The 72,089-nt window shown below is 34.5% G+C and overlaps 2 protein-coding genes across 2 annotated transcripts; both read right to left on the reverse strand.

The window, feature by feature from the left end:
- Positions 1–15,682: 15,682 nt before the first annotated feature.
- On the reverse strand, positions 15,683–19,846 carry LOC131601823 (vesicle-associated membrane protein 714-like). Its single transcript, XM_058873716.1, has 4 exons — positions 19,400–19,846; positions 16,989–17,179; positions 16,332–16,495; positions 15,683–16,183 (listed from the first exon to the last, which is right to left on the reverse strand). The coding sequence occupies exons 1-4, from the start codon at positions 19,614–19,616 to the stop codon at positions 16,093–16,095; spliced, it is 663 nt and encodes a 220-aa protein (XP_058729699.1). The 5' UTR covers positions 19,617–19,846; the 3' UTR covers positions 15,683–16,092.
- Positions 19,847–33,167: 13,321 nt separating this feature from the next.
- On the reverse strand, positions 33,168–34,777 carry LOC131606834 (NAC domain-containing protein 90-like). Its single transcript, XM_058878944.1, has 3 exons — positions 34,339–34,777; positions 33,817–34,106; positions 33,168–33,658 (listed from the first exon to the last, which is right to left on the reverse strand). Exons 1-3 carry the CDS (start codon positions 34,490–34,492, stop codon positions 33,308–33,310), a joined length of 795 nt encoding a protein of 264 aa, XP_058734927.1. The 5' UTR covers positions 34,493–34,777; the 3' UTR covers positions 33,168–33,307.
- Positions 34,778–72,089: the final 37,312 nt, after the last annotated feature.

Below are 72,089 nucleotides of genomic sequence, written 5' to 3' on the forward strand. Positions count from 1 at the left end.
TGCGTTTTTTTTTTTGAAATTGTTCTTGATGTTCTTCAACAAACTATGAAGTTGTTATGATATTCATGAGAGAAAGTGAAGTTTGATCTTAGAGAGAAGGAGGAGAAAATATTTTGTGTTTGTGAGAAGAGAGAGTGGGAATAAGGTTTAGAATTGTTCGTTTTAGATGTGTGAAAAGAGTGACTATTTATACACAAAAAATAGGTTAAGTAAAAAAGGAAAATTAAAATCTATGAATCAAATCAAGGCCAAAAAAATTAATTTGTTTTAATTCTAGCAAGAAATTAAAACAAAATAATTTAATGAGATTGACTTGCTCCCTAAGATATGAAAAGGGCTATTAATAGAACAAATACGATAAAAAAAAACTTCCTTTTTTTGGATTTTTTGAATATTTTATGATTTTTGGTGATTTTTTGACTAAAAAATGCATAAAAGTGAGATTCGAGCCCGGGACCTCTCGCTCATGTACCTTTTAACCTCAAATCCTTACCAATTGTGCTACGTCACTTATTCGAAATAAAATGACGTTTGCGAATGTATGGGGGCAAATTTTGGGATACAACATAATCAAAGGTACTTGTTTCAATAATAGTACTCCCTTATTTACTATTATTGATACGAGTGTTATGCATTGTTTCATTGCTGGTGATTTTATGAAAAAGTTAGGTCTTGTGTTGTCTTCTATAAATGGGGAGATGGTCATCGATATTCCAGCTAAGGGATCAGAGACTTTGCTGTTAATTTGGTTTGTTTTTTGTTGAGTGGATTTGATGTGATCTTGGGTATGAACTGGTTGGAATATAACTATGTTCATATTACTTGTTATAACAAATATGTGTGATTTTCTACTCCTGTCGAGGAGGAGGAAACTGGTTTATTATCTGCTAGACAATTGCAGGAATTGGTGCAAAATGAAGCACATGTATTTTCGTTGATGGCGTCGTTATCTGTTGAGAATTTGACTACAATTAATAAATTACATGTGGTACGTGAATTTCCAGAAGTCTTTTCCGATGAGATTCCCGGTGTACCACCAGAAAGAGAGGTTGAATTTGCTATTAATCTTGTCCCTGGTACCACACATGTCTCTATGGCACCATACAAGATGTCAACATCTGAGTTGGAAGAGTTGAAGAAGCAATTGGAGGATTTACTTGAGAAGAAGTTCGTGAGACCAAGTGTATCGCCTTGGGGAGCTCCGGTGTTGCTAGTGAAAAAGAAATATGGAAGTATGAGGTTGTGTGTTCATTATAGGAAGTAAAATAAAGTAACAATCAAGAACAAGTATCCACTTCCGAGAATAGATGACTTGATGGATCAATTGGTGGGTGAACGTGTGTTTAGCAAGATTGACTTGAGATCAGGTTATCATCAGATTAGAGTGAAATATGGAGATATTCAGAAAACGACTTTTTGAACCCAATAGGGGCTTTATGAGTATTTGGTGATTCCTTTCGATGTCACTAACGCGCCGAGAGTATTTATGGAATATATGAACCGCATCTTTCATACTTACTTAGATCGGTTTGTGGTAGTATTCATTGGCTATATTCTGATTTACTCTAAGTTGGAAGAAGAACATGTCGAACATTTGAGTATGGTATTGTAGGTTTTGAAAGATAAGAAACTATATGAAAACTTGTCCAAATGTTAGCTTTGATTAGAGAAGGTTAATTTTCTTGGTCATGTCATTTTAGGTAATGGCATTGTTGTGGATCCATCCAAAGTAGATGCAGTGTTGCAGTGGGAAGCTCCAAAATCAGTCACGGAGATTAAAAGCTTTTTGGGCTTGGCTGGTTATTATAGGAGGTTTATCGAAGGCTTTTCTAAGTTAGCACTTCTGTTAACACAGCTGATTTGCTAAGTTAAAGCGTTTGTTAGGGATATTCAATGTGAAGAAAGTTTTGCAGAGCTGAAGGAGAGATTGACAACGGCTCCGATTTTGATATTACCTAATCCTGAAGAATATTTTATTATGTATTGTGATGCTTCTAAATTGGGCTTAGGTGGTGTGCCTATGCAGAATGATAAGGTGGTAGCTTACGCATCGAGACAGTTGAGGATTCATGAAAGGAATTATCCTATGCATGATTTAGAACTAGCCGCAGTGGTATTCATGTTGAAAATTTGGAGACATTATCTTTATGGTTCTAGATTTGAAGTATTCAGCGACCATAAGAGTTTGAAATATTTGATTGATCAGAAGGAGTTGAATATGAGGCAATGCAGGTGGTTAGAATTGTTAAAAGACTATAACTTTGACTTGAATTATCTCAATGACAACAATAAGACTAAATCTTTTACTTATCTCAACAAGAACAACAACATAAAACCTTTAATATCATCTTAACAATAACAACAACATAAAAATTGCAATCTCAAATCTTAACAACAAATACAACAACATTAAACCTTTAGGGTTTATGGTCACAACAACAACAACAGTATAACATGAATGATGAAAATGTTTCATGTACCAAAAATGTGATAAAAAAGTCAAAAAAATGAGTTTCATATTTCCTTCTTGCAATTTCGTGTTTTCTTTCCTAGTTTCATACGAGTTGGAGAAGATATGATGGAGGTTAGTGAAGAAATGGTGTTTCGTACGTTTACAAAGATGGAGTTTTGCTAGGGAATTATTTTATTCTTAAGGAAAATAAGCTATAACTCGTTTATGTCATTTGTTTTAGTGTAAAATAAAAAAGGAGTTGACAAACTTTTCACCTCAGTTTGTTTTACCAGCCATGAGGAAAGATAATTTGTTTTAATTTGAAATTAAAAAACAGAGTGAAACAATTGTTCAACTCGGTCAGTTTTACCTACTTGGGGAAAGGTATTTTATTTTAATTTTAAATATAAAAAAAAAGGAGTGGAACAACTTTTCACCTTAGTTCGTTTTACCAACCATGGGGAAAGGTTGATCAATTTTGTCTATAAAAGTTCTATGTTCATTCACCTTTTCCCTAAACTTAACTCATTGTGCCTCCAAATTTCATCTTCCATTAACGAAACTATACTTCTCGCCTAAACAAAACTCAAAAACATAATTTATTTCATAAACCATACTAAAAAACATCAATTCTTGTTGTGTTGTTGTTGTTGTAACACTAACTTTGAAGATTTGGCTTTGAAGATGCGAAAACAGTATCTTGTAAATTTTGGTTTGAAGAATAATGTTTTGTTTCACTTTGTCAAGTAAACGATATACTTGAACCATAACATAGATCTTTCAAGCCAAAATGTTTTAATGATAGTTAAAAATTGAGAAGATATTGCAACCTAAAATAAAAATGATGAATGGTAAAAAAATAACATTGGAAAGGAAATAACACATTATGTTGTTTCCTTTTAATTTTTTGCTCATTCATTATTTTATTTTTTGCAATATAAGTTATTTGTTCTCATAGTTGCTAAAACTGACCTAGGGGAAAAGTGGCTTAAAAATGAATAAATATCAAAACGGCTAGTGTTGGAATTCAAAGTGTGTCTCTGAGGTACACTTCCTCGCAGTTGTTAAAGATGACCAAGCAGAAAAATAATTTAATTTTAATTTAAAAACAAAAATAAAAGGAACACACCACTTTTGTAATGAATAAAATACAAAAATGTGGGTGTTAGGATTCGCAGTGTGTCCCCGAGGGACCTTTCCCCACGGTTGGTAATATTGATTGAGGTGAAAAGTGGCTTAAAATTAAAATGAATGAAACACGCCTAATGGAATATATTTTCATCGGTAGATAACTGAAGTAAAAATTCGTTAGGAAATCTATAATTTGATGTAGTGTTGGAAGAAGGACAAGATACCAGGACAACCGATTTTCAATTTCTGGTAGTCCCTTGCAGAAGCATTTATAACTTCATTTTAGGAAGACCTTTCTCATTAACCTAGGATGTAGTAACATCCTTAGTATATCTCAAGCTATAATACCACAACATCAACAACGAGTAGGTAACAATAAGCATTGACCTATCTGAGTTGAGGGGGACCTATAAGGCTTCGCAACAAGACCAAAAAGAAGGTGAAAGAAAAGCTATGAAGATCAATGTAGCCTCCCTGGTCAGGGAGTTGTGAAACATGGCTATCCTCCCCCTACAGATAAGATGGGTCACCTCTACCAGACGAATACGATAGATGGTCTAAGTGATATCGAAGCCAACCACCATGTCCTTTGTGACCAATAATTAATGGCTATGTTGCTTTGTTATCTTAATTCAATTATTTTGTAAAAGCAATGACACACTATTATAATGTATCGTGTTGTTCAATTAAAGAATGAACAAACTTCTACTAAATTGTCTATTTTCCTTGTGATTATGAAAGGTAACGATGAGTCTTAGGTACGACCAAAGAGATCAAAGGCCCATCATCACAAAGACTCAGGACATGCTAACACAAATGCCAAAGGAGTAAGACTAAAGTAATCAAAACCTCATGATGTTAATGCACACGCAATGAAAGCGGGTCACAAAGTGGCAAATATTGGCTCACCTCTATTGGCAGCTACTCATATGTCAACCTCAAACCAGATTTTTACCTGGGGGAGAGAAAAGGTATCGGCCCTTGGCTGGGCACGGTCTCTAGAGACATCCAATAAAACTTCAAGCACAACCTCCGAGGGAAAGCTACATCATAGAGAAACAAACTTTGAATTGAAAGAAATACAATGTAAACAAGTAACATTGGTAAGTAACGAATTGAAATGTACATTATCAACATAGCTATATGGCAAAGGAGTTGAAGAACATGGCTATCCGGCCCACTATACAGGTAAGACATGTCACCTTAGCCAAATGAACAAAGTAGCTGGTCCAAGTGAAGTCGAAGCCAACCACCACGTCCTTTGTGGCTAATAAGCATTAGCTATGTTGCTTGGTTATCTTAATTCAATTATTTTATAAGAAAAATGACGTACTATTAGAATGGACCATGTTGTTAGATTAAAAAATAAATAAATTTCCCCCAAATTATCTCTTTTCCTTGTGATTATGAAAAGGGGCGACGAGTTTTGGTTACGACCAAAGAGATCAAATACACATCACAAAGACTCGGGGGTGTTGTTACAAACTCCATAGACATACAACTAAAACAATCAAAACCTCATGATGCCAATGCACACAGGCAAAGAAAGCGCGCCACAAAATGGAAAAATACCAGTTCACCCCCTTTTTGCAGCTAACCATACGTCAACCTCGAATCAAGTTTTCACATGGGGGAATGGAATGTGTATCGATCCTTGGTTGAACATGGACTCTATAGACATCCAATATAACTTCTAGCACAAACTCCGAGGGAAAGGTATGTCCCATAGAAACAAACTTGGAATTAGAAGCAATACAATGTAAACAAGTAACATTGGCAAGTAACAAATAGAAATGTACATTGCAGGATAAATCGATAAATTTACTCACTCATTAGATTAACATACGCAGGGGTACAATCACACCAGTAAAAAATAAAGGGTGAAGACTAGTCCACCAAGTAAACCACCTATTCGTCTTTAATAGCTTGGTTGAGACGAACTTACTCTTGGGAGATCGACTCAGTAGGATAAAAATGTTCCACCTGTTTCAAGGTATTTTCAAAAGAGTCATGGAAAATAGAGTAACTTTTTTCAATGATTTAACTAGCTCCTTGGAAAAAGAAAGGTTCTTGTGGTGAGTTTCAAGAAGTCGTCATCAACTTTTTTCTAGACTTCCTGAGACTCCTTTATATACTTTTCAAGCTTTTCTTTATTTTTCCGGGAAGGATCCAAGAATTGGGTTGCTTTTTCTAGAGCGTTCTCCACCTTATATAAATATGTTTGAGCTTAAGCCAGAGCCTCGATTTTCTTATTCACATCTCGAACAAGCAATTTCACATTCTCGACTAGAGTGTCAGAGTATTTAAAGTGCTACACAATAGCCTATTTATCTAGAAACAAGACAGAAGCTCCATAGATTTTTCCCAGTATTGATTTTGTTTAATAATGTGAGTGTTATCCCGTCCTTTAAACATCACATTGTCCTGTGAAAGACTGTCGACCAAGAAGATTTCCCCTGTCTAGTTACTTCAAAAGCCAATACGACAGATACTCGATGGATATGATAGGCCAACTATGTTACTTCGTATGACAAGCTTCTTCGAAAAGAATTAAAAAATAAGTGCAACCTACTTCAGAGATTAAGGATCGGAACATCCTGGTCGTTCTCGGGCTAGGCCAAGCTAGCAACACAGAAGACGGCCTTGCCTAAATCGAAGCGAGTTCTCTAGTGAATCTAAGTCTGGGACATTTTGTAAGCAGACTCTCAACATGAAACTCTTCAAGTTTAGGACTAGTGTCCAAACCTCCCACAACATTCGAGTGCGGAGAGGGTAGAATATAATCTATCACGGTCCAACCAGGCAAAATCCAAACTTCCACTTGCATATGGGGATAAGTAATCTAAACAACATGACCGAACTATGTACCCTAAGTAGAAACTCCCCTAGTTGATGAGGTACATGAAATATTTTCCTGAAGAGAGATAGCAACAACAGCAATCTTTGATATTTTGGTTAGCAAATGATGTATGCATGATGATTATGATAATGATGATGATTCTACTTATTTGAAATGGGGTGGGATCCTAGTGGTCAAAAATTGGGGTACAACAATTGGTAATAACAGTGAGATAGGCGTATGCCTCGACAAGTTTTGTTGTTGTTGAGTATGTGATGTTGCATTCATCAAGTCACATACATTTGCATATTTTGGATGGCCTGGATTGGCAAATTGTGATGAAGGCTTATGCCTTGTTGGATGCCTCTATTAATTGGAAATTAGCGACGGGGGATGAAGCTCTGGGTACCACATGCATGTGCATTGTTAGTGTCTCATTCTATATTGCATGTGTATGAATTTATGTGACGTGTTGTGACTTGAGTTGTGACTTGAATTGTGACTTTAATTGCTTGTTGAATATAATGATGTGAAATGAAGTGAATGTGTGATATTAATATTATGATGCGGTGATTTTATATAATCTGATCTATTATATTATTTATCATAAACCAAATTATATGGTTTGATATCTCACCCCTTCTGTTTGAATGTTACCCCTATGTTGGTAACGCGCAGGTTAAGAAGATTAGTGCGCTTTTGGAGTAGTTTGGAAGATGTTAATCTTCCGTTGCTTATGTCGAGTCGGGTCATGCTCTGATACGTAACACTCGAGGAGGGGTGAATGTTTAATTTTTTCATAGTTGAATCTTAGTTATTGTTAAAGTATTTCTAAAGGATAATTTTGAGTAATGATGAACGAAGTTGCCATGTTGACTTATAATGGGATACATGTTTTTTATGTTGGATGTAAAATGTTTTGATAACATGAATAGGAATATTTTCCGCTATGTATTAGAATGCGTAGTTTGGTATTTATGAAGTTTACTTTAGTTCATCCAAACATAAGTGTTATGTATCTATTCAATTAAAGCGAGCATGTTGTTTTATGATTTTTGTTTTTGTGAAGTGTAGCTTCCCATGTATGAAAGAAATTTTATAACTTTGATTTTTATAATATTCACCGGGTAGAATTGGAGAGTTACAATCGTAGGTCCACCTTTAAGGAATTTATCTACTTTGGTTCCAATTTGCTATCATAGTGGTCCATAAAGCAAACCGTGGTTGCTCGTTCAAGTGTTGAGGCTAAGTATCACAATATTTCCCTAATAACTATTGAACTCTTGTAGCTTTAAACTTTGCTAACTTAGTTGAAAGTTTCTTTCCTTTCTCCATTTATATACTATGATAACCAAAGCACAGTTGTCATGGCACACAATCTTTTCCTTCATGCTCACAGAAAACATAGGAAGATAGTCTAAAGGGGGTGAATAGACTTTTGAAAACAAAATCAACTATTCTTCAAATGAGAATAAATGGAGGTTTTTCAGAGTTTGTGCCCAGAAGTACTAAACATAATCATGTTTATCACAGCGGAATACTAAACATCATCAAATACAACCAAATGGAATCATAATTCAACACCAAATAAAATGGATAATTTCATAAAAACTCTATAACTATCGTTCCCCAGTGTTACAGATCAGAGCATGACCAACACGACCCAACATAAACGGATAAACTCTATGAGTCATCCTCACCAAGCACTAATGTCGCTACTCCTCAATCTGAAAATGACAACATGTAAGGGTGAGTCTCATTCTCAATTAGTAAATATTATGCAATTCATAAGCAACAAGCATCATAATATACCGTTCACCCAATTATACATGTTCAGATTCACATCCATTATTAATTCACACAATAATAGATTACAACACACACTACAGAAATCCATACAATCATATTATGACAGAATGCATATGACACAACTGACACTATGCATGTGGTACCAATAAACCGTGGAATCAATCCACCTAACCAATCTACGCCTCATCGAGATACGGCCCACCGACACAATTTCCACACAATGGGAAATATGTCCACCAACGATCCACTCATCAACTGGATCCATCATCAAATGCATATGAATGAATGAAACACACATAACATACTTAAAACACACCGAATCACGATGAACAACTCATATCAACACCACATCACCGAATAAGTATGTACATGTTTTCAACATCATTCAAATAGTCATGCATTCATCACAATCATAATAATAATCACAACCAATTCATCATCACATCAATTACATTGTTACACCTATCTCATATGCACACAATGTCAATTTTCATCAAGTAATTAAATCAAGCTTTATAGAAATAAAGTCGGCCACTGCCTACATTCATCATTCATCATATAAAACATTTAATTACTTGCACAACACCTAGAACGGCACTAAAAACGGACCTACAGTTTGAAAGTTACGCATTTTTAAAGAAATGTTCCGTCACTAACAGCACGCGGCGCCAACCAAGTTCGCGGCGCGGAACGAGAAAAAGTTACGCCTTCGCGGCGCCAACACATGGACGCGGCGCGACCTGAGCGTATCACAACTTCTTGGAATTCTGCCCAACAGTTCGCGGCGCAAAAGAGGTTCGCGGCGCGACCTGAGCGTATCACAACTTCTTGGAATTCTGCCCAACAGTTCGCGGCGCAAAAGAGGTTCGCGGCGCGACCTGGCGATTTTGCAGAATTACGGGTCTGCGTTCAGACTCTGCGATTTCACATCCTTTTCACCCAAAAACGATTCCAGACATCACATACAGGCATATAATCATCACACAATCAATTATACACCATAAAACATCATTATTAGCCAAATAGTTCACACCATCATCATCAATTCAATCCAAATGAGAGTACTCTAACCTAACAATCCAAATATAGAATTGAACCAAACCATACATCAATCTACCTATTACCTAAGATCACATAAGAGATACTAAAAGGAAGAGTCCCCCCTTACCTCGATGAATTTCTTGAATGCTCTCCTTCCGGTTTCACGTTCTTGCCTCTTTCTCTTCTCTTGCTCTTTTCACGTGTTCTTCTTTTCTCCCGAAATGGTTCCTTTTTCTTATTTTATGAAAAATAAAATAAAATAAAATAAATTAACCACAACTTAGTAAAAGGCCTAACTAATTAGCACCCCTCTTTTACTATCACCACACCATAAGCCCAATAGCTCTTACTCCCTCATTTTCTAATTAAATCCAATTTAAATTCTCAAATTCCAATTATTTAATTTAAATCCAAATTAATTTAATAAACTGAAATTATGGGGTGTTACAGGTGCAAGTTGGAGGCAAATGGGAAACCTAAAAATGTGAAAAAGGATGCAAAATTTTTAAAAAACAACAACCTGTGTCGACATATGTAAGTCATGTGTTGACCTGTATTAATGCATGTGTCGACCTGTATCAGGTTATGTGTCGAAACATTCAAAAATAAGCTACATGATTTAAAACTTCAGCACATGTGTCGTCTTGAAAATCATATGTGTCGACACATAGAATTAATTTCTTCGGTATGTGGGAAACCTAAAAATGTGAAAAGGATGCAAAAAAATTTAAACACAGCAACATGTGTTGACACATGTAAGTCATGTGTTGACCTGTATTAATGCATGTGTTGACTTGTATCAGGTTCTGTGTTGACACGTTCAAACAGAAGCTACATGCCTTAAAACTCCATCACATGTGTCATCCTGAAAATCGTATGTGTCGACACATAGAGTTAATTTCTTCAGTATGTTTCGACCCAAGAAGTTGTACGTGTCGACATATTCATATAGAAGCTACAGGCTTTAATATTGCAACATATGTGTCAACCTATAAAAGGTATTTATTGACACATTGTCAGCTGGGGATTTCGACGGACGAAAGGAGGTTTGTCGAAGGAAAGATATTTTGAAGAGAGACATAAAAAATGGCTCTTTGAAGGATATTCAAAGTACCATTTTGGTGTAAAGTGGGTTTTACTTTGTCGAAAGATATTCAGAGTGAATATTCTCGAAAGGGTAAAGGACTTAGCGTATTTTCGGAGCATTTCGAGAGCAAGCTTTGACAGCCACATTGGTTGGATGTTGGCGCCTCGATGAAAGGAGATTCAAAATTCAAAATGATCTATCTTATCCAAAAGGACACGTGGAAGCCTTAAGTGTAACAGCTCGATTTTTATTAGTGTTTTTATTAATTATATTAGTAATTATATTATTTGGTGTTTTAATAATTATTTATTTATTTAGTTATAATGTGATATAATAATTATTTGAATCTTTGATTAGGTATGTAATTGTGTTATTTAGGTTAATTGAGTTATTAGAATAATATAACTAATTGAGCCTAATAAGTTAAATAAGGATTTTGGGGAATAATTGGGTTAAGCCCAATTAGAGAGAAAGAGATAGTAAGAAGAGCTAGGTCACTTGTCATAACATTAACTTTTGGAGAAAAAGAAGAGTAGAAGAGAGAAGAGAAGAGGATTTTGGGAGATTCTTGAAGATAGGAGGAGATTAACTTGAGGTAAGGGTTAGAATCCAAGTTCTTATAGGTTTATATGATTGGGTAATGTTGTGTATGCTTTTTATTCTTCAATTTCATGAATTTAGAAAATGTTAGGGTTTATGTGAAATCAATTGGATTTTGTGATTTGTTCATGTTCAATGTGTTGTATGGATGATCCATTGTTAGGAACATGTTTAGGAACCTTATATGTGTGTTAAATTGCTTTCAATTGATGCATAAATGGTGTGTGGGTTAGTGGGTGTTGCATGAGGGGATTAGGGAAGAAAATGGGGATTTATGAGTTTTTACGCAGTGTAGGTCGACCTACACAGAAGCCTGAGTCGACCTGAGCAACCCAAAAAGGCAGAAAATCCACTTTCCTTCAGCGTGCGTCGACCTGTAGAATTCCTTGTGTCGACTCATGAGTCGACCTGAGCTAACCTAAGAGGGGTAGAAAACATCCATGCGTCGACCTATGAATCCCTTGCGTCGACCTGAAGATTTCCAATTTTTGGCAGATTTTGTAAAGACCATAACTTTTGATCCGTAACTCCGTTTTATGCGTCGTTCAAAGCGTTAGGAAGCTAATGAGATTATCCATATGATAGGATAGAGTTGGTTGATGTTGAATGGTTTAATTTTGATGTTAATATATGGATAACATGTGATTTACTTATGTGTGCATTATGAATTAATGACTTGTGACTAATATTCATAGATGTGTTAAGTGATGTGATTTCCATGATATGTTGGGATGATTATATATATATATATATATACTATTTGAATGTGTCTTGTTGATAATGATCATTTAAATGTGTATGTAACGGGATGTGGAGTGAATAATGATGATGCTAGAATTGAATACATGTGATTATTGATGTGTGTTGAGTGATGCATTGTTTGGTATTGAATTCATGTTGTGTATATTATGCAATTTTGGAAAGATGTGATTTTGTAATTTAAGAGATAGAGATCGTCTTAAATGCATGAGTCTTGTTTTGTTGCACACTTACATAAGCATGAGTCTTTGAAAGTGGCAATGTCGGGTAATCTCGCGAAGATTATTTGCTTGTCCCAAATCTAACGCCGAATGGGATTTGAAAGCTTAAAGCCGTATGGAGCTTTGAGGTGGTTATCTAGTCTATAGAGGAAAGATAATCGGCGTGACCAGAAATGATAATGGATGGGATCCACATGCATATCGCATTGAGTCACACTTGAGTCGCACATGTCGGTGTGAAGTGTTGTTGCTGGTGTGATTTATGTGATATGAATTGCGTGAAATGATGTTGGTGGATATGCATATATGTGTATTTGTGATTCATTTGATATGAATAGTTGTTGTGTTATGAATGTGATATATGTGATTGAAACATATGTGATGTAGATGTGAATTTATATGTACTAATGATATATGTATATATGTGTGGATATGTGAATCATATTTGATTGACGATGATACATGGGGTAAGAGAGGTGATTACATGTATTGTGATATTAATGACACAATTCCAATGATGTAAATATATTCTATGATATTTTGTGAAATGGGATAGAGATGAATATGTGCATTTGGTGATATATGTTCATACTTGCGATATATCAGTGAATCTTGTACATGTCTATATATTTGGAAAAACATGTATATGTGATTATGTGAAGATAACTTGATTTAGAATGTGGTTATGTTTGAATACAATTGTTACTTTGTGAATGTTGTCGAAAAGGATATGTACTTAGAATCTATATGTTGGTGAAATATGATTATGTACATTGCTTAGAAATCATGTTTGATTATGTGGAATTGAATGAGCTAGGTTGTATGACATGAATATGTGAATCTTGATTAATTGTATATGATGCATGTTTATGGGAAGAGTGAGGAATTCTTGAAATATATTCTTGTTGTGTTTTACATTTCCCATATTATGTTTATCTATAATAACTTGAATTCTCACCCTTCTGTTTGAATGTTATCCTTTGTTGGTAACGCGTAGGTTTTCGAGGATAGTGGTGCTTCGAAGGAGGCTTAGCTTAGAGATTTAGATCTCTTGTAGAGTGTCGTGACTAAGTAGTCATTTGTGCTCTGGTCATATGTAACACATGGGATATGGGTTTATATTTTTATGACTCGATGTTATGAGATATTTGTTTACTCATATTGTATTCTGTATTTGATTATGTTATTTTGTTGATGAGTGGCATTGAGCCGAGATGTTGAGACATGGTGGATGATGTATGAGAATCATCCGATTTTACCATTTATTTGATGAGATGATTATTCCGCTGTGATTTTGCATATTGTTTTGAATCCCGTGTTATTTGGAAATGACCATTGCATGTTTAAAGATAAAATGTTGTTTTATTTTGAAATATGTGTAACGCCCTCGTGAGATGCATGCTTCTTTACTCTGATTTATGCAAATGTATGCCTTATTTGTTTAGTATAGAATTGGGGGTGTTACTTTAAGGATCGAGGGACATACAAACGGAGAACGTCACATTCCGTGAGGAAAAGGCCGTTAGGGTCGAACTAGTATAAATTAGAATCTTACCGTTGGATTTTAGTGTGTTCAAATCTGTACAAAACTCAATCATACTCAAAGTATCAAAGCCTATTGAGAAACGAATGCTGAGAATGTACGTATGAACTACCAATTTATGTTAATCGAATTACATTACCTTTTACCAGTTTATATTTATTTCCAATAAAGTCTTTTATCTTTAATAGAGTCTTTTATCTTTCTTTATCGCTTTCGAGTCAAAAAACCTTTATCATTTCTGCATTTCGTTTATCTTTCAACTTATTTTCTTTTCACTTACAAATTAAACACAAAATCAAACCAAGTATGAGCACAATCCATATATCAAAATATCGAAACTTAGATCATGTCCTAGGATCAATCTAGTCGATCCTGCGAGCAACCAAGATATTTGTTATTTTGGAGAACTAGCGGTTGTTTACTAATTTTCACGATAAACAGACATACACTTGAGTTTTAAACAAAAAGTGATTTTTGAAGCTTGCAATTGATTTTTATTGCTATGTAATTCATTTTTTTATGCATGATATCTTTTCCAAACATGATCTAGGTGCATTATAATATCCCCAATGTTAAAATGCACATGATGACTCAGAGATACCGTTGAATATACATAAATGCTAAAATTTTCCTAGTTTTGACATCATTCAAAACATCTAATGGGCAAATGCACTCACAATTGTGATGATTTTTGTGATTATTTTGGTGTTATGATGTGTGGATGAGAATACTTGATATGTTTATGTTGTTGTAATTGGTGTGTGATGTTGTTAGTTAATCAACTCCAATTGTCTTTCACCGCTAATTATTGAATTGTATTCCCACCCCTTCTGTTTGAATGTTGTCTTTACGTGGACATCGTGCAGATATTCAAGAGTAGATCTTGCGGAAATAAGTGGAAGCCAACTCATGAAGTTGCTTATTAGTTTATTGTTTTATTTAGTAGCGTTTTGCTCTGATTATGTAACGTCGGGTTGGAATCACTTATTTTATTCCTTATGTTTGTTATGTTGAAGTCATAAGACTAATTTCGTTGTTGAGCATTCTTAAGCTATTGAGTTGATTGATTACAACTCATATTTTGTTATTAAAGTTAAAGGTTGAGACTAAACGTGATTACTTACTTTATCTTCCTTAATTGTTGATGATAATTCCTCTGCGATGATACTTTAAAATGAGAGTGTGCGATGACAGGTTATGAAATGTCTTACCATATGAATATGTGATACCGGTCAGATAAGTTGGATGTCGTGTAAACATCCTAAGTAAGCTTCAGATGAGTTGGACGTCGTGTAAATACCAAATTACAAATTTAGAAACTATCATGTTGAAATTCGTGTTACGAAATAGGGTGTGTGTTTTTTATGTGTGACAACCCTATGTGGTTACATTTATAATTAAATTATGCGATATTTCATATGCGAGATTTAGGGTATTCCAATAAAGACATGCAACCAACTCCCCTAAATATATGCAACTATAAAATTGATTTCTTCTTTATTATGGAGAAGATCTTGAACAAGTGAATGGAGCTCTTCATGTGACTGATGATTGGCAAAAAGTTGGTATTTTTGCCAAGCCCCTACGTGCTGTTAATCAATGTATGTTAAACCCACCTTAGTCTTAAGTGTGTGTTGGGGGAGGGTTGTAAAAGTTAAATGTTAAAAAACTTAATTTATCTTTATGATTCTTAGAGTTGTGTTAGCTTGGTACGGTTGCTACAAATCTCTAGAAGTTAGTTATAATATGTTGTTAAGGGTGTAGTTTAACCCTTAGGCAATATTTGGGAGTTTGCAGGGGATGGGAGGGGAAGACTTTCAAAAACAAAATTTTAAAAAAATATAGGAAAATATTTGACATTTTTTTGAAAAGAGTCATTATTATTATTAAATTTTTAATTTTCAAAATATTATGACAACTTAAAAGATATTTGGAAAATTTATATAAACCCTTCAAAACCCTCCTTCCCAAAATCTTGTCTATAATGCAATTCTACATCACGTTTATCATTTATAAAAGTCACATAATAACTTGATGTAATGTTTTATCTAAAACTATATTTCTATCTAACTAATTAATTTCAAAATATTTTTTAATAGTTTCTTATAATTTTAATAATTTAATAATAAATTTTCTTAAAACATTTATTTATAATCCTATTAGAAACAATTTATTACCAACTTAACGTACTAAAGCAGCATTGAGTAAATGTGAAGGATCAATCTTCAAATAAACATTCAGGGTGGTTGACCCTAAATTTTCAATACCACCGACATACGAAGCATTAAAGTGTACAAGGAAATTGCAATAATTTATAAACAACAACAATGTAAACCTAGATCATAAAAGATAGTAAAATCCACATTTACAGAATTATGTCCTATAGTCACAAAACAGCATCACAGCAGGCTTTCGTGTGTAATCTTATAATACAGAACCAAGAACAACGAAAGGGAGAAAATGTGCGCAACTGTTTCTGGTTTCTTTACCAAATTTTCCCACTCAGCTCATAGTTTAGAATCTGAAATACTGAAGTTTCCAAGGTAGATATTGACAGGAATCTTGACCATTGCAGAGCTCAGAAAATATAAGAACCAGCAAGAGAGACAATTAGGATCTGCAGGATGCTAGAGTGATGCCACCGCAGCAAGCAGCAATTATTAAGTAAAGGACTAATACAATCAAGCCCGTCAATAACGCCCTGTTATATATCAAAATTTATACGGTCAAAGCAAGGATAGGACAAAAATGCAAAAAAAATAAATCCAAAGAACTTTTGATACTCCAGATCAATAATTTATACTTTCCAAATATATATTCCTTATATTAAGGAAAGAAATTTCACTCACAAGAGTTTGAAATTTTTCATCCAAAGAGCTCTTCGAAGGCGCTTGGATTGCTTCCTGAAGTGAAATGAACTGTCTTGCATTGTTGCTGTCTTGTCAACTAGAAGTTCAATGCGGTCACCTCTCTCCAATATTTTCTCAATATTATCCACCATGATAGTGTGTATCTGAATGATAGAGTGAAAATTCTAATGTTATCAACTATGTCATAGGACTTAAACAGCCTTACCATATGCAAGACAAACATTAACAACTTAAGTGACATTTACAGCATCAGAACAACTTAAAATCTCATACGCTCTTCAGAAGCTAGCTGCAGAATAATTGACATATGATGATTTTCCGAAAGAAAAAAGGGACACAACTTCGCTAGTAAGTATTATTGGCTATGGGTATCACTCGATGGGATGAGTGATGCTTTTTATAAATTATACCACTTTGGCTGTCACTCGCAGTGCATACCAAGGAATATGGTAAATTTAACAACAGAAAATAGAGTTTCATATTAAACTAACAAGAGCACAACTTTCCCTATCATACCATTAACCTTGATCAGCTTATGTTCTCGTTTTCTAAATGTCTACTAAATAAATAAAATGATGGGGCGGGGATACATCAAAAGACAGAATGAGGGATAAAGATTTCTTTGGAATTACTTGCCTCGCCAACTTCACTCCTCACGCGATTGAGGGTATCAGCACTGGAATTACTAGAAAAAAACTCCATTTGCTGATGCAAAACCCTTGAAAACTCATCATTCATTGCATAAGCTGGTGCATAATTGGCAACTCTGCTGTAGTTCTTCATAAACCTCATTTGGATATCTTCCAAGTATGAGAAAGGGATTCTCCCTGGATAAATAAAAAATGGGACATAGTAAGCATATGAAAACAGTAACAAAGAATGGGACAGAACAGTAAGTTCTTGCTTCATAACTCATCGACTACAAATTTGCTAATGACCGTTAGTCCATGTTCATGCAGAGATAAATACACTAATCCTATAAATCAATTTTTGAACTGATTGGTTTTCACAAACAAAAAAGAAAGGAAAATTCCTAACAACTTGGACAAGATTAAATTGAAGGTAATAATTATGTAGTCAATTAAGAAAAAAAAACAAAGCATGTCTTCTCTGATAATAGTTTATAGATAGGTGGAGTGGAGCCTCAAATGAAGTTATAGATCTACCTACCAAAAACAAGCATAATATTACTACTAGTTGACAGAGTCTAGGAATAATTATAGCTAATTCCATTATTGGAATAAAAATGACCTTGTTGAAAGTGAGATGCGTAGCTCAAAAGGTATTTAGATCTCAAGAGTCAACATAAAGCATTATATGAATGTTATAGCAAATCTTTTATTATGAATTAGCTGGAATGACACTTATGCAACAAGTAATAATAGATGATTTGCTACATATTTGACTTGCTAAACAGGCTCAACCAGGATTACCCAAGAAAGGCAAACAATGAAAACCTAAGAGCTTGCCTGATCTATTTGTGTTTTATAGAATATTTCACATAATACAAATACCAAAAAATATCTGTTAGATGAGTTTTATTTAGAGAATAAATTTATAATAGTTTGAGGACTCTTCCAGATATGGTGGTCATGGTTTGAAGTGAGTTAAGAATTATTCGAAACAAGTGAAAGAAAATATAAACTAATAAAACAGGTTATCAACTTATAACCTGACAACAAAATATGGAAAGGAATTCCAATTTGTTTGGCTAAAAAGTAGGCATCAAATGATCAAATGGATATTTTGGTTTTTTTTAACCAAAAAAATTGTTTCAGAAAAACAATAATCAAACTGGCCCTTAATTTTCTCACAGTGAAAGAAGCAAACTGTTCAAATTAAGGGTGGGTTTTTGTTTCAAAAAACTTGGAAATAATGCCAACATTTTTCCGTTGGAGGACAACTAGAATTCTTATACAACTTCTCAATGAAACCTGCTTTGATGCAGTAAGATACTTGCATATGGGAGATGGCACTAGGCTTCTTCCTGGGTTTGGAAACCTTGTTGTAATTAACTATTTTGTTTGACTACCCAACAACAGGACTTCCTCTAATTTCAGAAGCTGAAATACCACATATCAAGAATCAGTTTAAGTCATGTCTAGGTTTGGTAGGGTATTGGGCATCATAACATTTTGCACAAAGAGAGTCTAGTTTGGAACATGTGTTGAAAACTCACATGATAACAGTTCTAGCTAAATTTTACCAATACTCAAGATAAAATCTTATGGATCATGCTCACCCAGTGTGTAATCTGTATTCTCATGGTCTCATCAATATTTTGGATGAGGTTCACGCAATCTATTGCCTTAAGTTTAGGTAGTATCAATTAGAGGAGACAGATATAAAAGTATTATTAAGACAGATACATATGTTATAAATATGTCTTTGCATGCCACATGCTCGGTTAGGTATATCTAGGTTGGTCTACATCCCCTAGCTCTAAGCCTAAAAGGTAAAGCTAACGAATCGGTCTGAAATATAAGGATGGTCTACATTCCCTCGAGTTCCAAGCCTAAAAGGTGAAAAAGTTTAATATAAGCCCAAAGCTCAGTCTGCAGTGTCTGGAGAGTCCAGTTCTTATAGTTATCGATGGTTCACATACTCCGCTCGCGACAATTTCCTTAATGGAAAAGTGTCATTCAAAAGCAGTGGCCGCATCAGACATGGTGCCACATCATGTACGCAATATGCCAATTGAATGAAGCCTCAGCTTCAAACGCTGTTGCATAATTTGCATTATCAATGGAGAAAGTCATACCACTATCACTATCAAGCACGATATCAGTCCCAAACACTCAACAGAAGCCAGAAACAACCTTCAAGAAACCTCTCCGCAATACAATTGAAACTCACCAACACACAGTTGATTTTTAATTCACAACAATTGTATAATCTTTAGAAGTTTAAACAAAAGAAATTAACCAAAGAATTCAGCCAAGCAAAATTACTCTTCCTTAAAAGGAATTCAAACTGGAGAATTGGATATTGCAGCGATTAGGTCAAAAACAGTAAATCAAGAAAACAAATGAACGGCGACTACTCACTTCCGAAGGTGTCGTTGGCCATACAAAGGAAAGCGAGGCCATCGGATCGGAGTATGTGAAAGATATATCTATCTTGAGAGAAGCAAAGTCTGGAATCCGATTCAGTTGGAAGCTTCTCGAGTAAGCGACGAGCGACGGCGCCTGTGTTACCGGTGACGGCACTGAACTCCGCCAAAACCACCGTGCCTCTGGCAACCAAAGCATAGAGGATCGCCATCGGCAAAAAGAATTTCGTCTGCTAGAAGCTAGATCTTTGAGATTGTTTCCATGGAAACCGGAATCGGATTATACTGTGCGTTCAAAACAAACACGTTGAAATCGTAAGTTTTTATTTTTTATTTTTAAATTTTATGGTTTGGTTTGCGATTCTGAGAGTGGGCTACACACCGGTGTGTCAAAGGGGATCTCGCTGTATTGGTGGGACTGGTTGATAGAGAGGGAGTATGGACAACGCACGTGATGCTGTTTACTCGTTATTGGTTCGGGATTTCCTTTTTCTTTTGTCGTGTAAGATGAGATATAAAAAAATCAACATTTTTTTTTTCAAAAATCAAAATTTATATTTAAAATTTTATTGGAATAGTCCAAAAGAAAAAAAATTAGAGAATATCTCATTTCCCCTCTTGATTTTCTTATGTATCTCGTGCAACTTTAAATATGTCCTCTATTTTCGTAGATGCATATTCGGAAGCACTTTTTTTTTGCCAAAAGTTGAATTTTTCCGTAGGTGTATCTATGAAAGTATTGTAAACTAGTGAACGTTGGAGAAAGTGGCAAACTAATTCAATTCAGGGAGTATTCCGTATGTACATCTACGAAATGACTTAGCGCTAGAATGTTCCGTAGATGCGCCTACGTGTCTGTGCTGTTTTTTCCAACAGTCTCGTAATTTTGTGTTATTTATGTTATTGCTTACAAATAGGTATGGTGCACTCCGATAATATCTCAAGAGAATTAATTCATTCAGTCAATGTTTCACCGGGTAGTCGTAAAGGCGATCGGTGTCGACGGTGACTTTAATAACAAGCAAGAGTTTGATGATCGCAATAGCATGCTCACATGGATTCGTAGGAATGCAACTAACATTGGTCTTGGTGCGGTAATAGGAAGATCAGATAATGGTACGACAAGAAGAAACGCGTTCGTAACAATGTTGTGTGAAAGAAGCGGGAAATATCATCCTCCTCTAAGGAAGTTTAAAAGAGCGACACGAGTACTAGAAAATGCGAGTGTCCATTTAAAATTTGTGGTTAGATGTTAGCTAGCAAGAAGTGGAAATTTAGTGTTATTTGTGGCTTGCATAACCATGACTTGTGTGCAAAATTACAAGGTTATCCTAGTGTATGTCGGCTCAATCGGAAAGAGAAGACATTTATTAGTGACATGTCCTTGAATCTTGTCCAACCGAAAAATATACTTGGCACATTGAAACGGAAGGAACCCGACAACGTATCATATATAAAGTAAGTGTATAACATCTGGTACCGCAATAATAAGGTGGTTATGGGAGATAGAAGTGAGATGCAACAACTATTGAAGTTGTTGGATGATAATAAATACGTGTCGCATTACAGAACCTGCGATGATGGGGTTACGGTCCGAGATATTTTTTGGACTCATCCGAATTCGATAAAGTTGTTTAACATATTCCCGATAGTGCTCCTTCTCGATTCTACCTACAAGACCAACAAGTATAATCTTAGGTGTTACATCCACCGAGAAGACATACGCCGTTGATTTTGCTTTTTTGGAGTGTGAAAAAAGGACAATCTTAGGTGGGCATTAGAGGTGTGTCGGTCACTTTTGAAGGAACAAGTCGAGATGCCTAAGGCGATTATTACGAACCGTGATACCGTGTTGATGAATGTGATGGCAAAGGTATTTCCTTCTTCTAATGAGTTACTTTGTCGATATCATATAACATGTAATGTGAGAAGTAAGGTTAAACCCGCGGTAGGGAAGAAACAAGTAGAGATCGAAGATGGAAAATTGATGAAGCCTGGTGTGATTGTTGAACAAATAATGGATGTATGGAGTCGTATTGTAAATTCTTGGACAAAAGAATTATATCTTGATTCCGTCATTCAATTTCAGAAAGTGTGTGAAAAATATCCTGATTTATTAAAATATGTTGAAAGCACTATTCTTGATAAGGTGAAGGAGAAGGTTATTTGTGCGTGGACTGATAATGTATGACATCTTGGGAATACAACCACCAACAGAGTTAAGTTGGCACATGCTAGTCTGAAAGATTGTTGGTTAATAGAAAAGGTGACTTGTGTCAAGATTTGGATTGTGTAAATCTCATGATTAAAAACCAACACAATGAGATACAAACCATATTTGGTCGGAGCATTACGGTGTTGGAACATCAATTTAAGGACAACATACTTTATTCTCAATTGATTGGCAATGTGTCTCGGGCCAGGTTTAACTATATTTTTCACGAGGCCAAACAAGGCGAAGTTGTAGGTTCTGATAGCGCAAAGTGTGGTTGTACTATTTCTAAAACCTATGGTCTCTTGTTATTGCTAAAAAGATGAAACTAGGTGAGGCAATAATAATGGACGAAGTTAACCCTCATTGGAAAAGACTTAGTTTTGATGATGATGGTTGCATCGAAGGCGAATAATCGAATATCTTTGTTACTTCTGAATTGGAACCGATACGAGATAGGTTTTTGAAAACCGATGACAACATGAAACTCCATATCAAAGAACAATTGCGGAAGATTGGATATCCCGAAACAACCCATATGAAACTGCCTTCTCAATCGATTAAGACAAAGGATGCACCAAAGAAATTGAAGCCTACACCTAATGACAACTCGACTACTCGGGCTCCTTCGTATTGTGAACATGCCGATAAACTTTTTCCCAATTCACTGACTCCAAAATCTCAAACAAGTTCAAAGAAAGAAGCTCGCATAAGCAAACCGCCTCCGACACCTATTCCGTCGAAAATTCCAATTATCGAAGAGATGCCTATTCCACCGAAAATTCCATTCAGCGATAAAATGTCAGTTTTTTATGCACAAATACATTGAGCAGATCGTCAATGTTGCAGGAGACGGTAATTGCGGTTACCGGGCCGTCTCGGTGTTGCTTGGTAATAGAGAGGATAGCCATACGCTTGTTCTTCATAAACTTATCCAAGAGTTGAAGACGCATAAAGATTCGTACACACGGTTATATGGTGACGAAGTTAAATTTGAAGCGGTTAACGAAGCTCTTGGTCCTTGGTTGGGCGCTTACGCACTGATGTCAAAAATGGATGAAATTCCTGGAAATGTGACATCTTATTGCATGCGCGTATGATAGGGTATGCATTAACTTGACGCATTATGGTTTTTCGGAAACATTTTTCCTCCTCCACACCGCAGCACCTACAAATCCAAATGATCGTATCATGTGTATTGAATGACTTTTAAAATCGAGTCATTTTGTGCAAGTTTACTTGAAACCGGGATGCCCCATACTACCTACGTCACCGGAATTGGCGCTTCATCATTCTGAATATGCCGAGACATGACTGGATATTTTTGTTGATAGGATGCACAAATTATAAAGATTAAACAACATCGAGAAGGAAGCGAATAAGGAAAAGTCAAAATTGGAACCACCAATAGATTTAAACGATGATAGTTCTTTTGATGAGTTTTGTAGTTTCAAAGTGTATTATGGACTGCATTATAATTTTGTTCTGCTAAATAAACTAACAGGGAAATTTTCGTAGATGTATCTACGGAAGGATCAAAATTTGCAAAATATGGGTATTTTCCGTAGATATACCTACGGAACCAAAATATATGAGTTGCTTCCGTGGATATACATACGGAACATTTTGTGACAGAAAATAGATGGTCCATATTAACTTAAGTTTTCTATAAATTTGGGGTTTCTAATATTGTATTTCACACAAACACAAAAATGTCTAATATGAGTACAATGTCCATTGGTATGTCACAAGTGTCTCCTACTCCGATAGTAGAACACTCGGGCAGCCATTCAAACTCAACGAGTACACCTCGCTCGATGTTATATTTGACGGAATTCACTACCGCCTATCTTACGGTGACAAACGAGAGGTTGTGAAGCTCAAGTATCGTTCACATTCATTTGATAATAGAGGGAACATCGTTTACAACAACTTTGAGCTCAAGAACCGAGCAGATGTTTTGGCAATTTGGCAAACGTATTTTGGTTTCAAAGAGAAAATCTCGCTCGAGTTCGTAGCTACAGTGCAAAGAATGGTCGAGCAAATCTTAGAGATGTCCAAGCATCCACCGGACTATTGAAATGTAATGTTTAATTTGCTGTTAAAATTATCGATGTAATGCCGATTTTAATCTATGAATGTTGTTTTTATCGTTACAAATGTTATTTTTCTGGTATTCTGTATCTGGTTTATTTCATAGATATACTTAAGGAAGTTTTCTGTATATGCATCTACGAAAGGTTTTTACGTAAATGTAAAAAAAGACGCTTCTGGATGTACATTTATGAAAGCAGATGGACAAATTTGGAAGCACACGTGATGCCTAAGAACCCCAACGGGTGTAGTAAGAGATTTTCAAAAATTATGCAAAATTATATCAAGAGTCTTTTAAATTATTTTAGTGTAATAAATTGGTCTTTTAAGTTTTTATTAACAACTTGATCGAAGTTAACAAATGTGTGAACAATTAATTTTTTTTTATCCTTTTTTTTTTCAATTTTTTTAAACCAATAACCCAAAATACATAAATTTGCAACAAAATGCATATATTAACATCCTAAATACATAAAATAGCATCCAAAAAATATAAAGTTAGATCATAATTCAACAAAATAATTTAAGAGATCAAATTGTTACAAAGAAATTCAAAGGACCAACATGTTACAATAAAGTAACTTAAAAATTAACTGAGTTAAATGGAAGGTGGGTAGGTCGATAGAAATAGGGGGTTTAGAGATTAGAAACTTAAGGATGTTCAACATCACATTACTAGGAAAATGGGAATGAAAAGTAAAGAATGATATTAGGGGTATTTGGTATGATGTCTTGGTTATTAAAATTGGGTTGGATATTGAGGCTCAAAAGTTGGGGCTACCAGAAATCTCAAATTGATGGAAGTATATTTTGTAGTTTTGAGATATAGGAGTCTGCCACATCAAACGAATATTCGCTAAAAGAGACTTATAAAAATTTGGTGGGACAGGTTGATAGAGAGAGAGAGTATGGACAACACATGTGATGTTGTTTACTCCTTATTGGTTAGGACTATCTGTTGCACCCCAAAATTTGCCCATCTAATTTTACCGCTAACTGGCTAAACTTCACATTCATTTGCATACCTCCATTAAGTCATCTAACATTCGCATATCATTAATAAATAAATCAAGCAGAGGATCAAAGTTCATGGAACAAATTGAAGGTCTCACTTGATTTTGGAGTTCTATACTTTACAAGCTTGGTCCAATTGGAATACTCTTGATGTGTATCATGGTCTTGACTTATGGTCACGTGGATAAAGATTTATTTCTATGACAAATGAGGAGTTTCTCTTATGGAGTTGGAATCGATAATGAATGTGTGAAAAATTGAATTGTATATGGTATTGTGGCGGATCGGTTCCACTTTATAGGCTACTTGATAGAAGGACTGATTTTTGGTTTCTTCCACCTTATGCTTTGGTTTATTTAAGAGTATAAAGAGTAAGTCTCAAATTCGAAGCCTAGGAGGAAAATACTCAAGATTCAAGACTTTGTTCGTTGGTATTTCGATTCTAACATAAATATTCTACACCATCCAAATTCAACATCATTCCATTACAAATCCCTTACACATATCCATTACAAAAAAGTGTTAATCCATACTTCAATCATTCCCATTACATCAAAGTCCATACACTTCAAATATATATTACAAGCAAAAGTATAAAAGAGTTACATTCAAAAATATTGATTTTCCTAACCCTACTTTACACTCTTCATCTCTCTCTTCAATACACATCATCGATCTTCTTTTTCACTCTTATTTCCTCACCATAGTTGTAACCAATTGAGCCATAAATCCTGCTGACAACAACCCTGCATAAAGAAAAACTATCAGTCCACACATAAGTCAACATCATACAGCATACGCAATTCTAACCCAAAATTCAGTGCAGCCTATTATGTTCACAAAGCAATGCATATCCTTCAACAGAAAAAATTTACATGCTACATTCAGTTCATATTTACACAGGGCTTCACCTTCATGACAGCTCTACACACAATCTTCATGAAAATTTCAGAAAGTTAATATATCATGCACAAGAAATCAAGAGAGAACTGAAGTTCGAAAAGGAAATTGAGGGAATAAAATTACATAGCAAGTTCAGAACAAAATTCAGCAAGAAAAGGAAAACAGTTCCATACACATTGTCATACATATATCTCATCATTTAACATTCCATTGGATTCAAAACCCAAGTTTATACAGTTCATAAAACCAATCCAAAAACAGCCCTGTATTTAACTAATCTCAAAAGAAATTACTAGCATGACAGATCTACTAACAAGCCCTCTAACAGTTTCTAACCTCAACTACCATTTCCTAACAGTTCTGTTATTAACCTATAACTGTTTCTGACCAACTTTCAACAGAACCCAGCATTTCCTAACCAACTAACAGTTTTTAACTAACTTTCTAACAACCTAGTACAACTTCCTAACCTCCTAACTGCCATAACAGAAAGACAGGTGTAACTGATTCCCTAACAGTCTCTAACCAACCCTAACTAACTTCCAAAATCAGTTACAACAAATCCTATAACAGAATTTAACTGAAACAGTTAACAGAAAATCAGAGAAAAACTCACTACTATAAATCAGAATGTCTTCACCATTTTTCATCTTCTTCACTTCCCACTCCACCATTTTTGATCCTCACCTTCTTCAATCACCTTCTTCACTTCTCACTACCATCTTCATCCTTCACTTCACTTCTCAATCTCTTTTGATTCATTCATCTTCATCCTATCTCATTCACTCTCCTCAACCTTCATCTTCAACCACCAATTCATCACCTTCGCGTAATCTTCAACCTGCAGAAAAACAAGAAAAGAGAAAACCAATTATAACAGATATCTTCGCCAATCCTCCACAATCATCTCCCTCACTCTTGCATCTTCATCTTTCTCTCTTCATCTTCTTCACCTCTGAACCGAGCTCCAACCTTCACCTTTTCTCAACCTTCATCAAACTTCAGTCTCCCCAATCCACACCATCTTCAATCATACAGTTTCCTCTTCATCTTCAAATTCAACTATTCTCCAATTTTCAATCTTCCGTTCTAATTCAACATTCTTCATCATCATCTTCACAGCATCATCTTCCACTACAAGCAACAGTTCACGCAATCAATAAGACTCGATTCAGAATCGCAGATAATAATTCCAGAAAAGAAGAAAGTGTAGAAGAAAAGAGAAGAGGAGAAGAAGAATCAATAACAAGAAAGAGCTCAGAGCATACATACCGGAGGGATTCGTCGTCATCTTCGCATCGGTTTCAAATAAAGGTCGATCGAAGAAACGAGAAGTCTTGGAGACGAGGCATTTGCGTTTGACGGCAATGGCGAAGTGATGAAGTCACCGGAGCAGGTCCACCGCCGTGTCAACGAGATGAGAGGGAGAGCCACCGTTCGCCGTTTTGAGTGAAGAGGTAGAGAAGAAGACTCGCGATAACTCCAAAGGTCACAACATAAACCCTAATTTCCGTTCTTTACCTCTCTTATTTTATTTTCGTTTTTTTATTTGTTCATTTATTTATTGTTTAAAAATAATAAAAATCTGAATTAATAACAAAATTGAACTCTTGGGCTGTATTGCTTTTCATCCCCCATGTGGCCCATTACACCATTTTTGGTTGTCAGAATTGTTACAAAAAACTCTGTTTGGGCCATTCCCCATGGGCCTGCGACACTATCCATTTACTTTTGTCGTGTAATATGAGATATAAAAAAATCAGCATTTTTTTACAAAAATTAAAATTTTATTGGAATAATCGGAAAGAAAAAAATTAATTGAGTTAAATGGAAGGTGTGTAGGTCGATATAGGGGGCTTAGATATTGGAAATTTAAGGATGTTCAACATCGCATTACTAAGAAAATACGAGTGGAAAGTAATGATATGAGGGGTATTTGGTATGATGCCTTTGGTTAACAAATATGGGTTGGATATTAAGATTTAAAATTTGGGGCTATTAGAAATCTCAAATTGATGGAAGGATATTTGTAGTTTGGAGATATGGGAGTGTGCCACATCAAACGAATATTCTCTAAAAGAGACTTATGAAATTTTGGTGTCGATTGATCAACTAATTTCTAGTCATCCTTGGACTAAGGTTTGGAAAAAGGCCATCCCCTCAAAAGTGTCATTTTTTTGTTTGGAGAATGCTACAAAATAGAATTTCTACGAAAGATAACTTAGCTATGAGGGGAATGTTAGAACAAGGGTAGGTAGGGTGTGCAGGAGTGAGAAGTCGGTTTCTCACCTTTTTTTTAGTACTCGATTTTTGTAGGTGTATGAAGTTCCTTTTGTAATAGGGTTGAAGTAGTTTCAACTTTTCATAAAGTCGGATGGAAGCACCTGATTAAGTTCGAAAGGTTGATAGGTAGAGGAAGAAAGTCATAAATGAAGTTAGCTATTATTTGGGCCACTTGCGCCAGGAGCATTTGAAAATATAAGAAGCTAAAGTCTTTTTCGAAATGAGGATATCCAAATTGAAAAAATGGTAGAGAGGGAAAAAATATTGGCATGAAAGTGGTTTAAAATAAAGTCAAATACAATATCAGATAATTTAGTCATGTGGTGTAAGAATCCCAAGGTCTGTCTTGACAACTCGGACATGTGATCAAGTTTTGGTTGTCAATAACAAAGACAAATATTACTTTTTTGATTTTTATTTTGACAGGTGCTTTAGATTCAAAGTTCTTTCCGCTGCCTATTTACAATTTTGTAGAGAATTTTGGAGCATGCCTTGTCGGTCGACGTGTTCTTCCCCAATGAGGTTTCATTTTGGTTTTTAGCGTTATTGAAGTAGTTACTTCCGCATAGTAGTGCTAGAGACGGTATACCCGGTTTGGAAGTTGCAGACCATTTTATAAGACTAATTATCAATTTTTCTGTTCTTCTTTTCCTAAAGTAAAGTAATCAATCAAAGAGCTCACTAAAGATGATTGTAAGATTTTGGTTTTAAATTTTGAACGTCAATGTAAAAATCAAAAGTTAACAAAAATGTTCACTTAGTTTCTCTAAATGATTTTCTCAAATGTTTCTCTATGATATTTATTTCTCAATAAATTAGAAAAATGAGCAGTAAGGGTAATCTATTTCTAGTACTTTTTTGAAACCATGTTGTTGCCGATAATATACAATATTTAATAATTTCTAGTATGATTCCTATATTTCATGTCATGACTTATATGACTTCGTGCTAATGGCTTCTATATGAAAATGATTCCTCAACCTTATCTTTTTTGCGCCTTAAACTAATGTTCTTTATTTTATTGTATTTTCTCTTTGATAGTATTTTACAAAATCGAACTAGAGTGAATAAGTAACAAACAATTATCTTGAAGCTTGGAAACAAACGATCTTGAAACATTTGAAAATTGATGATATCATAATATGAATAACTTGATAGATGTTTGATATCATAGAAATCATTTTATATATAATTGATGCTTTAAAATATGATTTGATTTACACGCTTTTCATCAGAGGCATTTTTTATCAAAGTCAGAAATGCATTAGTGACAAATGCTTTATATCAAAACCTTTGTTTTTTCTACTTATATATATTAAGGTCTGCACACTTAAACATACATACGAGCAAGATAATTATTCTCATTTTTATCATCAAAATTAATTAAAGGTTATTTAAGATGCCAAAATATGTCTATAAATTCCTTACCAAATATACAATTGAATAATTAGTATAAAAATGTGTTGATCACAAAGCCAACCAAAGGCAGATAGATATTTTGGACTTGGGGGAACGAGTCACATTTGTGGTAAAACGTTTGATTAATATAGTGATTTATGATCCACCTTAGTGGTTTGCACATTGTTTTTGGTTGGAATGGTTGTGAATGAAAAATTAGAGTAGTCTACTAATTTTCTACTCCAAACCTCCATAAATGTATGGAAGTTTATTCGTGTGAATGAATATCTATTGATCAAATAAGGCCCCGTAACAATAACTTCACTCTATAAAATATTTGGTAACCTAGAACCCAACAATATGAACCTACCCTCTCTAAAATTATACTATTCATGTGTTCAACTAGACCATTTTGTTAAGGTGTGCCACCAACAGTTGTATGCATCTTTATACTCTGTTTCTTAAAAAACTCATTAAACTTCTCTAAAACAAATTTCATTGCCAATTCTTAGCACATTCATTTTTGTTCCAAACTAATTTTTTATTAAAGTATGTCATTCTTCAAACCTTTCAAGGATTCCACTTTTATTTTTCAAAATGTAGACTCATACTCTTTTAGAAAAAGCTTGATAATAGTGAGGAAATATAAACCACTCCCATGAGTTTCCACCATTTTTAAATCTCATAGATTTAAGTAAACATACTCAAACGGTCTAGTAGACATATGTATACCACTCTCAAACTTTTCACCATGTATTGTTTTCATGATTTGCAGTAATCATAAAACTCTAGTTTGTTCAATTTCTAACTTCATAGCAAACCTTGTTTTGCTAGCTCAATCGAAGTTCTTTCACTAACATACTTTAATATCATATGCCATAGCTTAGTTTTGTCATGAAATACTTGACTAAATTATGTTGTCTGGCCAATAAAAATGTAACCATCTAAAATATACAACCCGCATATTTTAGACTCTTTAGCCATAATCAATGCATCATGCAAAATTTTCAACGCTCCATGTTCATCAAACATGCTTATAAACAACAAATTTTGCTTAATCTCGACAACATGCGTCGTATCACGAAGAAGGAACTCACAGACACCAAACATTTTAAGTATAATCTTACCAATACTATGAACTTTCCAAGCCTAATTATTAACGAGTCCTTAGAATCCACTTTATTTCAACTCCAAAATCTAAGTATTCATTCCTTTAGAACATCTGATATGAGAATCCTAATTCTTTGATCCAACTCTTTGTTGTCTCCAAACTCATCACTATTAGTGCACCATCACTTTTATAACAATACTTATAGGAGGAAATCACAAGCTGAGTAGAATCACCCCTGCCCCATCTCAAAACAATCTTTATTGAAGTGACAAATTTTGTGACAAATGAAGAATTTAACTTTTAATCATCAAAATCCTTAGAATTTGACTTTTATTTATTTCCCGTTTGGTTTCCTATACTCTCATTTTTTTCTTTCTTGGAACACTTAAGTCTTCTCCACTATCGCTTACCTTTAACTTTTTAATCCTGGTTAATTCCTTAGTTATTATAGTCATTGGATCTCCTCCAAAGCGATAATATCTTCCTTGCCATAAAGAAATGTATTCTTAAAATGCTCAAAAATCTAAATATCGAGTTCACCAAGAGTAAATCCTTATCCTCATTATAAATTTTTGCCATAATATTTTGCAAGTCGTCAATGATCTTGTTAAATTATGTCAATTACGCTACAATGAATTTGTTATCTACTAATAAAAAAACAGAGTTGTTGTTTTAGACATAACATATGAGTCAATGATTTGGTCATATACAATGATTCAACCTTAACCCACATCTATGCCACAGGCATCTCCTTGGTGACTTTCCTAAGAAATTTATCTCTAAGGTACAAGATAATGACACTTTGGTCTCATCTGCCATCTTGGTCCTCTTTGCTTGTTTTAAGCCTAGAGAAATTAGTGCATCACTTTTCAATGCTCTTACATATTTTTGTTGAAATATGATTGTTTTCATTTCACTTTCCACAACTTAAAATTGTTATCCTCAGAAAATTTCCAATATCCCATTTAGAACCCATGGTGTTCACCTATAAAATGAACCCTTTTGGCCTACGGTGGGTGCAACATGTCGTGAAATTAAAACATCAAATGTTTAAACATACTAAGAATAAAAATGGATGAGACAAAGAACAATGATAACTAAAATAAATAGTCTCTAAAAAATTTCAATATGCCAATTAGCATAAAAAATCAAAATGAAGAAGAATAAAATAAAGTGGCGAATACACAATATTTATTTACCCAATTCAATCAAATCGATATACATATACTATAACAAAGAAAAGTTCTATGATTCACCGTACTTCACGAGTTCTTACAAGAGATTACAAGATGAGTTATAAAAAAAAATAAGAACATTGCATATTTTCTATTCAAATGTTTCTTAATCAATTCTCTACTCAATATATGTATTGCACAAATCCAAAGTTTTTAGAAGTGTTCTCTAATTTTCTTAGATACCTTAAAAAATATTTTAGTTTTTTGAAAAATAAACCCTAAGGATCTCTCCCTTTGTCTTTCTAAATTTCTCTCATTAGAATTTCACTTGTGATAGTTTTGTACCAAAAATAGAGTGAAAACATCTTTTAAAGGTGTCAAAGAAACTCACTCATTTTTCCTAAAGTACATTATGTTTCTAAAACTTAGAAATGCATTGTCTTCCCTACAAAAACACTGTGTACCTCCCAAACATTGTACGTTGGTGCTAACATTATATCAAATTTTTTATAATAATTTTTTTTAATAAATATTAACCACTCATTTATATTAATACGTAAATATAAATAATGATGCTACATGAATTGAATCCTAAACCGGTAGTTTATATTTATTTAACTCAATTTATTTATATCAATTTTCTTTTGTATAAAAAACACCAAATAAAATTTATGCTCGCTATTAAATAATTGGATTAGGCATAGGGTTAAGAATATTTTTAATCATTCTAAATGTATCAATTTTAATTTCTACAATTTTTTTAAAATGAGTTTTTGTTAGGGAGTCTGGGAGAGTCGGGAGCACCAATGAGACAAATGTTCCAGGACCACAAGAGAGGAAGACACCACATCTCTACCCAAAACCTTAAGGTGTTAGGTAAATGGGTCATCTCTCTTATATATCCAACATTACACTCATTCATAGGCAATGTGGGACTTTAGACACTCACACTTTCACTCAACATTCTCCACCACAAGTGTGAGTTCCCCACATTCTATAACAGGATCCTACACCGGATCCAGCTTCCACTCCCCCATCAAGCCGAACCATGGCTCTGATACCATTGTTGGAGAATTCGGGAGAGTCGAGAGCACCAACGGGACTAATGCTTCAGGATCTCAAGAGAGCGAGAAACCACATCTCAACCCAAAACCTTAAGGTCTTAGATAAATGAGTCATCTCTCTTATATATCCAACATTACACCCATTCGTAAGCAATGTGAGACTTTAATCACTCATACTTTCACCCAACAATTTTTTCTAAATTTCTATTATCAATTTTAGTTCTATTTTCTTATAAAATTTCACATTGCATATTCTCAAATGACTTTTTTATAACATATCCTTGATACAATATTAAAATATCATTAATTTAATACTATAACTATTTAATCTTTATTCATTTATCTATAATTTTAAATTAGACTAAGTTATTTTGATAAAAACTAAATTGTTAAATTTTAAGTTAATGATATTTTTAGATCTTAACAATTACATGTCATTCTAAAAATTCAATCATAAATAGAAATAGAAATAAAATTTAATATATTCAAGAAATTAAAAATATATTTAATCAATGAAAATTAGAAAGAAAAAAATGAAAGAATTACAATTAGAAGTAATCTACTGTTTATGCCTTGCAGGCTGAGGCTGGTTGGTATTTGAGGATCCGAATTAGCCACGTATACTTGACGGGTCTTGCTTGACCTAGAATTAAGTCCAACTAAAATGTTCACATTCCCATTCCCATAATGGTTCTTGGAGTTGAGCCTCATCACCATTATCACCATTGTTATTTACATTCCAATTACTGCTATTTGAACCCCCTCCAACCTCTGGAAGATCATAAACACTTTGGAATCCTCCTAATTGAGAAATTTCAAATGAACTTGATGCATGATCCATTCTTGCATTTTGATTAGTACACGTTACGACAAATGAATTTTGATCGATCTGGTTAACTCGAAATCGGTCATTTCTTTCATTCTCTAATGGACGCCGGTCAAATGATCTAAAACTTCCTGATATCACGTATATTCGACACAAACTGAATTCTCGCCTTAACTATAAACATCAAAATCATCAGATTAATATTAACCAATTTAAATTTGAATTAAATAATAAAAATAAATAAAATTATTAAATATTTCTTCCTTGATTTAAAATCAATTTTTTTATATATGTATTATTACATATGATGACGATAGAATGATGCAATATACCTGAGGTGTGGCAGTATTGGATTGGTTACACAATTGAATGGCTCTGTATTCATTCATCTTCCATTTAGTTTTCCTTCCACTAGGAGCTTTTCCTCTATAGAACACCATTGTTTTCTTCACTCCAATCACTTTATTATCAGAAGAATAAACATAACCAGGAGAACCTGTTGCCTTCCAATAACCACATCCAGTTGTTCTATTAGGCCTCCCTCCTCTTGCTTCTCTCTCTTGCCCCGGCGAAAAGAAAAACCATTGCTCTTTATCTTCGCGGCATAGCTCCCCCGCAAGAGCTGCAAAAATGTAAAATACATTGCAATAAGAAGATAGTTAGGTGGATGAAGTTGTTTTACTGATATACGTACGTGTTAGTTGAATTAAATGAATTTAAATTATTGATGCAGGTTTAATCTCTGACTGTCGTATTAATTTATATTTATGTATTAATGTAAACAAGTTGTTGATACAGAAAGAATACTACTGAGAAGATTTAGGGTTTGAACCGTGAAAAACTAAGATACTTACGTGGGAGATTCCATGGTTCTACACCATTGATGTCAATGACAGGAATAACCCTATCAAAAGCATTTCTTTCTCCTTGAAGCTTGTTCTTTAGGTAAAAGCTAACAAGCTCTTCTTCAGTTGGGAAGAAACGAAAACCAGGTGGGATATCTACCATTGAAATAGTTGAATTGAATTGATGTTTCTTTTTACTCTTAAAAACTTTTCAAGTGTATTTGAATATATATAATGTATCTACAAGTGTATATATAAGTCTTAGGTGTAAAGACAAGAGAGGGAGTATGTGGGACATAGTGGAAGTAGAAAAGTTTGAGAGTTTGGGATGGAGGGTAGAAACTTCCACACGGTTATAGGAGCAAAGAAAATGTCTTTGCATTTGCAAAACCATTTTGATTTGCCTTTATCATGATGATATATGCCTCTATCATTCAATTAATTTTCCTTTTGAATTAGTCATCCCATTAGAAACAAATAAAAAATTGAAGAAGTTAACATAGCTGTCACATAGTTAGCAATATTCATCATTGTTACATTATTTTAATAAATATATACTTAATTATCTTATCTACGTAATCTTTTTCATTATAGTAGTTAGATTTTCTCATTATATTTTACTTTGAATTTGTTTGGTAAAAATAATATTTTATAAATTATGGTTGATATCTGATAATTGATAATTTATAGTCATGATTAAAATTGATGGTTGATAAGTTAATTGAAGTATTTTGATAAAATTAGCGGTTTAATTAATCTATAAATTAAAATGCTATTCGAAATAGCGTCTAAAAATAAACTGTAAGTTAGAAAAATATATTATAAATCCGTGATAAAAAAATGTTATCAAACATATATAAATTATCATATGAGTTTATAAGATATAAATTATAAACTATAAACTAAAAAATGTGTCTTCATATATATATATATATATATATATATATATATATATATATATATATATATATATATATATATATATATATATATATATATATATATATATATATATATATATATATATATATATATATATATATATATATATATATATATATATATATATATATATATATATGAGTGTTGTCACTTTTAAATTCAACGTATCAAATTTTATCTTAATGATAAAAAAAACGTATCTTGTTGAAATTTTGATGTATTTTTTACAAATATAAATAATATATTGGTTCTATAGCTCACGTTTATTGTATAACAATATTAAGTTATGTCGATTTAATGTTATACCTATTCTAGTTACAAGAGAATCTTACAAGTAGAACTAGTCAAACATGTCTCATCCACAAAACAAACTACTTACATACTAATCTCAAACTTTGTTTTTTTTATGAAAATCTAATTTTAATCCTGGCTAAATGTTTCTGGATGCACCTGATTAGAATTGATCTTTCTTTATAGTATGTTTATAGTTGCAAATTTATTATGCACTTTGAAATTGAACCATTCCGAACAAGATGTGTCCAAAAACATCCTTTTAGTTTTAGACATAATTAAAATTGAGTTTTTATAAAATATATGAGAAATAATCATGCATGATATGATATCTAAGACTACCGATTAAAAAAAATGCTGTCTTGAATTTTATTATAATAATTTGACAATATCCAAATTAAAATAATCATGCTCTCATAAAAATAAATAAAAAGTATCACGCATGAGTATTAATGAGGCCCAGCTAATCCCAACCAAGTTATTGGCACTAGAAGAGGCAACATTGACATGGATGGAGGACTTACAAATAGCCAATTCTGCTAAGGGCAAAAAAATATATATTATAAATTTGAAAGGCAAATCCATAGACACAATTCAATAAGGTGGTTGGTTGAGGTTGGCTAGGGGATTATGAAGAGGTATAATTTCGGTTAGATATGGACCTTATGTGATTTCTTTATTTATTTATTCTCTGGAGAGAAAGCTCGTCTTGGTGAAAAAAATCTATTGTTTTTTAGAACTTCTAAGAGTGTGTTTGAATGAGGTAATTAAAAATTTTAAAAGAATTTAAAATTTAAATGATTTAATTGAAATTCATTCATTTTCAAATTATTTTATTTGGATAGAGTATTAAGATAGTTCATTGTTAGATTTTTTTAGTTATTTTTTATAATATTTAAATTTTTTAGATCACATTAAAAAATTGAAAAGTAGGGACCAATTTGCAATTTTTAAAAATTTGAAGGACTAAAATGTAAATTTTAAAAATTATTAAGGATCAATTTGCAATTTTTTGAAATTTTTTAGGGTCAATTTTGTTATTTTAGAAAATATGAAGACCAATTTGCAAAATTTAAAGAAATTATAGTAACAAATACATTCTATGGAGTATGAGAGGAATTGCAAATTCTTTAGTTTTTGATGTAATTTAAAAATGATTAAATTTAACTTAGATAAAATACTTCATAAATTTTCATTATTTTAACAATTCTTCATTTTGTATCCAAACAATAAATTTTAGACTTAATAACACTTTTGGTCCTCGTGTTTTGACCAACTCACGAGTCTGGTCCTTTCATTTTAAAACAGAACAAAACAGTCCCTAAACTATGTTGTTGGTTGCAATGTTGGACTTATTCCCCATTTCCCCTCCAAAAACGCTTACGTGTCCAAATTTTAGGTGATGTGGCAAATGAACCCCTCCACAAGTACTGATATGTCATTAAAATCAGAATATGATATTAAATAAACACAAAGATAAAAATTCAGAAATTAAAACACATAAAGTTAAAAAACAATTGATATTTATTTGATATTTAACCAGAAGATGAATCTTCATCTTCTCCAACCACCAGCAACCTTTGGAAATCCATAATCACCCTAAACCTAACCTAAACACTTCCAAACCTCCACCAACACATAGATCTGACCTCTCTTATTGCTAATTCAACCTTTAAATTCTCAAAACAAACAATCAAAACAAAACCCTAATCTTCAGATTTAGATGTCAGTGAGACCACACAATCAAAAATTAAACACACATGGTTTCTGCTAGAGCTTCAATCGGTATTCTTCAATTTCTGTTTACACTTGATTGCCGTTGAATTGTTGATGTATTAGTGATTCTATTCTTCTGTTTAATTCGTTCAACTTCACTTTGACTCTGATTGTTTAGGGATTAAAATTTCTTCTCTGTGAATCTCACTCTGTGTTGGTTGATGTTATGTTTTGTTGTTGTTGGATTTGCGATTCTGGATTTTTTCTTTTGAAATTGGTAATAGATTATGTTTTGAAATCAAGATTTGGTGAGGTTTTTTATGTTATTGTTTGTGTGTTTGATTTTTTTTCTGGTTTCCATGTTCGTTTTTCTCGTACGAAGAAGGAGACGATACAGAGGGAGAGAAATTTGTTCTTCTGTGAATATATCACGTGTCTTATGTTTTTATTCTCATTTTATTTATTAATTTTAAATAAAACTCAATATTTGGCATATGCTAGTTGGTTGTTATGAATCAAATAAAAAATAATTTATAGAAAAATTTATAGGGAGGTTGGGACGTAGAGTTCCTATTTTTTCTCCCATTTCTTTTTTATTTTATTATTTTTTTAACTTTATTTGTTTTAATTTAGAGGGAGGTTGGTGTAACACCCGGTATTTAATTAATTATTTTCAAATTATTTCGAATTTAATTGTTGAATTTGTGGAGTTTTGAGAATTGTTGACATGGGTTGTTATGATTAATTAGTCGATTAATTAATTGATTAAGTTGTAGAAATAGTATTGAAAAAATACTAGATTTATTATATGTACTTAATTAAGTGATGGTGGTAGTAAAAGGTGGGTTGAGAATGTTAGGCCCAATAGGTTTAATGAAATTAGGTTAAGATATGAATTAGGTTAATTAGAAGGGAAAAAGACTTGGGGAATGGGTCATGGGAAGTTGCAAAGAAGAGAGAAAATAGGAGAGAAACTCATTTCCATTTTCTTGCAGCAGTCTCACTAAATCGAAAATCCTCGATTCGTTAACCGTTGGATCGTGGTCAAATTTTGAGGGTAGGTTCGCAACACCTATATCTAACTTTTTACCGTTGGGATCTTCAAAATAAGGTCTGAGTTGCAAGATATCATTATCGCACTGTAGCTGCATATTTGGGAAAATTTCCAGCTTTTGATTCTGATTAAAAGAGGCAAGGGTTAGAAGCTAAGGCTAGAAGGCTTCGATCGGTAGAATTATAGAGTAATCTCCAATCCAAGGTAAGGGTGGGGTTCTGACTCTATAATGGGATTTATGATAAATTTTATGTGGGATTAAGTTTGTATAATGGCCTCAGTTTGTGGTTGTGTAAAACTATTGCGGTGTGTGTGGTTGTTTGTGGTGGTTGTTTCTGATATTGCTGAAATTGTTCTACTGTCAATGAATCTATTATTGAAAATTTTTCTATGTTGATGTTGATATAGTTGTTATGTTGTTGTAATAATATGTTGTTGATATTGTGATGTTGGTGACGTGATTATAATTATATTATCGTTATGATTATGATGTTGATACAATGATGATGTTGTAGGCATATGGCTAGTGTTGTAGTGACGATATAGGCTTATGCCTTTTGTGATGATGATTACCTTTAATAATTAGTAATAACAGTGATGTAGGCGTATGCCCCGTAATGAGATTTTTGTTGTGTTGTATGTGATTGTTGCATTCATTGAGTCACATCCATTGCATAATGCATGCCTGAAAATAATGGCTAATACGACGGCCTGAAAATTATGGCAAACACGATGACCTGAAAATTATGGCAAATATGACGGCCAAAAAATTATGGCAAACACGACGGCCTAAAAATGGCAAATGTTTAAGTTGGCTTGAAAATGGAAAAAGTGGCGATGGCCTGAATGGCAAATGTTTAAGTTGAGAGTTTTATTCCAATTGGTACCACATGCATATGCATTGTTATGAGTCGCATTTCGAGTTGATTAATTATTGTTGATGATGTTGTTGTGATGATGGATAAGTGTTGTATTAAATTGATGATTTTGTTGTAATACGTTGTTGATGACTTAGTGTGAAATTATGCTAACGATTTATTGTGACAGATATTGTTGGAAAGATGTGTAATAGTTATTATAACTATTATTATAATTGTTGTTGCTAATTGTTATTATAGCTATTGTTATAATTGTCGTTGCTATTTGTTATTATAATTGTTGTTATAATTGTTGTTTGAAATTTGTGAAGTGGTAAATTATACGATCTGATTTTTATTATATTATTTATCATGCATCTTATTATTTATCAGGCAGGTACTAAAGTATAACTGTGGAAGTTTGAAGTTAATTTATGAAGTCTTCATGTTACTCTATAATAAGTTAAGAGGGTCTGGCCTGATACGTAGCACTCGGAGGGATGAACGATTGTTGTTATGTTTAAATGTTGTTACTACCTTAAGTTGAATTATGAATTATCATGTTGATTTTGAAGTTGTTTAGTCGAATAAATATGTTAAGCGAATTGAAGTTGAATAATATTAATAGTTGCGAAGTGTTTTCATTGAATAAAAGATGTGATGTTGTTACCGTTGAGAAATTATGATTCCGCTATTTAGTTGATTAATTGAATTGAAATATGCTGCTATAAGTTCATCCAGGTTCTAAGTGTTATGTATCTGCATAATTATGATTAATGTATGTTGCTTATGTGAAGTAAATGTGACATTCATTGTATGATTACATTTTTTGCACATTTGATTTTATTAATATTCGATGGGTAGATTTTGGGGTGTTACAATTGGGACATATAGTTCCTATTTTTTCTCCCATTTTTTTTATTTTATTATTTTTTAATTTTATTTGTTTTAATTTAGAGGGAGGTTGGGACGTAGAGTTCCTATTTCTTTTTTTATTTTATTTTTTTATTTTTTATTTTGATTTTTGTCTTTATTTAATATCATATTCTGATTTTAATGACATGTCAGGTACTTGTGGAGGAGTTCATTTGTCACATCACCTAAAATTTAGACACATCAGCGTTTTTGAAGGGGAAATGGGGAATTAAGACCAACATTGCAACTAATAATATAGTTTAGGGACTGCTTTGTTCTGGTTTAAAATGGAAGGACCAGATTCGTGAGTTGGTCAAAACTCAAGGACCAAAAGTGTTATTAAACCTAAATTTTATGCAAATCATTTTAAATTCCTTCAAAACATTACATTACCTCATTAAAATGTTCCATCTAAATACACTCTAAAGAATGGTTGAGTTCGATAATCATATCTCTTTTTAGGATAATCCTTACAAATAGACAGGAACGAAACTATATAGGTAGCTATGGCCTATGAGGTCACTTGCCGCCACTATAATTTCAACGACATGTATTACTGTATATAATTTAGAAGTATAATAGTTTAAATGATATTAAAAAACATATCCTTCAATAAAATGTCCACTAACATTTTAAACTTCAAATTTTGTTAGCAGGTAATATGATATTAATTTATTTAAAATTTATTTTATTAATTTTGTTTTTACTCCATTAATTTTAGATCTTAGATAAAAAATAATTTAATTTTTTTCTTCTTAATCACCATTATTTTAACTAAAAAGAAATATTAAGATGCCTATCTTAATGTTTTTGAGAAACATATATAGAAAAAATAATTTCATACATAAAAAGTAAGTTTAAAATAAAAAAATTATTTAAAATATATTCTTATAAATAATGCTCTCACTACATAAAAGTTCTGGCTCCGTCCCTGAATGTAGACTATTCCCTTTAGAGAGAGATTTTACTGGCTTTATTTTATTGATCGTCACCAAGGGAGAAGGGTTAGTAAGGTAGGTGTGACGAATGGTGGTTTGGTTAGGTGGAGTTTCTAGTAGAGTAGATCTTTCGTTGTTTGTAAGTAGGAGTAAGTAGGTAATTTCTTCCAAGTCCCGTGGGGGGTAATCCTATCACAAGAGTTTGATTGTTTATGGTGGAATTGGTTCGTTACTTACTTTAAATAGGGTTAATCAGGTTTTTTCTCGTATTTGGTTAGTTGGGTTTCGTCTAAGGTAGTAGCCTTCTCTTGGCAACTCCTTAACAAGTTTAGTTCTATAGAGAACTTGTTTAAGCATTGGTCCTTTTGAACTCGACTAGTTTTTTGTTGTTTTTATGGGGCTTTGGTGTAGTCGGTATCCCATTTGTTTGTTACGCGTGAGGTGGTCCTGAACCTGTTGTATAAGACTTTAAGGTGGCTAGGTTGGTCTTTAGTCATTTTGTAGGACATTGTATCTCTATTTGACACTTTTGTTACCTTAGGTGTGGCTGCTAAAAATTAAGGCAGGCTTATCATGGTATGCACTCGGTGGCATGGTCTATTTAGAAGTCCAAAAATAATTTGATTTATCCAGGTATATTTGTTAACACGAAGAACTTAGAGGACATAAGCATCTTTCTGGAATGGAAATGGTATCTTAGAAAGTCCTTGAAATACTTGTGCCCTTTCTCTGGTTGACTGAAGAACCATATCAAGTGTGTGAACCAATATTAACTTTGAGTCTCTAGGATATTACTTGAGTTGAAGATTATTATTCCCTATTATAGGTTTTCTGCTCTGGAGGTTGATGATCGTTGTTGCTGGGCTTTAGCCATGGTATTTTTTGGATAAGGTGCGGCTTCGATTTGGTTTACTTGAGTGAGGTAGAGTGATTTCATCTTTGAGAGGGTTACTTTTGTTTGTTTTTCTGGTGTTTTGTTGCTTTTTGTCTAGGTGGGCACTTCTTGTGCCAGTTTTCACGTTATGAGCAGTTCACTATATTGTTATTTTTCTTGAATCTAATATATATAATTTTCCATTAAAAAAACAAGGTGGAAGGTATTAGAGATACCAAAAGAAGTAACAATACAAACAATTATAAAGAAGCCAACAAAGTAAGTTAAAGAAAACCAAAGCATAATAGTTAAAAAAAAGAAGCACAAACTTAATACATAGAGTGAAGAAACATCTCCCAACTAACCCAAAATCAATAACCATGCACCAATATCAACTAAGGCACTACTAGCACTTCACAATGTGATGGACAAAAAAAATGCCTCAATCTACTAATGACTCATGCACAAGATGAGATCGTTCTAGCACTCATAGTATGAAAAAGAATATCCAGATGACATCTTAAGATACCACTTCCAAGAATACAAAATGCATTGATTGAACAACTCATCCACATTACAAGCTTCTTAGAAAAGATATAATCATTTCGAGCTTTCAAAATAAAACAAATTACAACATGCAAAGTCATAAACAAACACGATCTTCAAGTACAACGAACCCCTAAACCTTTAATCAAATATAACACCCGAGTTTTTCAGTATTAGACTTGTTGGTCAAGATATTTGATGGTGTGTTGCAACTTGTAGATGATATTTTGGCATCTTAGCTCAACTTCAAAGGGGATGGTACTTACAAACTCTTCAATGCCAAGTCAGTGTTTGTCACATGTGGTAACAGGTATTTTAGGCAGAAGAGTGTGTACCTTGTCTTTCTTCATTTTTTCCTTTTATAACACTATCATAAGATTTTGGGAACCTAGAATCTTCTTGTGTAAAATACATGTCTGTAGCGGTGAAATTTGTGATACTAGGGCCATAGGTTGACTTAGCTCAGATGTTTTAATAGAGTCGCCACCACGCTTTATTGTTTCCAAAGGAAATGGGAGAAAACGCAAAATAAAACCCACAGAAGTTTTTAAAATCAAAACTAATAAACTTATCAGAGATTTGGGTACATGTGGGTTTGTTATGCAAGGGGAAGGTTTTAAGCACCCCTCACATCTACGATACTCTGTAGAAACCTTTTTGTAAATATATTATTACTGTTTTTTTGTTATTATGAAATGCTTATGTTTTTTTGTTTAAATAGAGTGGGAGGATGAGAAAAGAAGATTTTAAAAGTGAGCTCGGTATGATATTGTATCTCAGGCCTACATACCCCTTAAGTGCAGTAGGAAAGTCAGAGCTTTTGTAGTTCCTCTTTAAAGGAAAATAAAGAGCCAAGTAGCAAAATCTTTTTGGGTGTTGAGCTTTAACAATTCTCAACGGATTTTTTTTAAATGTTAAGCTTTAACAATACTTAATAAGTTTTAAAGATGCAAAGCTTTAATAATACAAGGCAGGGTTTGATTTTAAAGAAGTTGGTTGAGCTGTAACAATACAAAACTAAGGGTTGATTTAAAAAAAGGTTGAGCTTTAACAATACAAAACCATTTTTAAAACAAGTGGGGGAGCAAATCTTTAACAATACTAAGCACAAAATAAAAGAGTTTGGAAGAGAGATTGAGTACCTTGACAATTTTAGTCAATACCATTCCCATTCCTTTGGATATTTAGAAACAACTCAAGCAATCAATCAATGATGAATATCTCAAGTGTGTGTGTGATAACATGTGTATCATGGATACAATCAAGGGTGAGTTCAACAATATCAAGATGTAAAATCAAAGATAAAAGTTTGAAGAATAAAAGGGCAACATACCTCTGTAGCGGTGAAATTGGTGAGACTAAAGCCATGGAAAAGACTTAGCTCATTTGTTTTAAACAGAGTTGCCACCGTGCTTTATTGTTTCCAATAGGAATGGGAGAAAGAGCGAATAAAACCCACAAAAGTTTTTAAAATCAAAACTAATAAACTTATCACATATTTGGGTAAAGGGGTTTGTTATATAAGGGGAAGGTTTTAAGCACCCCTCATATCCATGGTACTCCATGGGAACCTCTTTGGAAATGTTATTGTTTTTGTGTACATCTTTTTGAAAAACATATGTGAAATTGTTTAAAATAGAGGGTGGAGATGAGAAAAGAAGTTTTTAAAAGTGAGCTCGATAAGACATCACGTCTTAGGCCTACATACCCCTTTAAAGAAAAGGGAACTCAGAGCTTTTGTAGTTACCCTTAAAAGGAAAATAAAAGGGGGCCAAAGTGGCCAGAATCTTTTTGGCTGTTGAGCTTTAACAATACGCAACAGGTTTTTAAAAGGGTTAAGATTTAACAATACTTAACAAGTTTTTAAAAGGTTAAGCTTTAACAATACTTAACAAGTTTAATAAAAAGGGACCAAGCTTTAACAATACAGGGTCAATGGACTAAGAGTAGTTTCACCTGGAATAATTCTTCTCTTAGTACCAAGGTTTTAAAACAAAAAGGGTGGTTGAGCTTTAACAATACAAAACCAAATAAAAGAGACCAAGCTTTAGAAATACAAGGTCAATGGACTAAGAGTAGTTTCACCGGGCATAATTCTCCTCTTAGTACCAAGGTTTGAAAACACAAGGGTTTGGTTAAGCTTTAACAATACAAAACCATAAAACAAGTGAAAAGCTTTAACAATACTTTAACACAAAATAAAATAGATTGAAAAAGAGTTTGAGTACCTTGACAATTTTAGTCAATACCATTCCCATTCCTATAGATTTTCAACAAATAACTTAAGCAAACAATTAATGGATACCTCAAGTGTGTGTGTGTGTGTGTGTGTGTGATAACATGTGTCACAAAAGGACAAACAAGTAAGTATGATAATAAAAAATGGATAATGGGTACAAAACATAATGATAAACATCAACAAGTATATGTACAAAGGATAATGGTTAAGATAAACATATAAGTACAAAACACAAGGATTGAAATCAACAAGGATAAGTACAAAGTTAACAAGTTCATGGATAAGCAAGATCAACATGTTTTTGGATTAAGGTTTTAAACCCAGGGTTTTTGAAGTTAAGGTTTGAAATTAGGGTTTTGGAATAAACACCTAAACCTAATTAATTTTAAATGATTAAATACCAAATTCTTAAAGAGAATTGGTTTAAGGGTACATGGAGAAGTCAAAGACATGATATCTTAACCCTAAACAAGTATTCACAAAAAGATACAAAGCTACTTTGAAGAAATATTCAAAAATAAAATGATTTTTTGATTGATTTTTAATACATAAAAGACTTGTTTCTGATTAATTTTTTAAATGATGAAATATTAAATATTTTTTAAATTTTTTAATCATGATATGAAAATATACAAGATAAATGAACCACATAAAAAAGAACAAATTAAAAAGATTAATTTTACTATTTTTTATGATTTTTTGAAGTTTAGTTAAAAATGAAATAAAAATAGTGCTAAACAATAAGCTTTGGCCTTGCTATGGTTTGAACCCAGGACCTTCACTATTGCAACACAAAACTTAACCACTGGGCCAAGCGTGCGCGTTTAAACAATAGGCCCATTCAGTTCAATATGTGTGAAAACAAGTGAATGAGAATTGTAAAAAAGTAAAATCAAAAGGTCTGGGGCGAGGGGGATTCGAACCCCAGACCTGTGGCATGAGAGGACTAAGAGCGCGCTGGTGACCAAGTGAGCTAAATGATGAATTCGTTTAATTCACGCCTTCCACTAAAAATAAAAGAAACAAAGTTTTAAAAACTGAAAATGGAGCCAAACTCCATCTTCTTCCTCACGTTCAGCATCATAACAACAACAATGGCTGACAAAATCAAACTTCATCCAGACTTAATCAATTTTAACAAAACAAAGCATTAACATAATCAACACGAAGATACGAATTTAACCACATAACTTTCAAGAATTAATTCAAACCACGACTCATGAATTTCTGGAAAATTACTAAGAACCCTAATTTTTCAAAATCAAATTAAATGATCTACATTGTGAATAAATCAATGAAACCAGTAGGCTTTTAACCCTTAAACAATTATAAACACAATGGTATTGAGTTTCAATCAAAATGATGCACTTAACAATGAGTTCAAATTCAGAATCTTACCTCTGAAAGTGGAGGCCGATTCCTTGCTTAGAGGGGTTACAGAAGGATGCAAATGATCTGGATAACTTCAATACCATCCAATGAAGCGATCTGCGCACTTAAAATGATCTGCAAGTTACTAGAACAACAAACCCAATGGTACCTACAAAACCAAAAAGTTATGCATAGAACTCATAGTTCTAGGTGTTACAGTTGTTGTATGATGGATTGGATAGATTCTATATGTGATAAAGAATGTATCTGAAGCAAAAGGCCTGAAAACGCACGAGCCAAATGAAGTTTCTCAGTTCATGGCTCAAAGGTGTATTTTAATGGAGGTTAAATGGTGTTTTTGTGTGTGAGGTGTTTGGTAAGTGTTTGGAGATGATGGATAGCTTTTATAAGGTATATAGAATGTGTTTGAAGGCCTGGTTTGGTAGGTTTGTGTATGGTTTGAGTTTTGACAAGTTAAGACCTTAAATGGACCTTTAATGGAGTGAAAATGAGGATTTTTGGTTGGAGGGCTTTTGAGAGGTTGTGGAAGTGTTGGACAGCTTCTAAATGGTATTTAGAAGTTTCTTGAAACCTTGGTTGACACCCAGAATCAATGGAACTCAGAATCACTATGAAAGTGCAAAGATAAGGAAAATGAGAATTTCAAGTGATAGGTGACTTGGAGAATTCTGGTGTGTTTGATGCAAGAGGCAAGGGCCTCTATTTATAGGCACAATTTAGGGTTTGTGGAGGGAAAAATCTTGGAGTTTTAAGTTCACATGTGAAGGATGTACCATCTTGCTTCTTTGTGAAGTTATGTGAATTTTGGTTTTCCGTGGAAGGTACAAACTTTAAGCATGCTTGCAATGACTTTGATCTGATCTTAGAGAGCTTTCTTGTTGGATTTGAATTGCTTTTGGTGCATAGGAGACACGGGGGAGGCTCAAGGAGAGTGGACTTTGCAAAAGCAATGCTTTTCTAGAATGAAAGTGTGACCTTTATGCCATTAATAGAATGATCACTTGGATAATGTCTTAAACACTTGGTTCATAGCTCAAAAGCAAGTGTAATCTACTGATTTTGGTGCTTGGAACAAGTTAAAGAGGCTGCAAGCAAGGAATCTTTCAAATTTGAACAAGTTTGGTTCATAACTTCTTCATGTTCATACTTGAATTCAAGTATTCATGGAGCCTTCTTCACAAAATCATATCTCATAGCTCAAATGATGGATTTTCATGCTATTGATCTCTTTGGAAATCCCTTTCTACATAATTCAAATCATTTGTTAAAAGTTTTCTCAAACTCCTTTGGGATCATGGAGAAAAATGGCCATAAATTTAGGAAAAATCTAAGTGAAAACACTTAAAAAATTTCTAAGTTTTTTTAACACAATCTTGAAAATTCCTTATCCCTAAAAAAAAATTTTTTTTTGAAGAAATGTTCAATGTGATGAGTTGTTTGTTTGATTAAGATCTACAACTTTCATGTTTGGAAATTTTTGAGTTTGTAGGCAAAATTTGGAGTTCCCAAAATTAGGTCAAATTCACTTAAAAACCCTAATTTTGACTTTTGTTGACTTTTGGATTCTTGATGAATTTTCTTTGGCCAAATGTCTTCAATAATCATATGATGATGATTTGAATCCTCAAAAGTTCATAGTTGACCATTTTTCTCAAAAATCAATGGTTAACCCACACAGTTAACTTTTTCCAGATGAACTGCAATCCATATGAATCAAGATATCCTCTTCAAATGAATGATATTAATGGACTATAATGTTTATTTGGATGCCCTTGAATCATGGTTTGAGCCTTAGAGTCATGTACTGATTAAAATTCAACCTTCTAGTTGAATTAGGCCAAAACCCTAACTTGGGGCCTCAGGTGATCTTGAGAGTTTTTCATCTTGAATTAGGCTATCCTTGGACTTAGATATTGATGATAGAACCCTTTGAATCATAGGAAAATGTTGAACTTCCTTGTGGTCCTCAAAAACCCTAATTTGCTCAGTTACTTCTTCATCAGCCTCCTGTCTTAGGACAGAAGCAACAAACAACAATTTTTTGAATTTTGGGTTAGCAAATGATATATGCATGATAAGAATGATGATAATGATGATCCTACTATTTGTAATATGGTGGAATCTCAATGGTAAAAAATTGGGATGCAACAGCTGCCCCTATTTAAGTTCCTGATACCTGATGAGGGAAAGATGGAATCTTCGTTTCAGCATGGTAGGAGGGACTTAAATACAAAAGATATCACAATTTTGGACCCTGAGAGCCCACATGAATGATATGATATGAATGAAAATATATATTTTTCATTTTATATGGAATGAATAACAACAATATTCCCTCCTTTAGACTAGGAGATCTACCGGGGATATACGATAAACAGTCCCTGAGACTTGGGAAATGAGCAATGCAACAGACTTTGGTAAATTCAGGATTCTCACAAAATGAACCAGGTGCAAATATTAGCCTTTCTGACACAAAGGAAAGGTTATGGATTCAGACATAACATAACACCAAGTTATGGATTCTCACATAACAAGGTTAAAAGAGGTCCTGGACTCTCTCAGAACAAAAGGGGTCAATTACGGATTCTCGTAATGACAACGATATGTTATGGATTAACACACAACACATCACGAAGCTATGAGTTCACACATAACAAGGTCAATCTTCTCCATGGGATGCTTTTACATGCTAGGGAAGGAAATTAATGGGCTTTCTCAATGAACTGTCTCATACGCTGAGGAGACTCACCATTCACAATGGAAATAACCAACTTTAACATGAACTGTCTCGACGCTGGAGAGACCAACCATTCATAATAATCTTCAACATGAACTGTCTCGATGCTGGAGAGACTAACCATTCATAATAATCTTCAACATGAACTGTCTCGACGCTAGAGAGACTAACCATTCATAATAATCTTCAACATGAACTGACTTGACGCTGGAGAGACCAACCATTCATAATAATCTTCAATTGCTTCATAGAGATTGTCATCTTCTTTCGAGAAGGAAATTAGGGACTGTTGAAGCGGTAAAGCGGCAAAAAAAGTAATATGTATTATTTATTACCGGGTGATATAGGTTATATCGTATCATAGTCCATAGAGATTGGTAGAGAAAAACTGCCGTTCGACTATCTCACGTTCTAAGTTTCATGATTGGGTGCGGAAAGATAAATGCGGGAAAAATAAATAAAAGCAAATAAACAATCTTAATAGTCTAAGAGAAATAGTATTGGAATTTCATTTTGTTCTACCCGTCGAATACTTAAATCTGAAGATCTTATCGCATCACACTCACAATACACATCAAAATCACCAGGCATCATTCGAGATGCCACATCAGTGACCATGTCTGAAACACCGACGAAAGCTCAACCGTGCTATTCACATCAGCGATTTCTCAATCGACACAAACAACACGAAGGCATTAAACTCGATACCCACTATGATTATTAGCCCTAAACCCATGTCTGAAATCTAGAAACTAGCAGATATCATTCCTAATCAAGATCTATGATGTCCATGTCTGAAACAAAACAAACCCGAAACATTTAAGCAAAAAGATCAAGAACAACACCAATGACGATTTGTAAAGCAAATATATAAACAATCCCAAGATCAAAAAATGTACATACAATAAGAGTAGAAATATACTTACAAAATCCCCCATTGGAATGAAACATAGGGAAGAAAGAAGATGAACCCGAAATTAACCGTGTCAAGGAAATCGAGACAAATCCATAGCCAATCCACATGATGTAGCACCCAATGGTGTTGCCTAAGCTTCTAAACTATCAAAAATGGATTAGAGCATAACTTTGTCAAAGAAGAGATGATAAAAACTAAGAAAATATGATTTTACAACATATATACAATTCTGAACTCGCAAACCTTGCTAAGCCAGATAGATCTCGCTAAGCGAGCTTTCACTAATTCGTACACTATTCACAGATATTTTACACTAAACGACAAAAAATGATCTGGCTAAGCGAGCTATATCTGGCTAAGCGAGATATATCTGGCTAAGATAGATATATCTGGCTAAGCGAGCTTGCGAAGCTTTAGTTATTGCCAGAGGAACAAAAACCAGGCCATAACACGCTAGAATTTGCGCTTAGCGAGTTTGACAGAACTTTGGCTCTTTATTTCTTCAAAATGCGCATCCAGAGCCGTGTCTTCGACACTTTAATACTTGAGACTCCAAATACGCAATAATAACTACATAAAGACATTAAAACTATCAAACGATACACATTTACACAAAAATACAATTATCCGTAAAGTAAACGTATTTACAAACAAATCGACGTTTATTCAAATGATATTGTCAAAAAGAATAGATAAGTGCAACAAAACTTATACACAAAAAGAGATACAATTTGCACTTATCAAACTCTCCCCAACTTATTTCATTGTTTGTCCTCAAACAATTGTCACTCGAACAATGAAGAAACAAAACAAAAATCAAAGAATCATGAATCAACAAGTTTTGAAAAACAAAAATAATTGCACGAATCAAAATTGAGAAATGTATAAGTCAAAGAATTTGTAAGTATGAACTGCACCTAAGAGGGGGGTGAATTAGGTTCTTAATATTTATATCGGTTTTCTTGAGATATGTGGATTATTTTTCTGGTTTATGGTAAGGTTACGGAAAAGGGTAAAAAGCAGAAAAATAAATGACACAACGATATATACTGGTTCCCCTTACAATCCGAGAGTACTCTAGTCCCCTTTCACAAGAAAGAGATTTCACTATAGTTAGAATGATTGTCCAAGCCTATCCACACCAAATGTGATGCTTTACTATCTAACCTATAGAAAGACCAAAGGCTCTTAAAACCTTTAAAATCTTTAACACTAAGTGCAAGAAGAACAATCCTCTTCAATGCACACACTTACTTCCAACAATCCTGGAAAATAAGTAAGCAACAATATGTTTGAATAATTACAAGAGTTTTTGAAGATGAATAATATATCAATCACTTGATTGATCTTCCCTTTCAAGCACACAATTCCTTTAATGAAAAAAACAAGTGTTCAATGGATGTATGATATGAAACCTTGGTATTTTGAGTGAAGGATATATGTGTTAGAACAAGATTTGTTCTGATCAATATTCTTAGTTTTGATGATAACAATGTATATGAATTTTGTGTAAGATAATATGGTACTCTAATCCTATGCATTTTCCATTTAAGGAATTATATAAGGAGTACGCACAATTCAGTGCTAGAAGCACTGACTCAGAAGGTTCAAGTATGCAACATTAGAACATGCTCTCGCAAGACATCAGAAGTTGGTCTAGCAGAATCAGAACATGGCCTATGAAGCATCAGAAGAACATGAGATTAGATGCAGAAGCACTGAAGTTCTTATGGTATCACGCTGAAGCACTTCAAAGTCAGAAGATAAGAAGATGCTCTGCATCAAGCTGTTTGACTCTGATTATTCAAACGTTGTATATACAAACATCAGATCAGAAGCAAGTACAAGATGACAGAATACTCTGACTGACAAAAGGAACGTTAGAAGCTACAAAAGGCAAAGTCAGTAGAAGCAGTAAAAGCAAGGCTCGAGGTAGTTGACAAAAGAGTGAAACATTAAATGCAGAGCTGTACGGAACACACAACACATTAAATGCTCCCAACGGTCATCTTCTCAAACGCTTATAAATAGAAGTTCTGATGAGAAGCTGCACACAACTCTTGCGCAAAATACAAAAACGCTGTCAAATTCAAAAGCTCTCAAACTTCATCTTCAACCTCACTACACTTGTAATATCTTATTGAGATTTAAGCTTAGAACTTAAGAGAAATATCACAGTTGTGATTATAGCTTTTTAAGAAGCATTTGAATACACTTGTAAACATTTATTTTACATTGATTTGTAAAAGGTTCCTAGAGTGATCAAGTTGTGATCAGTAGACTCTAGAAGACTTAGAAGTTTCTAAGTGGTGTATTCCTAGAGTGATTAAGTTGTGATCAGAATACTCTAGAAGACTTAGAGGGTAAATAAGTGGAAAACCATTGTAATCAAGATTGATTAGTGGATTAAATCCTCAGTTGAGGTAAATCACTCTAAGGGGGTGGACTGGAATAGTTTCGTTAACAACGAACCAGGATAAAAATCATTGTGCAATTGTTTTTATCTTAAGAGTTTTTAAAGTCACACTTATTCAAACCCCCCATTTCTAAGTGTTTTTCTATCCTTCAATTGGCATCAGAGCGCCGGTTCTAGGTGCAAGCACTTATCCGTGTTAGAAAAAGATTCAGGAAGAGAAAAGCACGTCTCTATGGCTGCTGAAAAAGATACATCTACATCTGGTTCTGTTGTTGAACAACACTATGGAAACAATGGCTATACTAGACCACCAGTGTTTGATGGTGAAAACTTTGAATACTGGAAAGACAGACTGGAAAGTTACTTCCTTGGTCTAGATGGTGACTTATAGGATCTTCTTGTGGATGGTTACAGACATCCAGTAAATGCTAGAGGAGTAAAAATGTCAAGACAAGAAATGAGTGATGATCAAAAGAAACAATTCAAAAATCATCACAAGTGTAGGACTATTCTGCTGAATGCTATTTCTCATGCTGAATATGAGAAGATATCAAACAGAGAAACTGCCCATGACATCTATGAATCATTGAAAATGACTCATGAAGGAAATGCCCAAGTCAAGGAGACTAAAGCTCTTGCATTAATCCAGAAGTATGAAGCCTTCAAGATGGAGGATGATGAAAACATTGAAACAATGTTCTCAAGATTTCAAACTCTAACTGCTGGATTAAGAGTGCTTGACAAGGGATATACAAAGGATGATCATGTCAAGAAGATCATCAGAAGCTTTCCCAGAAGATGGGGCCCAATGGTGACTGCATTCAAGATAGCAAAGAATCTAAATGAAGTCTCCTTGGAAGAGCTGATCAGCGCCTTGAGGAGTCACGAAATAGAGCTGGATGCTAATGAACCTCAGAAGAAAGGTAAGGCTATTGCATTAAAGTCTATTAATAAAAAATGCACTAGCGCTTTTCAGGATGAAGAAGAAGATTCTGAAGAATCAGAATCAGAAGAAGAAGAAGAAGATGAACTGTCCATGATCTCTAGAAGGGTAAACCAACTCTGGAAGAGCAAACAAAGGAAGTTCAAGAACTTCAGAAGTTCTAAGAAGCCTGAAAGAGGAGAATCTTCTGGAATCAGAAGATCTGACAAAAAGAAGGTCACGTGCTTTGAGTGCAAGGAGCCAGGTCACTACAAGAATGAGTGTCCAATGCTTCAGAGGGAGAAGCCCAAGAAGAAGTTCCAGAAGAAGAAAGGTCTTATGGCAACTTGGGAAGATTCAGATTCATCAGAATCAGACTCTGAAGGCGAGCAGGCAAACATTGCGCTGATGGCCACAATTGATGATGGATCAGAATCTACATCAGAATCAGATTCTGAAGAGGTATTTTTTGAACTATCTAGAGAAGAGTTAGTTTCCAGTTTAACAGAACTTCTGGAACTCAAGGCTCAGCTTAGTATCAAATACAAAAAGCTGAAAAAGCTATTTGAATATGAAACTAAAAAGCTTGAAGTAGAAAATTCTGAACTGAAGGAAAAAGTTTTAAATTTATCCAAAGATGTTGGATCTCCTTCTAGCTCAGAAAAGTCTACTCCTAGTCTGAATAATATTCTTAAAGAATATGACTTGAGCTTTAGAAAATTCTTATCTAGAGGTATTGGAAGAAGTCAACTTGCCTCTATGATATATGCTGTTAGTGGAAACAAGAGAGTTGGCATAGGCTATGAGGGTGAAACCCCATACAAACTTGAACCTGTAGATGATATGAAAATCACATACAAGCCTTTGTATGATCAGTTCAAGTATGGCCACTCCCATGATATTAAGCTCACATCACATGCGAAAAGCTTTCACATCACACACACACTAAGAAGCATGTGACACAAAAAATAAAATATCATGTAACTCAATCTAAGGAATATCATGTTGTACCTCCTATTGTTTATCATGCTAAACCCAAGTTCAATCAGAACTTGAGGAGAACTAACAAGAAAGGACCTAAGAAAATGTGGGTACCTAAGGAAAAGATTATCCCTGTTGCAGATATCCTTGGCTGCAAAGAAGACAAAGGAAAACATGTCATGGTACCTGGACTCTGGATGCTCGCGACACATGACGGGAAGAAGGTCTATGTTCCAAGACCTGGTGCTTAAATCTGTTGGAGAAGTTAACGTTGGAGGGAATCAGAAGGGTAAGATAATTGGCTCAGGAACCATAAGTATTGGTAACTCTCCTTCCATAACTAATGTTCTGTTAGTAGATGGATTATCTCATAACTTATTATCCATAAGTCAATTAAGTGACAATGGTTATGACACAATCTTCAATCAAATGTCTTATAAAGCTCTAAGTCAGAAGGATGACTCAATCCTATTTACAGGCAAGAGAAAGAACAACATTTATAAGATTGATCTTCAAGATCTTAAGAATCAGAAGGTAACTTGTCTTATGTCTGTTAGTGAAGAGAAATGGGTCTGGCACAGAAGATTAGGCCATGCTAGTTTGAGAAAGATTTCTCATATTAACAAACTAAATCTGGTCAGAGGACTCCCTAATCTGAAATATAAATCAGATGCTCTTTGCGAAGCATGTCAGAAAGGGAAGTTTTCCAAACCTGCATTCAAGTCTAAGAATGTTGTCTCTTCCTCTAGGCCGCTAGAACTTCTGCAGATTGATATGTTTGGCCCAGTCAAAACAACATCTGTCAGAGGGAAGAAATATGGATTAGTCATCATAGATGATTATAGCCGATGGACATGGGTAAAGTTCTTGAATCACAAGGATGAGTCTCATACAGTGCTCTTTGACTTTTGCACTCAGATTCAATCCGAGAAAGAATGTAAAATCATAAAGGTCAGAAGTGATCATGGTGGCGAATTTGAGAACAGATTCTTTGAGATTTATTTCAAAGAAAATGGTATGCCCATGATTTCTCTTGCCCTAGAACTCCACAGCAAAATGGAGTTGTAGAGCGAAAGAATAGGACTCTACAAGAAATGGCCATAACCATGATCAATGAAACCAATATGGCTAAGCATTTCTGGGCAGAAGCAATAAACACTGCATGTTATATTCAAAATAGAATCTCTTCAAACCTATTCTCAATAAGACTCCTTATGAATTGTGGAAGAACAGAAAGCCCAACATTTCATATTTCCATCCATTTGGATGTGTATGTTATATTCTGAACACTAAAGATCATCTGCATAAGTTTGATTCTAAGGCAAAGAAGTGTTTCCTTCTTGGATATTCTGAACGCTCAAAAGGCTACAGAGTATACAATATTGAAACATTGATTGTTGAAGAATCAATCAGAATCAGATTTGATGATAAGCTTGGTCTTGAAAAGCCAAAGCAGTTTGAGAATTTTGCAGATATTGAAATCTCTAACTCAGATGCTGAAGAACCCAGAAGCAAAGCGTCAGAAGATTAAGTTGCTGCTTCACTAGAAAATCTCAGAATTTTTGAAGAGCCAACTATCAGAAGATCTTCTAGACTCAACTCTGCTCACTCAAAAGATGTTATCCTTGGAAAGAAGGATAATCCTATCAGAACAAGAGCATTCCTCAAGAACAATGCAGAATGTCAATTTGGTCTTGTATCTCTTATTGAGCTAACTTCTATTGATCAAGCTCTAGAGGATGCTGACTGGATAATTGCCATGCAAGAATAACTCAATTAGTTTACAAGGAATGATGTTTGGGATCTTGTTCCAAGACCAAAAGGATTTAACATCATTGGCACAAAATGGGTCTTCAGAAACAAGCTAAGCGAAAAAGGAGAAGTTGTAAGAAACAAAGCTAGACTGGTTGCTCAGGGCTATAGTCAGCAAGAAGGGATTGACTATACAGAAACCTTTGCACCAGTGGCTAGGTTAGAATCTATTCGCTTATTGATTTCTTTTGCCACTGAACATAACATCACTCTATATCAGATGGATGTTAAGAGTGCCTTCTTAAATGGTTATATAGATGAGGAAGTTTATGTCCACTAACCTCCTGGTTTTGAAGACTCTAAGTCTCCAGAACATGTTTTGAAACTAAAGAAGTCATTATACAGATTGAAGCAAGCTCCTAGAGCTTGGTATGAAAGATTAAGTTCTTTCCTTCTGGATAATGGTTTCACTAGAGGAAAAGTGGATACTACTCTCTTTTGTAAAACCTTTAAAAAGGATATTGTAATTTGCCAAATATATGTTAATGATATTATCTTTGGAACATCTAATGCTACACTTGGAAAGGAGTTTGCTAAGTCTATGCAGGCTGAGTTTGAAATGAGCATGATGGGAGAACTCAAGTATTTCTTTGGGATCCAGATCAATCAAACATCAGAAGGAACTTATGTTCATCAGACCAAGTATGTGAAAGAACTTCTGAAGAAGTTTAATCTTTCAGAAAGCAAAGAAGCAAAAACTCCTATGCATCCAACGTGTGTTCTAGGTAAGGATGAGGTAAGTAAGAAGGTATATCAGAAGATCTACAGAGGTATGATTGGATCTCTTCTATATCTTACTGCTTCTAGACCTGATATTCTATTCAGTGTTTGTGTGTGTGCAAGATTCCAATCAGATCCTAGAGAATCTCACTTAACAGCTGTTAAGAGAATTCTGAGGTATCTGAAAGGTACTATTAATGTTGGTTTAGTCTACAGAAGATCTGAAGAATACAACTTAGTAGGATATTGTGATGCTGATTACGCTGGAGATAGAGTTGAAAGGAAAAGTACTTCTGGAAGTTATCAATTTCTTAGAAGTCATCTGATCTCCTGGTACAGCAAGAAGCAAGCTACAATTGCTCTTTCTACAACAGAAGCCGAATATGTTGCTGCTGCTGGGTGTAGTACACAGATGCTCTGGATGAAGAGTCAGCTAGAAGATTATCAGATATATGAGAGTAACATTCCTATCTTCTGTGATAATACTTCTGCTATTTGTTTATCTAAGAATCCAATCTTACATTCCAAAGCTAAACATATTGAGATTAAACATCATTTCATTAGGGACTATGTTCAGAAGGGTGTTCTTTCTTTAAACTTCGTTGATACAGACCATCAATGGGCTGATATCTTTACAAAACCCCTTGCTGAAGATAGGTTTAAGTTCATTCTGAAGAATATCAGTATGGATTTATGCCCAGAATGAAAGGATGAGAAGTTCTGATATATGGATTAGATTTGAAATGATCTATTTTAATAAGAAGTTCTGATGTTGATCAATTAGATATTCTGATTCTGTTATTACTAACGTTTCATATGTCTAAGTTGATTCAGAATCTCTTTTAAAAGCAAAACAAGTGTCACCAGCTTTCCAGATGTTGAACACGTGTTCACTCTATTTGGACAAGCACGCGTGCAGTTGAGGAGACGCCGCCCTAGGTAACTGTGCAAATCATTTCCAATATCATGTTATCTCTCCTAACGTCACTATACATTAAATGCATTTGATTCTATGTTTTTCTGTAATCCTGTTCATTCAGAAACATATTGCATTTCATTTCAAATCCGTGCCTATATAATCTCTTTTCCATAACATTTCATCTCTTTACATTCTCTCTCTTTGTTCATTGTCTTTGCGTTCATCTTTTTTTTTTGCATAAACCCTAGTTTTTAAAACCGAATCTCAGTGTGAATCCATGGCTTCATCTTCCAATGTTCAAAGCAAGGTATCTTTGCAACATCATGTTCAGCAAAAGAGATCTGCATTTACTCCCTTGAAGACTTGTTCGATTCCTGTTAATGAACTGGAGGTTCTTTACGAAACCATGGTGGATTTTGAAAGTCTTATGGCACATGATTTCAAAACCAAAACTGCAATGTTGGTACAAGAATGGTCTAGCTACTTTGAGAGGTTGATTGGACCAGTTTATCCTTTGTTGGTTAAGGATTTCTGAACGTATGCTACGGTTACTCCAACTGCTATCATCTCTTTTGTGCTAGGGCATGAAGTTGTCATGACGGAAAAGCTAGTAAGAAAACTATATGGTCTTGAGGGAATATATGGTGTTACTTGTGCTCTTCCTGGAAGAATTGATTGGGCTAAAGTTGATAGAGAGTTGTTTACTTCTGGTATTGCATCTCCATTCAACACTGCTTTGAAGCCTTCCTACAGAGTATGGGCTGAGATCATTCTGGGATCTCTCTATCATAGGAAACAATCAAGTGCTGCTACGTATGTCAATCAGGATCAGAAGTACATAATATTCTGCATTGAAAAAGGAATGAAAGTCAATTTATCACACATTCTTTTTCAACATCTGAAGACTAACATTGAAGAATCAAGGGATGAAGAACGTCAGAAGAATCCAAATCTCAAAAGGAATACTATCCCTCTTGGGAGGATGATTTCAGATATTCTGATTGAAAGTGGGATGATAGAAGTTCTGAGAGCAGCTGGCTCACCTAAGTTCTTAACTGTTATTCAAGGAGTCATTCTGAATGCTCATTCTCTAAAAAGGATGCAGGTGATTGAAGAAGTGACTACTCTTCCAACAATATTTCCAGATATTCTGACGAGAAGAACTCCTGTTGTGAGTTTCTCTCACTTGTTCAAAGAGGAGCTAGACAAATCTGTCAAATGCTATTTGAAGTCATGCGTTAAAGCTCAAACTTCTGTTGATACCGCGTGGATTCGAGGAAGAAATCTTTCATCTCAGGATGAGTTAAGAAAGAAAGAAAAGAAGAAGAAAGAAAAGAAACTAAAAAGAAAGGCCACAGAAGCAGGACCTGCTGCTAAGCCAGCAAAGAAGCAGAAGAACCCCTTCGATTCTCTCAAGGTACAATCTGATGAATATCTTAAAAAACGTATTCATAAAGCATTTCTCGCAGATTCTTCTGCCCTTCCACCTCAGAAAAAGCCTCCTCCTTCTGTAACTCCATCTTCTTTTTCAACCATAAATAGAAACCAACCACTTCCTTCTATTCCAATTCTGAACCCTCAACCACTAAATTCTTTCCCCCAAACACCTTCTGAAAATTTTCTTTCATCCACCTCCACCATATATTCTTCATCTTCTTTAACATCTTCCATCACCCCTGCCTTTCTATCCAGAGAATCTAAACCTTACTGTCTTCTGTACCCTGACTATCGTTTCACCTTCAATCCTCCTGAACCATCGATTGGTGTTAGTTATTACATGCTAATGGATAAGGTCAGAATAGGGTTGGATACTCTGAGAGCTGCCTATGAATCTAATTTGGATCATGCTACTTCTAGATCCTTGTGGAGAATCTTTGAGAAGGACTTTCAGAATGATATTCTGAACATCTAAAAGAGATGCTTGGCTGATGCACCTGAATCTTCTGGTTACTTTTTGGATTTAGATGATGGTAAGTACTATCATCCTATTAGAAGCTGGATATCTCTTGAGGAGAAGAAGTTCGTTGATGAGCTTAAAGATGAGCCATGTCTTGCTATGGTTGTGTGGAAGCCTCACTATAGTGTTCTGACTGGAGACTTTCAGTCATTATTCAACTGGTTAAGGGAGAATCCCTCAGAGAAAGCCCCAAATATGGTATATCCAGAAGTTGAATACCCTTCAGAACCTTATGCTCCTACACCTCCAAGGAATCTGGCTGAGATCCTTCAGGCTCTGGCAAATTCTGATTCTGATATCCCTGCTCCGGAATATGCTGAAGATGCTTCTGAATCAGAAGCTGATGCTGGAATCCAAGATTCTGAAACTCAAGATGCTGAGAAGCATCCTGCTATCCAAGCTCCTCTTCAGGAAAATCAAGATGATGTTCTCATGATTGATGCTGCTGCTGAGACTCCTCTTCTAGACAATAGCATTGATGCTTCTTCTGCTGGTCCTTCTGTTCTGATGAACACCATGAAGGTTCTTCAACAGAATCAAGCTGATCTTGCTTCTCATCTGGATAAGCATCAGGATACTCACAATGAGTTTCGATCGTTTATGAAGATGCAGACCGAAAGCACTACTGAGATGCAAAAGCTTCTGGCCAAGATAGTTTCTAAGCTAGGCTAGTCGTAGTATGTTTGGTCTTAGTTGTTTTCTTGTTTCTTGCATCTGGTTCTTGCATCTGCCTTCTATCCCTTTGTACTTCTGATTAATTCTACATGAATGAAATCATTATCTTCTTCACTTTATGTTGTTTTATCATCTGAATCTTTTTGAATGCTTTTTGATGTTATGACAAATAAGGGGAGAAACATGATAATTGATTTGGTTTATTATATCAGTTGCTGGGATTAAGTCTCAACATTCCTAACATTATTTGCAAGTTTCTATGTCTTTGAGATTTTTTGCAGGATTGAAGATATTCTGAAAAAGCTCAACATGAGAAGCAAATACATGGGGAAATGCAATTCTATAAAGAAGCATGTTCTTGGAAGATTGAAGCAAGCTTAGTGATGTGAAGCTTCAAGATCAGAAGTTATCAAATTTTGCTCTGATACATGTTCTTTCCTTAAAGAATGCTCTGAATCATTCATGCTCTGATTAGTTTCGTCTAGTTTGGTTTGAAACATTTCAGGATGTAAAGATGCTCTGATGATGCTCTGGTACATTCAAGAATGTTCTGATACAATCAAGCATGCTATGAATCAAGAAGAAATTCAAAGCTCTGAAGCTGTCCTATGGAAGCTAGAAGCAGAAGCTCTGAATGTTCTGAAGTTCTAGGCAAAGTGAACGTCTCAACCAAAATGGAAAATACTCAGGGAAGTCTTTTCTTTATAAATTCTTCTAGTATTTATTTCAGGGGGAGATTGTTAATCTCAGGGGGAGACATATTCACAAACTCTAATTATATGCTTATGCTATATCTGTGTAATTGTCTTTGGTCATCTATTATTCTGATTGCAAATTCATATCAATTATATATGTTTTTGTCATCATCAAAAAGGGGGAGATTGTTAGAACAAGATTTGTTCTGATCAGTATTCTTAGTTTTGATGATAACAATGTATATGAATTTTGTATAAGATAATGTGGTACTCTAATCCTATGCATTTTCCATTTCAAGAATTATATAAGGAGTACGCACAATTCATCGCTAGAAGCACTGACTCAGAAGTTTCAAGTATGCAACATCAGAATATGCTCTCGCAGGACATCAGAAGATGGTCTAGCAGAATCAGAACATGGCCTATGAAGCATCAGAAGAACATGAGATCAGAAGCAGAAACACTGAAGTTCTTATGGTATCACGCTGAAACACTTCAATGTCAGAAGACAAGAAGATGCTCTGCACCAAGTTGTTTGACTCTGATTATTCAAACATTGTATCTACAAACATCAGATCAGAAGCAAGTACAAGATGACAGGCTACTCTGACTGACAAAAGGAATGTTAGAAGCTACAAAAGGCAAAGTCAGTAAAAGCAGTAAAAGCAAGGCTCGAGGTAGTTGACAAAAGAGTGAAACATTAAATGTAGAGCTATACGGAACATGCAACGCATTAAATTCTCCCAACGGTCATCTTCTCAAACGCCTATAAATAGAAGTTCTGATGAGAAGCTGCACATAACTCTTGCGCAAAATACAGAAACACTGTCAAATTTAAAAGCTCTCAAACTTCATCTTCAACCTCACTACATTTTTAATATCTTAGTGAGAATTAAGCTTAGAACTTAAGAGAAATATCATAATTGTGATTATAGCTTTTTAAGAAGCATTTGAATACTCTTGTAAACATTTATTTTACATTGATTTGTAAAAGGTTCCTAGAGTGATCAAGTTGTGATCAGTAGACTCTAGAAGACTTAGAAGTTTCTAAGTGGTGTATTCCTAGAGTGATTAAGTTGTGATCAGAATACTCTAGAAGACTTATAGGGTATCTAAGTGGAAAACCATTGTAATCAAGATTAATTAGTGGATTAAATCCTCAGTGGAGGTAAATCACTCGAAGGGGGTGGACTGGAGTAGTTTCGTTAACAACGAACCAGGATAAAAATATTGTGCAATTGTTTTTATCTTAAGAGTTTTTAAAGTCACACTTATTCAAACCCCCCTTTTCTAAGTGTTTTTCTATCCTTCAATATGCACAAAGTTTCAATGGAAATGAAGTATAGACACTTGGTAATTTTTGTGAAAGATATGGACACTTGGATTGTTTGAATTATATGAATGAAAGAGGTAAAGAACAAATTCTGAAAATCTGAATTGTATAGCCTCTAAGACACCCCTACAAAAGGTTATTATGTATGGAAGGATGCAAGGATAAAAGGTGAAGAGGTACCATTTGAAGAAATGAAGGAATTCAGAATTTTTCAAAATTGTCACGTGGGAACCGGTTCCCTTAATCCAGAACCCGGGTTCCCTATATGCAACGTTTTAAAATTTTGAAAAAAAGAACTGGGGAACCGGTTCCCAGAATGTGGAACTCCGTTCCTGGACATGAGGAGCCCAAAATAATGTGGCAGGGGGTTCTGGGAACCGGTTCCTCCAAACTGGAACTCGGTTCCCATATGTGAAAAACTCCAAAATCATATTTTTAAAGGTTTGGAAGAGTTTCTAATGTTTTGTAAAGTTTATGGGACATGTATGGTTGTTTGAAAATACTTGTTTATGCATTAAGAGACTTGTATGCCATATACCTTAATATCTTTGATCAATCAAGTTTAAGCTCCTTTTGGAATACTTGAATCTTGTGCTTTCATGTGTATTGATCCATTCCTTTTGCAATTGAGATCTTGTCTTCATCAAAACAAAGTTGTAGAAAGATTGTCTTCACATTCTCCCCCTTTTTGATGATGACAAAATTTGCTTGAAATTGATAAAATGATGTTTCTTTAACATTACAATCTCCCCCTAAGTCAAAGCTCCCCCTTGATTTTTGAATGATGCTTTGCTTGAGTTTGTTTTTTTTGCTTTCTACAATTTGTTATAGAAACATACACACATACATGGTTTCATACCCCAAATTTTGCCCATCTCATTCCTCTTGTTCAAACTCAGATCAAGGTCTTAATTCAAAGAATTGATCGCTCAGTTGCTAAAATAGTCAACAGTCGACTGATTTGACCTTAAAGTCAACTGTGGTCAAAGTACAGTCAAAATTCCTGATTTTTGGTCAACATCCTCATTTTGAAGTATCATTCATCATTTGATCAAATGTTGATCATGATTCACCAAGAAAAGATCAAAAATCCACAAAAGTACAAGTTTCTAATTTAGGGTTTTAACCTAAAAGTCAACCCAACTTTGACTGATCACATCTCTTTCATACTTTATCAGAAAATCCCCAACCAAAGCTCATTCTCAAGGAAATTAAATTCTATACAACTTTGATGTTGGACCCAAGGTCAAGAAATGCTTCCGCATAATAGATATAAGTCAAAACATTACAGGTCCTTCTAGAAGATCGCGAAAAGCTATTTTTTGTCAGGAGCCATATCATCAAGATAAAATCTCCAAATAAAAAATATGTTCCAAAGTAGCTTGTAGAGGACATATTGAGCTTTCCAAAAAGTCCTAGAACACCTTCATATGATAAATATTGAATGAGTTAGGGCTTGCACAAGTTGGGCGATTTTGAGAAAATGCACAAAAGGCAAAGTGGAGAATTTTGGAGATTTGGACTAATGGGCCTAAGTTTTGAATTCTAATCACATATATGATCCATAAAAGGGCCTATAAAACCATCTTTATATTTTTTTCATTTTTATTTCTATTTATTTGAATTTTATTCATTTAAATGGCAAATAAATCAAGTAAAATACTAAAAATAAAGAATTATATCATGGAACTTCATGTTGGATCATATAAAGGCCCAAGAGATACCTTGGAGACCAATGCATTTCGTTGGTGCATGGTTGGGATTTTATTTTTTATTTATTTTATTTATTTTTTGATATAAATCAAGGAAAAAATATAATAAATATTAATTTGTTGCATAATCTGATTTTTATCAATCAAAGATGATTCTTGGGGACCAAGGAAACAAATATATTTGATTGAGAAGAGAATTGAATAAAAATAGAAAGATTTGCATCAAATTTTAATCAAATTTCCAAGGCATTAGTCTTATGATTTTCTTACCAATATAGTTGACCTAATATATTCTAATATATATATGCTACATAATCAGAAGATAGGGGGACGAAAAATAGGAGAAGGAGAGCAAGAACTAGGGTTTTGCAAGTTACAAAAATCAAAGAAAAGTGTGAAATAAGCATTCTTCGTGGCAGACCCTTTTAAGTCCAAGCAATTGGTCCAATCTCCTCCCCAGGTAGTATATAGTAAGAATGGACCATTGATGATGTCCCATAGCATGCATAACGTTAGCATCGTGTTTATGTTGTTTAATGCACTTTTGAATCTCGTTAATCATGTTTTGGTGTGTTTTAATTTAATCTAATGTTCTGTATAAGTTTTTGGCATTGTTTAAGACAGCTTAGGACCCTTGGAGTGAAGCTTTAACGTTGGGAATGAGAATCACCATTGTTAGGGCATGATGGAGACCTTCATTCGTTTCCATATTTTCGTGAGCCTCCAATCGAAACAAACATCAGATTCGTGATCTGGGGAAGGTCTTGAGTGGATCTGAATAATTTATTCTTTTGGTTAATGTTGTTTCTTCAAGTTTTAATGTTTGCAGGTCTGCTACGAAATATTAGCAACTATTCCGTGGCTGAATCGAAGCCAAACCGTAGCTAATACAGCATCCCAAGGTTGAAGACAATCTGTAAGTCCACCTAGTCTCTCTTAAAACGCGCGCTTGGATCTGATTGGTGAGTCAAACCGGCGGACTTCTCTCTCTCCTTTTCATTGGCAGGCGTGTGAAGAAGTGGGGTCAGCTCTGAGTTTTTTTTTTACTTTTTCAACCTATTGGTGTTTTTAATATTTAAGTTTTTTAAACTATTATATCTATAACTAATCAATATAGCCAGATTGGCAAGGGAAGAGGGGCTGCAGCCATAATCACCTGGGTTCGAGCCAGGTAGGAGACTTTATTTTTTCTCTAACAAATTCTTTGTAGATTCCATGCCTCTCCCAAGCACCTGACTACGATACACCCCCAGCGTCAATCATTAGATCTTCAACGATTCAGATCCAAGAGCCCAAAATGCGCGTATCCACCATGGAACCTCACAGGCCTACCACACCAAACCAAAGCTAAGTTTTCTTATTTTTTTTAGTTAATTACATAATTCTTTTTTTCTTTTTCTTTCTTTTAAGTTTATTTTTCTTTCTAAACCACTTTTTAATTATTATTTTTTTAAAAAAAACTAATTAACATATTAATTTAATAATTAAAAAATTAGTTAATAATTTTAGTTTAGTTTTTTGATTAATAATTAGTTTCTAATTTAATTGTAGAATTAGGTTAATAATTAAATAGGGTTAATAATTAATTTTCTAATATATTTTTTTTAAGTTATAATTAATTAGGTTAATTAATTTTAATTTTTGGTTTGATAATTTTAACCATTAATTGTATTTTTAGGTTTGTTCATTAACCCTCAAGATTTAGAATTTATCACCATAAAAAATCTCTGATTGTCTTGCTAACCCTTATTGTGGATCTTTAAATGCACTAACCTTTCTCTTCTTCATTCTTAATTTTTTCAGGGTTAATCAAAGATCCTCCGATTACGCGCCATATCGGATCGAAAGCTAAGTTTTTAATTCTTTTCTTATTTAAATATTATTTTAATTTTATTCTGCCTTTTGCCCAAAATAGGGTTTATTTCAAATAGTTAATGAATTTTAATGCACTCATCCCTATTATTTTATGTTTAATTCTCAGATGTTCAGAGTCAATCGAAGGTTCGAGGAAGATCAAGGCTCAAGATAAAGATACTTAAATTAATTATTCTTATTTTCTGCCTTTTAATTTCCCCCATCCCCGCAGGTGTTTATTGTAATAGCGTAGGAAATTTTATTTCTGCTTTTATTTTATTTTAATTGCGTGGTTAGTAATTTAGGGAGTGATAACCATGAATCGAACGTAGATCACCTAATTACAAGATAAATGTCATCGAAGTTAACCACGTGATTGTTGCACCCACACACCTTTAGGGTAATCCCTCTTGTTGCCTTTGTTGCATGTTGCCTTATAATTCTGTTGCCTCTAAGTATACTAAATAGTCAAAGTCCCTCGATTCCGAGGATACCTAAAGCAATGTTGCCTTAAAGTTATTGAAAATCCCTCGATGTTGCCTTACAAGAATGATTGTCCCAATTGCTAAGGTATCCTCGCATGATGCCTAAAAAGATAAAATGACTATTATATCCTTCCCTTAGACTACCTGCCCTCTTTATAGCATGGGACAGTCTTATGGCGAACGATTATTCTCGATGCCCCTTAAACATCCAATTGAAAGACTTCCTGCCCTCTCATGGTATGGATAGACCCTTTCGCCCTGAAAAGCTAAAAGAACGAATTTTAAAACTTAGGGTAGTTGCTACTAAATTCAAATTCTTTTTCCCACTCTTTTCAAAAATCAAATTCAAAAAGACTACGCTTATTTACAAGCTAAAGTTCTTCTTCAAAATCTTTTCACACACGACACTTCAAACTTTTCAAACAATTCAAACAAAGTAAGCTAAGCAATTAAGAGCCCATGGAAAACCATGGATGCAAAGGGTTCTTTACACCTTCCCTTTGTATAACTTACCCCCCGAACTCAAAATCTTTTAAAAAGGTATTTTTCTGTTCTTTTAGCCTTTCTTATTGGATAAAATAAAAGTCGGTGGCGACTCTTGCTTACCGCAACATTTCAAAAAGTCAGTTCTCCCACCGTATTACAGAACTGGCGACTCTGCTGGGGACTTTTTCGAATAAAAGAGGGGTTACCTTAGAGCTATGATCACTTTAAATTTGTTTGACTTGTTTGCTTTATCTTTAAAGGCTGTTTTGGGTATTCTGCTGTGTGAAAGATCCTACACCCGGATCTAGTGTACCTTAGGTATGTGGCATTAGACCAGGGAGGCTGTACGACATGTATCGTTATGGTTGAACTGGTGGCCACCGTTAGTGCGATGCTTTGGTTTGTCCTGATGGCCCTTGAATATGATCGAGGAGACATTTGGCTACCGCGTAGTGTCTTAAGCACTAATTCGCCCTTAGAACCCTAGTTGAACTTGACTTTGGCCTATAGGAAGTAGCGAGATAACTGGCTTTGGATTCCTGACAGAAGCCGGTTGATACTCGATGCTACACTCATTGAGATTGGACTCTAGGGATGCTTTTGGCTGGCCGATCGAGTGCCATGTTGAGACAATGCCCGCGAGAAAGATCAGGGATATGAGCACCATAGAACCCAGTTACTATTCTAGGACAGGTTGAACCAACTAAACGTCAGTGGGGAGGGTACTTACCTACGAACTTCAAACAAGCCTCTAAACCTAAGGACACTTGTGTGACTTGTTTGTATTTGCTACTAACCTTTGTTTTCCTTACAGGTTTTGCTAAAGGACTTGTTTTCCCTTACTATCTTACGATGTGCTTAATGCATTGCACTCGCATAACATCATGACATCATGACATCATGACATCATAACATTGCATGTTAACTAACCCTTTCAAGGATCCTAGGGATTTAGGGCGCACAATTTCAGGTGCTCTTAGCAAGGACGGAATTCCTATCTAGGGGTAAGAGGATTTACTTTCCTCTGGCCATTTGTCTTCCAAATCAAAGACACCGTACCTATCAAGGGGCTAGAGGATTTATTTTCCTCTGGCCACATACCTTCCAATTCAGAGATTCAGTACTTATCAAGGGGCAAGAGGATTTATTATCCTCTAGCCACATACCTCCCAATTCAAATGTTTAGCATCTGCCAAGGGGCAAGAGGCTTCATTTTCCTCTAGCCATGTGTCCTCAAAATCAGAGGTATTCCGAATCAGAGGCGATGACCCACTCGATATGGTGAGCTTGATTCTTAAAGAAGGACGTGCCAAGACGAAAGTCAAAATTCTTCAGATGAAGCTGTGACAGATTCAATGTCTAAATGTCGCAAACTAAATGTCCTAATGATCCTTGAAAACATTGCATTTGCATTCATAACATTGCATAGCAGGTTTCTTACAATAGGTTTCTCATCCTTCCTTGCTGTTTATTTCAGCATCATGAATCTCGAACGATCAGTTAAGGATCTCCAAGCTCAAAACGCTGAGTTCAAGCCTTGATTCTGAATTTGTCCAAGGGGCAAGAAGAGCTGAAAACCATGATGACAAAAAAGAAGAATAAGAGGGGCAAGAAGACTCTGAGGAAAAAGCTTAGACCGATCTTGCAACTCAGGGAAGCCGAAGTCTCTGAAGACAGTGACGAAGATGAACAAGATGATGATGTTAGTATCAAAACTGATGCAAAAAGTAACCATGATTCTGCCAAGCCCTCTGAAGAAGAAGAGGACTATCACCATGAGGATGAACATCCTGATGACAAATACAAGCTGTTGGAAGAACGTATGAAAGCCATGGAAATTCAAAGGATAACTGGGTTAGATTTTGAGGAGCTAGGACTCATCTCTGGAGTTGTTATCCCTCCGAAGTTCAAGACTCCGACCTTTGCTAAGTATGATGGAGTCTCTTGTCCTAAACTACACTTGAGGTCTTATGTAAGGAAGATTCAACCTCATACTACCGATAAGAAGCTATGGATCCACTTTTTCCAAGAGAGCTTATCTGAAACTCAACTCGAATGGTATTATCAACTGGAGGGTACCAACATCCATACATGGGAAGATTTGGCAACTACTTTCTATGTGCAATACCAATAAAATGTTGACCTTGCGCCAACCCGTATGCAACTACAAAGTATGTCTATGGGGCCGAAGGAAAGTTTCAAGGAATATGCTCAAAAGTGGAGAGACCTGGCAGGCAGAGTCCAACCTCCCTTGACTGACCGAGAGTTAACTGACATGTTCATGAGTACACTAACTGTTCCTTTCTACAGCCATTTACTGGGAAGTTCCTCATCTAGTTTCACTGACCTCATACTGACTGGGGAACGTGTTGAAAGCGGTATCTGAAGCGGTAAAATTCAAGTGGCTACATATTCTAATACCACAAAGAAGGCGCACAATGAGAGGAATGAATCCAGTACTGTGGGAGCAGTCCTAGCCTCTAATCAAGTGCTGGTACGACAAAAGGGCAACCAACGTAAACAAGGCGCATCTAAAAGACAATTCACAAAGATCAACATAACTTTGGCTGAAGCGTTACAACAGTTGCTGAAAGCAGGGTTGATTACTTTAAAGGATCCTCCTCTGAAGCCTAATACCTCATCTCATCAATATAATCCTAATGCAAGATGCGCCTATCACTCCGACAGCATTGGACATGACACTAATGATTGTTGGCCATTGAAGAACAAAATCCAGGATATGATCAACGCGGGAGAAATCGAGTTCGACCCTCCTGCAACCATGCCTAATCACAACAAGAGTGGTAATACTGTGGATGGCTAGAAGGATGGACTTTAAGATCATTAGTTTTACTTTAAGCTGCAATTTCCTTTTCTGTTTGTTTAAACATTCGACTTATGATAGACATTATCTGTTTTAATAATCATCATCAGTGCATTGCATATGTTTGTCTTGAATAAATTATTTCGCTATCACTCATTTTAAATTATGTCTTTACTTTGTATATGTTTTGTGTTATTCAACTCCTGCTAAGCTGTAAGCCTTGTGAGGGAGAATGACGAAAATGATACCGCAACCTCATACAGTATGCTTTTGAACGGACTATGTTGACGATGTACAGACATTGTTTCAATTCCTAAAACAGTGGGGATATAAGGATGTTAATCCCTCGTCAACCCCTTTGAGCCTAAGAAGTAGAAGTTTTCTTTCTCATGCAATTTAAAACCCTTAACCATAACCTGGGGCAGGGTAGTTACTCGGTTAACTCAATTATACTAGCCGTTGTGTACGCAAATAATGATGGTTTCCCGTGATCATTAAGTCAGGCAGTCAACATCTATCAAAAGAAAAAAGCTATCAAGTCAAAACCTATGAAGGAGGCTTATCAAAAATTAAAACATCCCGCTGACTGTAATCTCAAAATAAACAGTTCAGGCAAAAAGTTAGGGACAACAAAGTAAAAAAGAGGTCACTACAAATCCTCGGAAAAAGAAAAAGAATTACAAAAAAGGACGACTGCCTGTCCAAATAAACCTCTGATACTTTAATCATCATCAAAAATCAATGTTACAACTTCAAGCTTTGCTAAGGCTTAAACACAGAATTAACTGAGCATAGGATTGAAGAACATCACGAAGATTGGGATGGGTACAAATAAATTTTGAGCTGTTATCCTTTGTTTCTTAAACCGTGAACCAAGCCACGTTATAACCCTTGAAAGTCCTAACTGAAGCATGGTTAGTTCGAAAGCATACTGTCACCAAAAAGGTATCCCGACTCCTTAAGGTTTACCACAAATGCTGAGTTGATACTTCGTTTTTTACGAACATCATGTTTTTTATAAACATCACGCTTTTACATCTTCAGTTTTAATGTTTTTCAACAAACTCAAGACAAGACATATGCATTGCATCTCATGAATTCATTATTAAACATATTCTACTACATAATTTCAAATGTTAGCATCAGGAAGACTTTGCACAGGGTACAACTAATGACCAACAGTTATCCCGACATACAAGATCATTCCAGAAGCAATGTATACAAGGGGCATGACATGCTTTGTCCAATCAATATGGGGAAATCAAGTCAACATTCCGAGAATCTCTCAAAATGCCAAACTGTCAAAGGCATACATACCAAGTGGGTTTCAAACTAGTTCTCGATCAATCAGAAGCATATGCCCAAGTGGGTCGGAAGCTACTTCCCGATCAGCTAGGGGCATGTCACCCATAGTACACATCTCATAAGGTCCTCGCGAGGCGAATATCTTCAAAATTACCTAATAGCTGGGGCAAATCTATACAAGGCATATTCAACACTTCGATCAATACTCACTGGTGTTGCAATCAAGGCGAGTCCAGGAATGGAAAGTGCTATAACCACTGGGGGCAACGTGTAAGACATCCATATCTTCCTACAAAACCGATTACACAAGATCATATCCCCACAGAGTAATCATTAAGAAGATATCTTCAAATACTCTCAACAAAAGACTTAGCTCCTCAACGGAATTCACGTCTTCAACACTGCCGGTTCTCCGACACTCCTTTGTTTTCCAAAAAAGGTCATTCATCTCTCTTATCCCCAGTCAAGGCGCGTCAAGGATCATTCATACGAATGGCTCTCCTCCCCAAGCAGAAATCATAAATCCCCAGCTACACATCTTCAAAACAAGATCAAATATCCAAGTCACAATGATACAGAGATCTATTTTCTCAGAACATCAGTCATACATCATATACATCACATATATATTCATACATTGCATACATTACTTCATGATAAACATACGGGTTTCTCATTTATTTGGAGAGACTCGTCATATAATACATGCATCATGACATTGCATATTTCTAACTTTGTTTTCAGGTTCCGCCTCGACAAGCATTCCTCTCAGATATAATCGAGCTGAAGATTCATTCTGACAAGCCTTTTACATTCCAAAACTTCATCAAATAACTTATCAACTCTAACGTACAAGCATTCTCTATCAGATATGGTCTAATGTATGACCCATTCCGGTATTCTCAGTCAGATATGGTCTAATGTATGACTTGTTCTGGCATTATCCTTCAGATATGGTTTAATGAATAACTCGTTCTGACATCCTTCATCAGATATGGTCTAATGTATGACTCGTTCTGGTATTCTCCTTCAGATATGGTTTAATGAATAACTCGTTCTGATGTCCTACTTCCAGATATGGTCTAATGTACGACTCGTTCTGGTATCCTTCCTCAGATATGGTCTAATGTATGACTCGTTCTGGTATTCTCCTTCAAATATATGGTCTAATGTACGATTCGTTCTGGTATCCTGCCTCAGATATGGTCTAATGTATGACTCGTTCTGACACCCTCCAACAGATATGA

The sequence above is a fragment of the Vicia villosa genome, linkage group LG5 (genome assembly GCF_029867415.1).
Source record: "Vicia villosa cultivar HV-30 ecotype Madison, WI linkage group LG5, Vvil1.0, whole genome shotgun sequence".
Lineage (NCBI taxonomy): Eukaryota > Viridiplantae > Streptophyta > Magnoliopsida > Fabales > Fabaceae > Vicia > Vicia villosa.

Excerpts from the sequence above, each read along its gene's own strand:
- LOC131601823 (XM_058873716.1), bottom strand. The coding sequence starts at position 19,616 with ATGGCGATCCTCTATGCTTTGGTTGCCAGAGGCACGGTGGTTTTGGCG. Across the intron at positions 17,180-19,399 it reads GGCCAACGACACCTTCGGAA|GGAGAATCCCTTTCTCATAC; the intron begins GTGAGTAGTCGC and ends TTATTTATCCAG. Across the intron at positions 16,496-16,988 it reads TGAGGAGTGAAGTTGGCGAG|ATACACACTATCATGGTGGA; the intron begins GCAAGTAATTCC and ends TCTATCATTCAG.
- LOC131606834 (XM_058878944.1), bottom strand. The coding sequence starts at position 34,492 with ATGGTAGATATCCCACCTGGTTTTCGTTTCTTCCCAACTGAAGAAGAG. Across the intron at positions 34,107-34,338 it reads AGAACCATGGAATCTCCCAC|CTCTTGCGGGGGAGCTATGC; the intron begins GTAAGTATCTTA and ends ACATTTTTGCAG. Across the intron at positions 33,659-33,816 it reads CCAATACTGCCACACCTCAG|TTAAGGCGAGAATTCAGTTT; the intron begins GTATATTGCATC and ends TGATGTTTATAG.